Source organism: Cyprinodon tularosa, unplaced genomic scaffold, assembly GCF_016077235.1.
Source record: "Cyprinodon tularosa strain WSP-4 unplaced genomic scaffold, ASM1607723v1 ctg117, whole genome shotgun sequence".
Lineage (NCBI taxonomy): Eukaryota > Metazoa > Chordata > Actinopteri > Cyprinodontiformes > Cyprinodontidae > Cyprinodon > Cyprinodon tularosa.
Genome location: NW_024037970.1, coordinates 824,635 through 896,723, shown reverse-complemented (window position 1 = coordinate 896,723; position 72,089 = coordinate 824,635). Strand labels below are relative to the sequence as shown.

Genomic DNA, 72,089 nt, shown 5'->3' with positions numbered 1-72,089 from the left:
TGCCCATTACAACCAGATTCTCACACCCCTACAAAATTCCAATGCACCGGTGAGTTGAAGCATAACAGACAGATATGAAATACGCCTGGAATCTGCATTAATTCATGTTTAAAAGCAGAGGGAGGACTTGGTGTTCACTGTTGAGAGAAAGATCTTTCATGAATCAGCTGTATCTGCTTTTTACCTTTTCACTCTGCTCATCCTGCTTGTTCTCTCCTGCTTTTTGCTGTCTCCTTTACAGGCAGCAAAGCAAACATTGTCTTTTTTATGTACAAGCTTTTAGGGCTCTGCTGTGGGCCTGTCTGTCTCATAAAGTTGGATGACTCTTCAAGGAATAATTTATCGTGTCAGGAAAAAAACAACGTTGGATTGCTGTTCCAGGTGTAATCAATAGGAATAAACCAGATAACCAAACCCTTGTGTTAAATTTACCTGCCTTTTGATAATTAAAGGCATCCCTTGGGTTTTCTTTCCTCTAATTTCTACAATCTGTTATTCTCTGAACTATGTCAGCAAACAAACTGAGCCTTTCTGTGATGACGGGTAATGCCCTGAGATTTGTCCATAATCCCTCTGTCTGGTGTTAATTAACACACGGGGGCTGAGGGTGACCATGACGTGATACTGGATCTGATGTCATGGAGACCAGCGACCTCGCAGGTCAGACACCACATTGCACTATTTGAATTTGATGCTCTCAAATACCTAGTCATTTGTTATGGTCCTTGGGTGGCACTAGATATCGTCTTTCCAAAGTGTCCAGCTAATGTTTGTTCTCTGGAAGACCTGTGGACCTGCTGTGGGTGTAACGTCTACCCGACAACAGACAGTTTAGTTTCTTTTGTTTTTTTTACTACCTGGGGGAGCTGGATCCAATCCCTGCAATCAAATACAGTGCAAGAAGTGGAATATCCACAAACAACAGACAACCCAACAGACTCAGTTAAGTCAGTTTAGAATTAATCCCAACATGATGGATTTATTAAGACTGTAGAAGTGGTACAAGAGTGCTGAAGGAAAACCCTTTGCTGGGACATCCCAAATTATTTAAATACAAATATAAAGATATAGAACAATGAATATTTTAGCATGAATGCTGTTAAAAGTCAATAAATATAAATATAGTAGTTGTAGTTGGTTTGTACAGCATTAACATCAAACAAAGAGTTTGGGGTTTTCAGTCCAGATTTCTCCAGTCTCAAGTCAGTGTGCTTCTGGGAAAATCACTTTATCCTCAAATTCCGAGTGATTTACATACTCATGTTTCTGAGATGTGAAAGTATTTGGGTAAATATGGCTCTAATGTATTGAGTGGTAAGCAAGAAAGAAACATTATACAGGTTCACTAAAATTAGAATTTTCCAAAAGAGATCCCAAATGTATTTATTGAAAGTTTATTTACTTACTTTCATTTTATTAATTTTATGTATAAATCTCTTTTTAAATATATTCCTTACTAAACATAATTGTTTGCAACAATAATACTAACTGTAAAAAGTAAATCCAAAGTAAAAAAAACTAAACATAGAAACATCCACACCATATTCAAGTACATCCTTTCTCACACACTCTCACAACCAGGCATACTCAGTGCTTTTCCCAGACCCAGCGAACTAGTATACCAAAACATACAAGTAAATGTTCACTCATACTAACTGCATGGTAATTACACCTAACATCAATGCACAAAGTAAGACAATGCATACCGATACAATGAACATGTGCATATCCACATAAGGATTAAATCTGAAATGAGAAAAAGTATTCCAAGCTGATGGAGCTTTAAACAGAAAAGCCCAACATCTAATTTATTTGCTGATTTTGGGTTTGGAAAAAAAAAAAGTGAATTGGTATTGATTGACCATATGGTAAACTAAATTGGTCTAAATATGATGGTTAATTGAAATGGAAACATTTCAAAATAAATGACAACCAATAACATTTGATTCCGACCTTAAAAACTAATCATTTCAAGAACTTGTTGGTAAGGCAGTGAGGAATCCTACATGGACACTATTTTATAAAGTATTGGTGGGATGAATATGTATTGCCATAATTAGTATCTTCATAATCTACATTGGCAGCACCAGTTGTAGGAAAACTGAACTGGAAAAAAAAAAACATTCTAGAGAATGATGACGTGCTTTTAATGATTTTAAGCATATATTTTCCTCCAAATAGAATCGATATGGTCTTTAAAAATAAGGCAGGAATCAAACCAAAGACCTAAACATTTAAATTAATCAACTTTTCAAAATGCTATTACATCTAAAAAGTTAGTATACCACCTGTTTGATTTAGGTGCAGGGTGCAAAACAACATAGATTGGGATTTATTCTTGTTCAGAACATGCTTATTTACAGAGAGACACATGTAAACTAGGTTAAAAGCAGATTGTAATAAATATTATATTAGTAAGAATCCTTGACTGGAGTGGTAGTTTACAGTATTGTGTTTAATGGAAATAGATAATAGCAAAGGACCTAGGGATGTACCTTTTGGTACTCCTTTTTCACCTACCTTAATCTCAGATTGGCTGCCCTGCAAAAAAAACACTCTTCTAAAATGAAGAAAAGAATATGAAAATAACCAAAAGCAGGAGAATGGTCATCATTTAATAATTTGTCTGAAATCCAGATTGGTTTGGAGATCAAATGTTATGTTCATAAAGATATTTAGATGACTGATTCAATTTTTTAAATGTTCCTGCTTTGCTATCAATAATAGACGGTTTTATAATTATTAATGTCTGTAGGGATACCCCCTTTATACATCAAGGTTCATTTGGCACATTTCCATGATGAGGAGATTTAATCTGCTACCAAAGATAACTTAAACATATCAGAAAACAGAAATGATCATATAGAGACAAGTTTAAAAATCTTGATTTTCAATCCAGCACTGCATACAAAGTTTAGACCATCAATGATAAACTTTAATTGGAGTGATAGTAATCTTTTATCAGATTTATCAGTTACACTACTTTCCTTTTTCCAGAATTTTGCAAAGTTTATCAGTTTGCTTTTGAATAAGCTTTGTTGTATAGGTCACTTCAAGCCTTATTGAGGTGACCCACAATATGACATAAAACAGTTAGTAAGAGAAAATATAGCCAGTTCATTTTATAGGCTTTGGTTTCTAGAGACTGTGAGAAAGAAGTTTGTGGTACTTTAAAGATGTAAAATAATCATGACATATTGCAACAATTTAACACTCATTGGGCCGGATTTATCAAGATCCAATTTTGCGTGCAGTAATTTGCGCTCGCAAACTGGAATTTTGCGTGAGGGGCTGAACCATGGTTTGCGGGTGATTTAACAAGAGCGATTGCGTAACTGGTGGCAGGTGCAAAACTGTTGGAGACGCCCTATTTAAATGATGGTTTTGCGCGTTTTGTGGTTTGCGGCAAATTAAGAAATTTTAATCTTACAGTGACACCACCCCCTCCAAAAAAAGAAATATATATATATATATATATATATATATATATATATAAACTTTGGCAACCTTTATTCCCTAAGGTGGTATGTGGCTGAATTTCTACTTCACCGCAGTAAGAAAAAAACAAACAAACAAACAAAAAAAAAAAACAGGTGTTTTGTATCGGCCTGTAGAAAAATGCACATACCAAATGGCTCACAAGAAGTGACTGTGGATAAGATGACTGCATTGGCATGTTGCTCCACAGGCGCAGGGTGTCGGGGTTCTCCAGTAGGGCGTCAGGGCGACATGGCATTTAGATCGTCGGACAGCACTTCTGAAAAACGAGATTGGGAGATCCCAGATGCAAAAAAGTGCAATGTTGCAAGGAGTTTTGTGATATCTGGTATTGCGTGGGTCCTCCTTGTGGCTGGCTCCAAATCCATTCGGAGTTCCCCCAACAGCTCCAAAATGGCAATGCTGGATAAACGATTTGTTTTGATGATCGTTTCCTCGTTAATTCCAAAAATATTCGCACAGCGTGAAAAAATGCGTTCTCTGCGTCTCCTTGCTTCATTTCAATGTCTCCTTCTTGCGACAATAACCGCTGCCATGTGTGCGCAATTACGCATACAGACCATTTGCACCTTCTTTTGGAACGTGTTAAATATAGAGTCAGATACCGTTAGCAAAATTGCTTTCAGGTTTGATAGATCACTTTGCGAGTGCTAAATTAATATATTTACATGTTCTCCTCCCACAAGACGCACTTTTGCGTGTAAACGCCCTATATTGAATATTCATTGCAGAAAAAGTACTAAATGGATAAGAGGCGCTATTTAGCACGTTTTAAAGACCAAATCCTTTTAGCACGCTGTTGATAGATCAGTTTGTACATTTTTTAGCGTGCGCAGTGAAATAGCTCACGTTTTTATACACGCAAACCTTTGATAAATCCGGCCCATTATGTCCTAAAGAGACATGTCCAGGTAAAAAAAAAAATTTGTGTCGGCTTGTGCATGCTGCTTGCTGCACCCCCACCCCATCCCACAATCCTCACTATTTGGACTGAGTCGCCTCTTGTTGAACCACGAAAGCAACGCAACTCTCCCAACGAGCCAGCACATATTCTGCTTGCAAGCTATTTGCATCATTTTTTATTCAGGTGTCTGCAGTGACAGCACCACTGTCTCTGCTGGCAGCTCGGCTTCAACGCGTGTCAGGGAGCAAGCACAAGCATGTGCAAGACACCTGATCAGCCTATCAGTCAAATAATGTGTCTTCTGCACAGAAAAGAGTAAAAGCAATTCAAAAAAAGCTGAAAAGCTGTGTCAGCTTGTGACGTTTAACCAGCTTTACACACCAGAGAAGATGACTTACTGAAATGCAACTTACACAACTCACTGTGAAAGAAACATTTGGACATTTGAATTGTTCCTGTCAGAGAACAATTATGCTGTCAGACAGCATCACAGGAACAGAAAGAACTTGTTGAGAGTTGTTCAGTGTTTGCCAGCACAGGATTGGTTTCTGTAAAATACAATATATTTGGGTAATAAATTTCCATTAAACACAACATGTCTGATGAAATTTACAGACATAAAAGACTATGCAATATGCCTGAATTAAAGTGACTGACAATGATACTGGTACATCTCAATAAATGAATATAACACAAACTTTGTTTGTTTCAATTAGAATAATTAAGTAGATAAAAATATTTGACACGAAGTGATAGAATTCAACTGTTTTATTTGTAATGTTTTTAGTTAAAGCTTGGTTTTTGCTTACAACCAAAGAAAAAGAAATGTAAAATTATAGTGGAGGAAGATCTTTTTCCGGGTGGATCATCAAAATAAGTAGTCCTTCTAATTGTCAATTATTCTGGTGATATGTTTACGTAAGGTCGTCCTATGTGCTCGTCCCCATTTTCACTTACCGGTGGTGGGTCAGACATTGTGGAAAAATTACAAATGTTCTTTTGGAAAATAAGCTTGTATGAGTGATGCAAACACCAACTTTTAAACAGAGTGTGCACAAGGAGAAATGGGCTCATGCACACTCTCGGACGCGTTTAATAGGCATTTCCTCTCGGTAGCGAGAACAGAGTTGTGCATGTGCATTTCTTTTTAAAAGTGGAAAGGGCAGATTTGCTGGTTTTTGCAACTGTTTGCAAAAATCCTCCACTACACCTTTAAGTTTTTAGAAAAATTAAATTTTATATCAGACCAGCAAATCTATTCATAAATTTAAAATACTGGCCTACCAGGTATTTACCTGTACAGTTCAGTACATGAGCTCACTATACTGTCAGGACTCTCTTTCACGACTCATTAAGTGGAGATAGTGAGCATGAACATGATTAAACTGTGGTGCAGCTGATGTTTTGAGGTAACTGTGATGATGACCCTCAGCTTGTCATCATGGTTGGTTCTATTTCCGTTTATCTTACTCCTTTCAACAGGCTATTGTTTATCTATTGGTTTCAGGTCAGGCCAGTTTGCTGCCTAGCAAGGACAACCTTTAGGGTTGTATCAGAATGTCATTTGCTAGACATTCTGATACTTATTAAAATGGCGTAATCACTATATGGTGCCTATATAATGCCTATAAAGTGATTAGGGCGGACATTAGGACACAACTCATGACTTCTGCAACGCATTCCAGGATATATCTGTCTCTTCTGAAGTCTTTCTTTTCTTCTCATACACTTCGTAGACACTTTTCTCTTACGACCCTCAGCCATTTTCAAAGATCCGCGGTGAGAAAGGTGAGCTTCAATGACTGGCTGAAACCGTAGCTCCTGAAAAGTGCGCATGCGCAAAAAAAGATAGCTAATCAGACGAGCACGTCGGATGCCTTATACAAACTTATATCACCAGAATGATTGACAATTAGGAGGAGCACTTATTAAGAGGGAATAAAAGGTCATCCTCTATACCTTTAAGTAAATAACTAAGTTTTTTTGTGATGGGCAACTACGCATGCACATTAATTAGAGGAACTTTATAGTTGCTAGCTAGACTGCCCCAAGACAGAAAGAGGCCTTTGAAACTTTTCTGTTTCAAAAATCACCCTACTGACGCTCTATATATGGAGATGTGGAATTTGAGAGATAAAACTAAGTTTCTAAGACTAAGAAACTAAGTTTAATTGGCTAAGATTAGAGGAATTTATAAACAGTTGGTTCTTGTTTTCTGAGTTGTATTTGTGAAGAAACCAAGCTCATGCACAAAGCATTCAATTGTAATTGAACTTTATTTTATCACAAACATCAAACAATATAGATTAATCTTTGCACTTTAAGAAATAAACTTGGAAATTCTGATAAATCTTAAATTTTAACGTTTAATAATTTAAAAATCCTTTAATCCCATTGATCTGATACAAACTAAATTTAATATCATTCTCAATTAAAAAAGAACAAATATAGAAAAGTTTTTTTAATGGTCTAGGTCAGAATTTATGCCTTTATGACAGTCATAAAACCATGTGCCTGTCATCTATCAAGTTGTTTTAAACAGCTTCTCCTGCTTGTTTTGTCACTTTTGATCAGCTCTGATATGGCCTGCATTAGCTGTTTCTGACATCTAACAAAAGAGACTGACATGAAAGAATGCCGCTTGGACATTAGATTCACCATCATCTAAACAAATGATGAGAGTTTCTATTTCGCATTGATGAGCGTGGAAACCAGTTCTGGATCACTACAGAAATATGTTAATATTTTCCTTAACACATGTCAAATATTTATTCCATTCCCACCCATTTTTGATATGGCAGCCGAGGTATGTTGCCAATTTTGCACATTGAAGATAAATGGAAGCATACCATGTTTGACAGGTTCTTACTTATTTAGGTAAGGGGTCTTTCTTTTGGAGAATTGTCATTACATAATGATGAGGTGAGTTACAGGGCAGGGAAGACAATGGACAAAATGTCAGAGCAACTTTGAGTTTTAAACTTATACAGTTCTAAACTTTTAACAAAAATAATTTTAAAATGTACACTTACATAATGTATTCCTCTGTTTAACTTCAATGCACTCTTTCAAGCAAAAATCTAAAAAATAAAACTAAACCTGAAAAGGTCCATTTACCTGAAGATCTAGAGCATGCTGTCTCAAAGATTTACATATTCTGCCACATTGCAATCAATAAAATATAAGTAGAGCAGGGGTCAGGTTCATATTCTTAGTGTTTAGTTGGACCTAATCCTGATGCATGTTGGACTACATCAGGGCCACCCCTCTCGCCACTAGTCAAGGGCGAGAGGGGGTCTGAATTTGGGTACCAGTGAATTTCCTAACTACTATTTGTGGATGACATGATTCTGCTTTCCCTCTCTTGTCAAAATGAGTTGGGGCCAGCTGGATCTCAGTGCAAAGTGGATGTGATTGGGCTGAAGCTTGAGTTCTTGATTTACAGGTTGTTTTAAACTCCTACCTTTATCTATGGTCATGAAAAGAATGAGAACTAAGAAGCAACGTAAAATGAGCATCTTCTATAGGGCTGCCAGTCCTCAATTATATGTAGGGTGAGGGGTTTGGAGCTTCCGGGAGGGGCAAGGACAAGAGCTGCTGGTCCTCGAAATTAAGGAGCTAGATCAAGTTAGGCATCTTTTGTGGGTGCTCCCTGGAAGCCTCTGGAGTTGCTATGTTTACCAATTGGCCTTAAATGCCTTGGCAAGAAGAGCTGGAGGTGTCTGGTGAGAGGGAAGTCTGGGTGTGTAGACTACAGCCCCCACGACCCAGTCAACAAATAGGAAGACAATAATTACAATTAAACATCAGGAATAAAAAGAAAATGTAGCTGTCTGGTATAGAAAAAATCTTTACTTTCCTTTGCCCCTGAATAACAGCCTCAAATGTAGGTTGAAACTTTTCAGTAACTGAGAGGCCTAAACGAGAACAGCATTTGAGTATTTTAATTTTATGACAAAAAGCAAAGAACAGGTGATATACATGATGATTTAACACCCCCCACTGCTGCAGCCCCAATTAGTGCCGTGTACATTTACAAGTGTGTGTGGCTCTCTGATGCTCATAGATCATTCTGACTCAGTGGGAGCAGTTTGGCCTGGAGCGCTGTGAGTGAATTATAACTGTTTCCAGCTCTGACTTGGTGGGCCCCCATCTATGTTCCTATGGAGCCAAACTGTCCATCCTAACATACCACCTCACACTTGCCCTTTGAGCCATATATTTCTGTAATCAAGACATGAGTTAGAAGACACCTTTGATGCTTTACAGGTCTTTAAAAAAAAGTTTTACCATCAAACAGAGGATAATGGACAGTCAGGGACTTCATCTACTATACTAATTTTAAATTAGTAGACTCATTAAGTACATATTTACTTCCAGAGACAGAAATACTGTGACCATTTTTGCCTTATGCATGAGAGCCTCCAAATGTTAAGAGAAGTATGATCCCTTTGATGCTGGTTTTCTTACTCAAAAAACAAACATTGTCACAGTTTTGAATAGGATTGTCAGATGGATTGACATCAGAGTGACACTGGCCATAAGGAAGACATAAAAATGCAGAGTCACTTTCAGGTCTTTTCATAGATGCATGGATTACGGATTATCTTGGATCTCTAATTAACCAACTACGGCATGTTGCTTTGATCTAATACAACAGAGAGCTGGATATCCAGATTTGTTTTGCTTTCTTCAGAACCATGCCCCTAGCTACTCTTAGCAACCTTCCTTTTTTTTGTTAAACAACTGTGATTAAACAGGGATGGTGTGGGTCTGATGTGTACCTTCTACAGTTTTGGCAAGGAAATTTTATTTGTATAGCGCAATTCAGTACAAGGACAATTCAAAGTGCTTCACACGAATTAGATAATAAAATAGAAGAAAAATAAAAGCAAATAAGATAAAGAAAAACATGAGTCAAACAAATAAAACAGTTGGACCACAACCTTGAACTAATAATACCTCAGTTATATCAGTGTAAATTCAACAGTCAAAGGTAGGGGGTGCTGGGAGTCATTTTGAACAGGGGGTGCTGTGAAAATTTCTTTGGTTTTTTAGTTGTTTGTTTTTGGACAAAAGAACTATGAGCCTATAAAGCTATTTAATACAATTAAAATAAATAATTAAATATATTGAGATTTACTACTTTATTGTAAAATACACTTCAGTGCACACAACCAGGGTCTGTAACACAGACATCATCAGTTCTCAGGTGAATATAGGCGGCATTAATTAAACTTCACAAACACTATAACAACGTAGATTTGGTCAGCTGGCATGAACTTGAGTCACTGTGTTTATGTCACACGTGCCTTTAATAGCTCCAAAATCTTCTTATGCACACCAAGAGGAACTAATTATACAATTTATACGTGATTGAACAGTTCTCCATATCCATTACACAATGAACATATATATAAAATAACCCTCTAAAATACTACGGTTACGTTAAACTGCACGAATAGATAATAAACTGCATGGCGGCACCATGCTCTTACTTTTGGCCACAGGAAGGGTGCTTTGGTTACAGGTGTCCAAACATGGAGATAAATTCTCTCATGAGCGGACGAATCCGAAATGCTTTTCTGTGTCATGTTTCCTCCTCATATCTGTCATTAAATTTAATAGTCTGCTACTGCGTGCGGGATAGCTCTTCAGTGACCACTAACTTGCTCTATTTGTTAGAAAATAAAGCCAATTGGTGTATATTTACCAAAACATAACCACATGACTGGAAGTGTAATGTTGTATGTGAATGGAATTAGTTGACAAGTAGAATCCATAAACAAAAATATTGTCTGTGAGAGAAGCAGAGAGGTCAAGGTAGTCAGCAACCGCCAGCTGAGGTGTGAAAAGAAACCTCTAACGCAAGTGTAAAAAGTACAAAACAGTGTGCGATGCCAGGAGAGACTAAATCCAACACCTGCTGGGAAAACAGTTTGTTTTTTACTAATGTGGAAGCTCCAACAGCAGAAGCAATAAGATTTTGCAAACAAGATGATGGACATGTAAACAATCTTACTAATACTTATGTTAGCGATGGCAATACTACGGTATCCTTAGGCTCAAAGAAATAGAGATGGAAAATTTTATACAAGCTTCCATAAAGGTTTGTATTTTAATGATCGTCCCTGATGGAAAAAATATTTATAAGTAAACATGATCAGAATGAACACATAAGGTCTGATTTTCATAGTTTTTTTTTGTGTGTTTACTTTTATCCATACATATTCATTATTCTGATGACCAAACCACACAAATTCCATGGGTGGAGGTTTGGCAAAAGTGAAGATTTACTGATTGATTATCCAAAACAGAAACTCAGATGGCAGAAAATCTTTAGCAATTAAAAACAAAAAAAACAAAATAAAGAAATGACTGAACTTAAATACTGTGGCATTTTTATGGAAAAAACAACCTACAAAGAGACATGCATGAAGCTTTATTATATTTAATTTTATTGTGCTTTTATGCATAACACCTCAAGATAAGTTGTGCCTGGCACTTTAAATTTTTTTTTTGTTGTCATCCATAGCTCTGAACAAAAACAAGCCTTTGTTGAGCTGCTGTATAAAACCTCAAACTCAACAATATTCCTGACATTTTGAATTGAGGAACGTCTTCAAACTTGGAAACCAAGTCCAGTGGATTATTTTTATTTTTTCGGAATGACTATGACCTGGATGACTGAGAACCTTGACCAGAACTCTGAACCTCATCTTTCTTTTACGGCAACTCTCAACTGCTAGTTAAACATGCAATCTGCTGGTTTAATGATTGTCACCAAATCCGTTTGCATGTCTTAACATTTGCCCACTTATTGCTCATTCTAAAAAAAAAATAAAATAAATAAATAAATGCACCTCTTATTTCAAATCTTTGAAGATCAGGCCCTTTGTGTATTTTGGTTTTTTTGAAGATGAATTTGTTTTTTTGTATTATATTTTTTTAATAGTCATTCTACATGACTAACCACTTTTTGGACTTTTTAAAGTAAGAGGTCCCAATATATAGTTATGGCTTACAAGCACAAGCATATATCACACCGCAAATGCTTATGAAGGAATCATGATGCTGCGATGCTTCAGTTCCCCATTGCGTCATCTACATTGTCCTTTTTCCTTGTCTTCAAAACAACGATTAATCTTGTGTGAGGGTCCACAATTTATCATGTCAAGTTAGCTTTTTATAGATAACAACCTTTGTGTGGAACGTTTCAAACTTGGTTTTAGTTTAGAAATTATATTTCTGCTCCTTTTTCAGCTTAAAGCTACAGTGTGTAATTTTCAGCGACATCTAACGTCCAGACTGCAGACTGCAGCAAAATGAACGTCTCCCCCCCACCGCTTCTCCCCCCCAACAGTACGGCAAGCGTTAGGGGACAAAATGTCTTCCACGACGTCGGAATCACCTACCTTCTCAAGTGATGAGGTTTGTTTACATAGATAATTTTACAGATAGTATTTCATTAGTCTGTGTAGGGTATAGATTTCATGTAGACTTTAGATAATAAATATACCCGTTATTTTTTCTACATCGTTGTGACGTTTTGGTGAGCTGCTTTGCATGGTGATATAAACAGACGAAGGAATTGTAGTCATTAGTTTAACAGCAAGATTGTGTTCGCTGGAAGAATATATATTCCCCGTTTACAGAGTCCAAGTCTTGTTTGTGGCACGGGGGTTACAAGGCGAGGAAGAGGGCGAGGGCAGAGAGGCCGGGGTGGGCGTGCAGCTAGGGCCAGGCGAGGGAGGGGAGCCAGCGGGGTGAGAGCAGAGGAAGAAAGGCTTGAAGATCTCCAAAGGAGCCGGAGAGAAGTAACCGAGGTATATATCCAGAAAATTATTTTACAGAAAATTACTGAATCATTACCTGTGAAACGTCAGGGACGTTGCTGAATAAGTATACTGGAGAGTAACAGCATCATCACGCAGCATGTTATTGTTTTAGACAGGTCTGAGCATTCTGTACTCCAAAAACTGCAGTGATATTAGACAATTGTGTGTGTAGGATTAATTACCTGTCCAAGAGAAAACTGGCAACTTGAGCGTCACTTTGAAAACCTTTTTCCTCCATCAGTGACTTCCATCGTGTAAATGCCGTGCCAATGTTGATCCGTGTTTTTTGTCGTTTCTTGTCACGCTTGCGTTTATTCTCGTCGTGTTTCCGCTTCTTAGATGACGGGGGTTCGGTGCCCGCCGCTTTTCGTTGTGATACAGAGTAGGCATGATCCTCCATTCGTCTGATGTTTGGCCACACAGTGCCAAACAGTTTGCAAAGTCACTCACGCCTGCCGCCTTGTTCACCTTTCTTGTTACTGAGGCGCAGTATACCTGCTTCTTCTTCTTCTTTGGTTTCAGGCAGACTAAACGCTTCTCAGGCATAGTACTGCCATCTACTGTTCAGTACCGTCTCAGTTAATCTCTCTCAACTTGCCGTAGTTATTTTCGAGCGTAATGGGCGATCTCGCAATCGCTAGTTTGTTGCCTCTGCGCTTGCCGTAGCACAAAGATGTCAGCCTCCATGGCTGCGAGACCCGCTCCTATGTAATTATAAATAACGAATTCTAAGGCAACGCAAATATTATGGTTAAATGGCTGAGCTCATAGGTGATGATAAATAACATAGTTATGTATAATATATTAAATTTCTGACTTTATATCCCTGTAATTATTACACACTGTAGCTTTAAGTGAATATTAACCTGGTTATTTATCATGCGAGAAGGGTGATATTAGGAGAAATGTTGTTAGAATGGTTATTTTGCAACAGGCAAACTGGTGCTGGCATAAAAGGTTTTTCAGGTGCAGACTGCCAGTGGTTAGGATTGCTTGTGCATAAAGTTTGGTTTAAAATGCAAAGGTTTAGGGAGATTTAGGCTTTGAAATTTCTGTTCAGATTCCAATGTGCATTGTTACTATAATACTCTCAACAAGTCATTATTAAGGAACCATGTGCAAAATGATTCTCTTTGTGCTCACGAATAACACCTGAAGTAGCTTGAGTCTGTTCTGTTTCATTCTCTGAACTTTGGGGTGTTTCCTCCTTTAACAGAGATTTGGATCATTTGCATGGTGTTTTTGAGGAAAAATCCATCCTAAAAAATGTGTTAACTTACACAGAGTTCATTCCTGTTCTATATACTGTAGATGCTTGCACCTTCTTTTTCTGTCACCATAAGCGTCCACTCATTTGACACATCCCTGCTTTAAATAGTGGTGCTAAGAGACAGTGTATTGGTATGACCCAAAAGACTCTTGCTTAATATTTACTTTTAAGGACATAGAAACACAAACTGTTGTGTTTCTTGCTTTCTAGATTTTTAGGTTTTTGGCTCTAAAGTAGAATTAAATCAGCACATTAGATATTTTTAAAAAGATATAGTTTCAGGTTTAGCGGTGGCTTTCTAATTCTGGATTCATCCTAAGTGACTTCTTGGGAGAAGGTTCACATAATCTGATTTCTACATTAACCAACCTTCTCGTCATCACACTAGCTGTACTTAATGCTGAATTTCTCTAATCAAAATGAGATGTTGAGAGAAGCCTTAAGAGATGACAGGGAAACTGAGGAGGCATGTAAAAACAAAGCAACGGTCTTTAATAAAACATCCTGCTTTTCATAAACCAAGAGGTCTTTGTCCCTTTTTTTCCTCCTACACACTATTTACTAATGAGGACTTGGGGTCATTGTAATTGTTGCAGGAAAGGCTGCACTGATCAGAGGTGCAATTTTAGGGAAAATGAGGTTCTGTCGGATGACTTCATCTCTTTGGTCTGCCAGGCCGAGCCCTCGAGGCTTTTCTGATTCGTCTTCTTGGATCAGCAGCACCACATATGTGGGATGTGTATCTGTGTGTATGTAAAACATACTACACTACCCCCCCAACAACTGGTTAAGATGAGTTCTGGTGAGGAGCTGAGATGATTAGACCACCTACATAAGGTTCAGCACAGAGCTGACAAGATTTACCTTCTTATCAAAGTTACGAGCTGGGAAGCACTGATTGGGGGTATTTGATTAAACAAAAGTGCAGCTTGATTTAGGTTTAGTTGATTAGGGATGAGTTAATGTGGATTTTTCTATCATTATCTGTAAAGAACAGGAGGCTCATTTGGGAAAGACCTTGACCCTGAGGTTACCTCCTAAGCAGCAAGTGGTTAAAGGACATGGGAAAAAATACTGCCTACAGTAGGTCGTCATTTTAAAGGAAAAGTCTGGTCAGCAAGGAATAATCAATGGATCATTATCTATACCTAAAACGAATACGTTTGCGGTTTAGTGTTTAGGATTTAGTGTTAATCAGTAAAAAATAAAGGCAATCATTTTTTGTCTGAATGGACCGGACCGGGCATTTGAATGGAGCCATCAGCTCCGGGTCTGGTCCGGGTCCAAAGCCAGCTGGGGACGGAGCGACCAAACCCAACCCGGTGAAGGTATGCTTTCCCCAGCCTGCCTTACCATGCACGGGGCTGCGGCTACCGTCACCGGGTCAGGTTCGGTCACTCCGTCCCCCGCTGGCTCCCTCCCCCCGTCCGCCCGAGTTCCAGACCAGCCCCAGAGCTGGCAGCTTGGTTATTCTGCACTGTAGTCGACCAAAATCCCGGAAGATTTTTAAATTCCCCTCATGACATTTTTTAGGTAAGAAAAGTAGGACATGTCCGGGAAAAAGAGGACGTCTGATCACCCTACCATATCAACAGTTTGATGTTTCAGTGAGTGAGTGCTTGTTGCTATGATGCGTCTTTGCTCAGCAGCTACGCTCGTTGTAAACCAACCAATCAGCACACAGCTCTTCTAAATATTACCATAAAATACACATACCATAAAAGGAAGAAAACCAGTCATTTCCTTGCATTAGGGTTCATAGACCAGCAAATATACATTTTTCTGCCCAACCAATGTTACACACCCCATTCAGAGACCTTAAGGACCAGCACCAAATACCCTATAGAACCATTCTATGACCCCTTTAACAAGAGGAATTCAATATTGAAATTCGCGAGAGCTAGAGTTAAACTGACAATGCCCATGTGCATAGCAGTTGGATGTTGTAATGCATTGGGTAAAAGTGAAAAGAATTTTGTAATTTCACTTTTCCGATTCATGATCCTCCACGGACGGGTTTGTCGTTTGGATTGCCAACTTGAAGAGGGACGATTTGCCATTGAACTTCTGGTCAGAGAAAAAACGCGTAATATGTTGCCGACATTTCGAAGAAGAATGTTTTCAACATGACTTGGATAACAGTGCGTTGTAACAAAGACCAGGTACAGCATAGGGACTTGCTCAACAGCTGATACCGCACCGTGTTCTTTGACAAACAGGGATGTCTCCGGTAAAGCACATTGAAAGAAATTACTCTTAATTAAAACACTTATCATTTATTGAACAGTATGTAATAATTTAATATTTAAAGTACTTTCAGAAGTTTGAATTCTGAATATGACCAGACTTTTGTTTCAATAAGATGTTTCAATGTATAGGGAGTTATAGCTGTAAAACACAAATATTGCACTTTGCGTAACCTCGTTACCTATAAGACTTTTCTACATTTTGTCATAACCGGTATTTCAATAATAATGCATATTTCCAGACTAACAAACAGTCTAGCAAAGAAACTCAACCTTTTTATTTGGAGGTAACAGACTAAACCAAGGATTCAATTGGATCCACAAAGGGATTCTGTTTTTAATTTACATTTTATAGCTATTTAATTATCATTGTGATTGTTTAGCATAAGAATGTTGACTAGTATTTTTTGCCTTTGTATTAAATATCCAGTTATTTAAAAAAAAACATTTCAACAAACATTGATAAGAACAGAACAAATAAAATTTAAACCTATTAGATGTTTAATAATAATACATTTGATAATAATTTCAAATGGAAAAAATTAAACTTTTCAAAACGTATATTTTCATATTCGAATAATGTATTACCCATTTTAATTCATGGTAATTATTTAAAAAAATGTTTTGATAAGGGACATTTTTTTCCCGCTTCTTCGTTGAAAAATATTTTGCATAACCTCCCCCAATCTCTCTATCACCCCAGCCCACCCCCACCTCCACACCCCCCACCCCCCCCACACACACACACAAACACACACCCTTGAGGCCCGCAAGGTGCCAAATCCCCTACTTTCAAATCACTGGGCAAAATCATACTTTTCAGGTTTGTTTTTGTTAAAATTTTGAAAACACATTTTCTTCCTATTCACAACTGTGCATTTTGTGGTATTTCATCTCATTTGATCAACAAAAACAGTCTGAAGTTTGTAATGGTAGCATGACAAACCCTAAAAAAGTTCAAGATTTATGGGAACTGTATGTTTTTATCTGTTATAACTTACAGAAAAAAACTAAACTGTGTACTTTAAAATTATTAATTGCAGGGGAATCTGACCAAATAGTGCTCCTCAATTTGATTAATGACTCAAAGCAATGCCAACTTTCAGCTTCATCAGAGTTTCATAACTGTGCTTCTCCAGAGGCAAAGTAATGAAGTGTTGCATAAACACTCACGTGTAACTTTCTGTTACTGTTTTGGTCAGATTTATTGCTGAAAGGATTTCTTCATCTTGCTGATTTTTTTGTTTTAAGATGATAATTTTGCAACCGTGTTTATTTATGGCACTATAAAATGTAATATCTTATATTGCAGTTTTGAAGTCACATGTCATTGTTCATTTTTATTATCAAATCAGTGTTTTAGAAGCAAATGAATGCCTAAAGAACAACACTTGTGTTAGTTCTCCACTCATAAAGATTTTGTGGCCTAACACTGTCTTACTGAACCATCTACAGAAATCTACCTGTTGATATAAAGTCTTCAGTTTTATTTAAAAAAAAAAAAAAAATAGCAATCCATTTTCATGGAAGCCACGATGCCAGGAGCATGCAAAGTTAATAGGGCCTCTGAAAGAGAACTGGCCCTCAACATTACGAATCCTCCAACATGCTTAGTCACAGACAAAAAGTGATGCTTTTGATGATTTGTTTCCCCCTAAACCCCAAGCATTTAGTAACAAATGCAAAAGCTTAGTCTCATTTAAGTATAGCACACTTTCTAGATTGAATGCAGTACCTCTAGAACTTTTGTTTTTTATGTTTGTGTCGTTAGGACAGTGACCTCTATTCTCTTAAGCCCCTGTCACACCTTTAACATTTAATATTTAGTATTTAATATTGTTTAGTATTTATATTAGTAGTACATATGGCCAGTGCGTCAAGAAATTTTGAGCATGTTCAAGAAATTTTGAGCATGCTCATGTATGAGCGTATGTTGATACATCATTTGATCATTGAGTGTTAAGTTACTCATAAGTCATGTTGGCTAGCTTATCCAAAACCTGAGTAAGGTGTGCATAATAATGCATATCAACGTATTCCAGTGTTCCAGACAACTGCTGTACATGTTTCTTACTTACAGCTACTTACAGCTACTGTGTAATAGCATATTGGCGTTTTGGTATCCAAGGGGGTTCACAAGAGGAAACTGTCAGTTCTTCTCCAGACTCATAGGGTGAGCGAGAAGGTGACTGTGATGGATCCTCCCTGCCTTCACATTCACGGCCATGACCAACAAACTTCCTAGCAGACATGACACTGAATGCAAACCCTCTTTCTTTTTTTTCTTTTTTTCTTTTCAATTAGTTAATTATTTTTTGGTGGGCGGTTAACAGCAGCTAGGTTAATACTGCAAATGCGAAGTTTAGAGAAATCTTTGTGTGCTTTTTATGCAGGCTGGGCACCTCCGGGTGCACTGCTGCCCCCCTCAGGACACAGGCTTGTTACACTTCATTAGCATTACACTGCTGTGTGTTATGCATAAGTTAGGCTATCATTGGACATAAGTTCTGTACTCGTTATGAATACTCTATGAATACGCCCAAAATTGAAAAAATACATTGAATGTTCAGCATATACCAGCATTTTAGAAGATTCTGGGATGTCAGGCATACACTAGCTAAATCATCAAGGTGTGACAGGGGCTTTACAAGCCTGCAACTGACAAAATAAGTGTTTATGTCCATGCTGGTTTTTACATAGTTTTCACATTTACTGCAGATATCCCGCAGATATATATATATTTTTTTGAAGTTTTTTGTTAATATTGTGTTGCTTTTTGCTTTAATGCGCATGCAAGTTTTTTATTACTGATATGGCTTTACAAGGTTCTCTAAATATTAAATTTTTTATTGTGTTGTATCCTTTTGTGTTGTTTTTTGCAAAGAAAAATCCAAATCAACTGTGAAATTGCTGTTCTTATTATGACTCAGTGTTTAGCGAGGCTTTACATAGTAAAACCTCTAATAGGAACATCTAAAAGAATCCTTTGTCAAATTATTTTTAACATGACACAATGTGCTTTGGATGTCTTTAAGTCATGTATCTTTGATCCGCCTACCTTTAAGACTTCAGCACTGATTCCTCATTTGCTGGAAAACTGTGTGCACTGGCCTGGCTCCCTTTGCCAAAATGTCACATTTACCAGCTGTGACCATGTTTCACAGTGGAGGAACACAAGGAGACAATAGGAGCGCCATGTCTGACTCCAGTCCAGAGACTGACTTCAAACTCTGACATCTTTGATGTGTTTCTGCTACAGACTGTTTTATATCACAGAAAGTAACAGGTTTTGATATAATTTAAAGAAACACAGATGACAGGCTACATGGATCAGAGAACAGATCTAAAACCAGGATGTTGTGATTTTTGTTTGGATTACTCTTCACTTAGCAGAGCCAAAGGTAGATTTTTAGGTTGCGTCACTTTTATGTTTCTGTCTTACAGACCAGTGAGAAAGGAACATAAGAACATTCTAGATATTTCACAACATAGTTGACAGATATAATTATGAACAGGATCAGAAAAAGAAGGCAGATAATACCCTAATTTATTACAACACAGGCTAAAAAGTTTACATTGATAATGAAAAAAATAGGCCTGCAGATATACTGATTTTAGTTTATTTGCTTTGAAACCTTTTGTTTTACGAGAATAACAGCAATGACAGAAAATTCTTGATAAACTCATTGGAATGAATACATTTTATTGTAATCTTAAATATTTTCTTTAATTCTAGTGTGAAGGTTAGAGCTCTGCAGTGTTCTTGGACCCTAGAAACTATATACAGGGCTCGAAAAAGAGAACAACAGATTTACTGAAACACCAGTGAAAAATTTGCACAATTATGTTCTTTCCAATCCCACAGAGCCTAAAAATTCTGAAACTTTGTTGAAATAATCCCCAAAAATTGCTACAAATGAAAGTCATGAAGCCAGTCAATATGTCACTAGTGCTTTTTGATGATAGGTAACGTCAGCTTCCACGTATCCACACTAAATAAACAACCAAACCCTGTGAACGGCTAAAACTCTATTCCTGTTAATCTCTTAGCCTACATCCGATACCCTAAAGCAGCCAGACAGCCCCCAACCCAAAGCCAAGGGTAAGCAAGTCAACACACCTTGGACTGTGGTGAGTAAATAGAGGAGAGGGGATATCTATATCTCTCTAAGCAAGCCCCGGCTCTCAGGGATTGGCAAAAGTAAACAATAGCACTAGCAGGCCCATAATTGATGGCACCATTTCTTTTCTTACAGTAAATAAACGTCAAGCGATGGTGAAACACAGCCACCAGATTACGAAGATTAACAACAGTCCAGGATTACAGGGAAATGTGTGCCTTTGATCTTGCACCTCTTAGGCCTCAATTTCTAATCACTCAGTTTTGACGGCAAAACCTGAGAAATGACCCAAAGCACCAGATAATGCCTTATTGTCAGAAAAAGTTTCTTCATTGAGAAGAGTAAATGGCCCTACCCTCTTTGTTGAAACTGGATGCTGCGAGCAAAGGGTGAAAGATATGGAGATATTAAAGCATGTTACAGATATCTTATTAAGGCCTGTAAAAATGGTTCTTTGTAAAAAAAAAAAAAAAAAAAAACTCTTAAAGGTAGTATTGCTCAGTTTGATCCATTTCACAATGACATAACTGTTTTTCTTTACTTACTCTTGAGTTTCAGCTAATTGTTTAATGCATCTTATCAAAGTTTTGTCTTAACCCCAGACTAATCTCCTTATCCTGTCTTTGTCAGTGAGAGTGAACACAGGGCGTCATCAAGAATGATCTTGCAGATAAAGTGCTTCCTCCAGCAGTAAAAGGTGGTGGCCTGCCGGCTTGGTGATCTCAACACTCGCATGCTACGGAAGAAGATAGCAGAGATAGATGAAAGACCGCCTGCATGACTGGAAGAGAAGATGATGAGACGCGGAGGAAGTCTGCAAAACAATTTCTATATTGACACACTAAGTGCAGGCAATAAGGGTCTTCTCTTCTGGATCCTCATCAAAGTCCTTTACGGGAGGCCAACAGGGGAATAATGCATCAGCAAGCTGGAACCAAATCACTCTTGGGAATCAAAGGAGTTCCATTATCTCATATAAATACACATGCACGCACATACAAAAAAATAAAAAATCACGGTTCAGTGTAACACTTTGATGTGTATCATTCTCAATGTTGCAAGTTGCTCCTACTGGAACACCACATCCGTTATATTTTCTTATTCATTATTGCTCCTATATCAGGTGTTGTAGTGAGTCCTACATTATAATGCTATGGACCATGTGGATTAGAAACCATCTAGGATCCCTGTCCACAGGTTATACACCTTTTATGACTTTTTATGCTTCAAACCCCTGGGTGGTGCTTTAAATGAAATTACCAATACCAAATACTAAAATACTGTTTTGGTTGTCAATTAAAATTAACAACAGCCTATTGGAGGTGGTAGGGTTTTAAAAAAACTAAAAGTTTTTAACTCTATCTTGAGAAAGTGCGAATTGAGAATTGAGAAAAACAATGAATGGATGTTTTTTTAGATAAACTGTAGCTTTTTATAAAGCCTAAATACCAAAGTATGACTAAATGTTGACATATAAGAAATGTAAAAACTTAATCTCTGATTTTATCCTTTTTAGCCCCCCATGTTATAGCATGATAATTAAATTATCTGACGATTCGACTCTACATTCCTTTAAGAATTTATATTAAAGCAAATCTATGCATATGTTCCTATACCGAGTCTTAAAAACAGCTGATATTTATGTGAGGAAATTTGATAACTTACCTGATGAAAGCTTTAAATTCACTTTTGTGGATATTTCTGCTCAATAGAACTTCTACAATCAAAAAGTAGGTGATTAAAACTTTTCAACTCAACAAAGACTAAATGACCCCTGAGAATAACTGCAAAAGTCCATTATTGTGTTTACAGGTCCTTTGGTTTAGGTCGGAGGTCTTCAACAGGGGGTCCGCGACCCCTAGGGGGTCCGCAGAGGTACTGCATGGTGTCACGAAAGTTTGGGTTGATTAAACTTTTTTTAATATTCCCTCCTGCAATTTTTTTCCACTAATTGAAAGGTCTTTAAATCATCATTAACATGAATTCAATACACTGTAGTAAACAGATGAATGGAGGCAGATGTCTTTCAGTCATCAATGCACACATTCAGCGACACACAGGAGCTCTTTCAAGCTGGGCACCATTTCATTCACAACACGTCCCATCAACCAGGAATCAGAATCAGAAATACTTTAATAATCCCAGGGAGAAATTACTTTTGTTACATCACTCCATCTGTAATAGAGTGACTATTACCAGTTTGATATAACACAATTTCATACCATATATAATTAGGGGGTCCCCGCTCCATCTCGCAATCAATTTGGGGGTTCTTGGTCTGGAAAACGTTGAAGACCCCTGGTTTAGGTGATTATAGGCTGATGACAAAAACCAAGATATCTCTACAACCAGTACACTTTTAGAGATATCATAAGATTTATATGTGAGTAGGGGTATACACTTATCAAGAATAAAAATGTGCCAAATTTCCCAGTAGTTCCCTTTTTTGAACCTAACTACTTCTGGCTCATGAAGGCACTGATCCTTTAAGGTGTGACATAGTTGCCACCACCAAGAATTTGATAGCAGATCCTTTAAGACAAGGCATACCTGGAGAACAGAAAGAATCATGCTCTTTAATTTCTCCAGTGCATTTAACACAATTCAGCCTGATTTACCAGAAACAACAGAGGATTCAGATGAGGCCTCCAAAAATCAACTGGACCTATCACTACCTGACAAACAGACCACAGTTTCTGAAACGGATGGGTCAAGTGTATATTTCTTTTGATCTCTGACTTCCAGTAGTATTGCCATCTTTAGAAATCTCTGACTCGGCAGTTATTGGATACATCAGAGATAAACAAGAAGCTGTGTACAGGAAGCTGGTTGATCACTTTGTCGCATGGTGGAAAACAATGATCTGATCCTGATTGTGAACAAACAGTGAAGAATTATAGATTTTAGAAGACACAGATTTTAGAAGACGGTCGTGATGATACGGTCGATGAGATGGTCGTGAAAATACGGTAATTATAGATTTTAGAAGACACAGATTTTAGAAGACACAGAAACAACTTGAATCCTACTAGTATCAAGTGCAGGTGGTGGAGCAATATAAATACATTGGTGATCACCTGGACAACAAACTTGGCTGGAAACTCAACTGTGGGGCAACAGAGGGTAAACAAGAAATAGATAAGAACTCAAATACGACCAAAACAGCTAGAATAACACAAAATGGAAACTAAACCAATGAAAACTCAAAAAGAAAACTTAAACAGAACCAAAACCATGTCATCTCCAGATCTAGTCTGACGGACCACTACAGACGATTCTTCCTGCCTACAGCGATCGACATCTACATCAACTTAAAAAAACATACACCTGAGCTATGAAAAAAAAATTCCCCTTTGGGATCCATAACATACTAGTAATTTAAATGGAATTGAATTGAATTAAATTAATCTAACTGAATTTAATTTATTTGAAACTTGTCATTTCGAGTCAAGTCCAGGAAATTGAGACCTTTGGACTCAATATCTATGAGTTGATGTCCAGTACATGATTCACATCTTTCTTGTATTGAGATCTCTGTACTTTTTAAATCATCACCTCAAAATGTGCTCCATGAACATTTCCTTGACAATACTTACTTTTAAGCAGTTATAATGTTGAAAGTAAAGTGCTGCTGGATATTTTAGCAGGAATTTGAGCAAAAGCAGCAGGTGAGTTTTCCAGTAAACCGATAATCAGGCTTCACTTTTCACATGTATCACTGAGTTTTAGGCTACTATAATCTTGTGGGAAGATCACTATTGTTCCTTACATTAACAGTTTTGGATAGATACTTATATTCCAAAGCAGGGCTTTGTCAAACCAGCTCAAACTCCTATCAGTTTTCATAATGTACCTAATTCATGTACAGAGTTTTTTTCTGGTGGGAACATATGGGCAACATAAATAATTAAAGAGCATAAAAGTGGCACATTAAACTAAGAGGAGTACATTTAAATGTTTTGATATATAAACGTTTAATACATTGGAATGATGGAGTAAAAAGTTAACTAATAATGCTTAGATAGCACAGGCAAAGGACACTCCCAACTGAGGGTTTCATCGCTTTTAATGTTTATGCATTTAGCAGATGCTTGTATCCAAAGCGACTTACAAAGTAGACAATGATGTAGGCATTAACGGGAAGGACTCACACAGGTGGCTCATTCCCCCCAGCGGAGATTCGAATCAGGATCCCCTATGTGCAACACAGGTGACTCACAACTTGACTAGCCAGCCGCTTTTACAGCTTTCTGGGAATTTATTAAAAATTTATGCAGCATAAGAACTAAAGGTTGCTTCTCCATGTTTAATACACTTTAAGGTTAATAAACTTGACATTCTGTAAGTCTTTAATTTGGAGCTAAGCCATTCAGTGATTTGTAGAAGTATTTTAAATTATATTCTCTAAGAGACAGGGAGCTAGTATAATGATTTTAGGACTTGGGTCATGTGCTCCACTTTCTTTGTTTTGTTGAGGATGTGGGCAACAGCATTCAGGATCAGCTGCAGCTTTCTGATCAACTTGTTAGGCAGATCTGTTAAGGACTGTAGTAGTAATCAACTCTATTAAAGATGAGGATATGAATGAGTTTTCAATGTCCTTTGATATTAGTCATTTAAATAAGTAGATGTTCTTTAGCTGATAGAAGCCAGACCTTGTTACTGTCTATATGTGCTTCTAAAGGTTTAGGTCTGAGTCCATCACTACACCCAGATTTCAAGCCTAAGGGTGGTTTCTAGTTGTATCAGTCGAAGCAATGTGCTAAGTTTTGAATGCTTTTCTTTTGGTCAAAAGTCTATTACTTCGGTTTTGTCTTCATTTAGCTGAAAAAAATTGTGGAAGATCCATGTGTTGGTTTCTTCTATGCATTTGATAATGTACCCAGTGCTAATGGGTTCTCAGTCACCTGGTGACAATGTAACATACAACTGTTTCTCGTCTGCATAGTCATGGTAAGTTATGTTGTTTTTTTATAATGTGAGTTAAGGAGAGTTTGTAGATACTGAATAAAAGGAGCCCTAAGATGGTTTTGTGAGATCTCTAATGTAAAGTTCCCCACTTAAAAAAAAAGTTCATGTTCTTTAGGATTCGAAGCAGTCCAGTGCTGTACCAGAAGGGCAAACCCAATTTCCAAGAGCTCTAATAAAATGGGGTGATCAAGAGTGTTGAATGCTACACTGAAGTACATCAATACTAGCACTTTAATTCTTCCATAGTCTGCATATATACTGATGTTATTGAGCACCTTGGGCAGTCTCTGTACAGGGTTGAACATGGAAGCCTGACTAGAAGACTTTGAAGAGACTAGACATTGTAAGCAATTGGTTTAGCTGTTGCACACAGCTTTTTTAAAAATCAATCTTACTGATGATCCTGAAATTTTGCAGTAGCAATTTGTCCAAGTTTCTCTTTTTCAGCAATGGTTCAAAAATTGCCATTTTTTTAGGGCCTGGGGGAAAAACACCTGACAAAAGGGAAATGTTTATTACTTGAGTTAAATCAGAAGTTATGACAAGTAGAGCTTTCTTGGTGGGTAAAAATTGAGACAGCAGAATGAAAAACTTTCTTGGTGTATGGTTTCTTCTAAACTTTGAGTTTATTTATTAAATTTATCAAGATCTATTCTAGCAGGGGACAACTTTGGTACTGAAATTAATATGGGTTTACAGACTGTCCTTCTAACCTTTTCTCAATTAGGAAATTAGCTAAATTGTTGCAGGCCTGGCTAGAGAGGAGTTCAGATGCATCATATGAGCATTTATTGCAAATAAGATACAAGCATTGTTACGTTTTTTTCGCCAATTTCCTCAGCATCTCTGATATTGGAAGAAAACCGTAAAAGCCAGGGAGGCATCTTTATCAACAGTTTAACAACCAACACTTGATTCCCTTCATACAAGCAGCAGCTTTAGTCAGATCTCCACAAGGATGTCTAATTTTTTCTCTAAGGCTTAATCTTGCTACCCTAGAGAGGAATCTCATAGTTATTGTCATGATTCTGTATCTCATAGTTATAGGTGAGGGTTGCAATTTTTACAGACCTGAAAATTAAGGCTTTTGTTTTGAGGGTTTGTCTCTGTGCTTTCTTTACCGCCACAGATTAGAGCAATGGCCATGTTACTCCATTGAAGGTTCCACCTTATCTGTCAGTTTCCCCCTCTCTCCTGTCATCATTCATGAACATGACAGCAATATACTTAAATGCTTAAATACTTTAATGTTGGCTCACCTAGAAAAAACTCCATTGGGACCCTTGACATGGGTCTCTCTGCTGCAAGTGTGGGTGTTGATGTTGGGCACCATATGACCCAGCTGGTGGACAATATCTGGCCTGGGCACTTGTGTTCCCATTATTACTAACTGACTTAAAGGACAGTGCTAAGTTTTAGTTCTGTACATCTTGTTTTATGCTTTTTGTTTCTGGTCATTATGGTGTCATAAATTCATCAGTGGGCAATTCCAGTTCCTGGGGGCCAGTAGCCTACAACTTTTAGACTTGTCCTTGGTTCAACCCATCTTAATTAACTTAGTAGATGATTGGGTGGACTCTGGAGAAACTGGCTACATGTTGAAGAGGTCATTCAGCTATTTGATGTAGATTCAATTCAATTCAGTTTATTTATATATTTATAAATTACAACACATGTCATCTCAAGACACTTTACAATTCAACCAGATCATACAATCAAATGATTCAAAGTTTTGATCTAAGGAAAACCAGTTGATTGCAGCAACTCATTGAATCGAATGCAATGCCTCACACCAAGAATGCTTGTAGCAAAAGTGGAGATGAAAAACTATTTTTTAACAGGAAGAAACCTCCAGCAGAACCAGAACCATGCTCGGTGTCAGCGGCCATCTGCTGAGACCGACTGGGGTACAAGGAGACAGAAGCAGACAGATAATGTGTGGACCAAGAACAAATACAAAAGTTGCAGAGTACCAGCCATCAAGTACTGTAGTCGCAGACTCCAGAAGCTCCCACTGAATTTAGAGGAGCACTAAAAAGCAAAGAAAATGTAAAAATAAATTATTCCTGTCTTTTAAGCATTCTTAAATTGTTTATCTGCCAAATACAAATATGACAATACAGTATGCCAGGCCTAAACCCAACGTGAAGGGTTTTAAATGGCAAAATACTCCCAGCCTGCATCCTTCTTGGGGATTTAGATCCCACTTCCTCTTTGCTCCGTTTGTTATTCCTGCACCCTTATTCTCTTAAATGCCCGTGAAGATAAGATGGGTCTGTGATAACAGGGGACCGGGCAAATATAGTAGTAGACATGAGGAACAAGTGTGCCCAAAAGCTTTAAATTTTCAAAGAGAGATCAAGAGGGTCCTGCATGAATGGGCTTGGATATCACTGTAATATTTGAATCGCATCACATGAGAGATGAACAATCAAGAAAGTCCAAAGTCTTCACAAAAGCCACTGAAATTCTCCCGCATGCTGCATGCCCTTATCCGTAAATTACACAATTTACTTGTTATTATGAGTGTACGCTTTATGAATACAAGCGAGAAATCATCTTATCTCAGTGTGGGGGTGTTTTGATGTGAGTGTCTGGGAGAGACAGACACAATGAATTCCATATTTTACTTCAACTTTGCTTTTTTACCAGTTTTATAAGTGGAAGGAAAACCTAATTAAGTACAGGTAAGAGTACAATCAGTCTTAAAATATCATCAGAAAGTTTTCACAGTCACTGAAACCTCTAGTTACTATGGGAACATTAATTATATAAAAAGTTTAAAAAAAATCTGAAAACTTAAAAATAAAATCCACACTTGGAAGTAATAAAGAAGAAGCTATTGTTTGCGGTATTTAGAAATTATTTTTCATTTCACACCTAATTTCTAAAACTTAGTAAAAACATCTTATATACAACTAATATAACAAATAGGTCCAATAAATGTATTTATTAAAAAAAGATTTTTAATCAATTTAGTATCTATATACAAGTGCTTTTTTGTCAATAAAAGTAGATGTACTTCTTTTGTTTTACATTTGTGTCTCTTGGACCAGATGGCCCACTTGGTGCATGCACAGCTTGGCAGTATTTCTTTACTGAGGCAAATCTCTGTGAATTTTTGTTGCATTAGATGTAATTCAGATTGTGATAGTGAAAATTTTGTATCAGGGAGAGGCCTAGGAACTTGCACTACATCATCCATTATGCCTGCCTATCAAACAGCACAAGCTGTACTCCTCTGGAGCTGTTCCAGAGGGGCTCTCGTCATTTGCTTGCCACTTGGTGGCCAATTGGTGGAGCAAAGGAGACAAAAGCTGCAGCCCACCCCTCCATGAGAGCAAGAAGAGGGAGGAAGAACGGGGGCCTCCTTTTGGCATGGCAAAATGTAGATTCCTATTGCAGGGTAGTTTTTGCACAGGGTTTCCAGGACAGAGGGGTAAATGGGGTCTCTATCTACTCTGCAGCCTATCTGAATTAGTACATGTTGACATATTTTTCTTAAACTTGGTGTAATTAGGCAGACTAATAACTTACATCCAACTTAGACGTAGCAAACAAGTTTACATTGGGCTTTTTCTGCCTCATTATTCACTGACTGAAAAGCATCTGATTCCTTGTTCTGCTGTCTTGGCAGCTGTTTGGTCTATCAAATAAATTGAAGGATGAGGGGAAAGAACTGTCGCTCTACAAAATTGTAAATGTGTGATCTATCATTTTGATGTGATGTAAAGAACCAAATTTAAAGGATAGGGGTTATCTGTGTCCCCCCCTCTTTTTTTGTCTTATTAGCTCCCCCTCTCACTGCTTGTTCCCACTCTCCTGGCTGCTGTGATCCTCCAGGCCCTCCGGTTATTTGGATATTGTGTGAAGTCAAAGTTCTGTCAATCAGATAAGCAGTGACCTCACAGACCCAGCAGATAAGATGTTACATAGCAAGAGGAAATGGCAGACAGCAGCAGGACACAAGGCCTGACTGTCAAGGCTCAGTGAAGCGAGACTGATCACAACAGTTCCTCGTACACCAAAAGGCCGCTATGAACCAAAATTTATTGCTTCTGTCTCCTCTGTCGATCAGTTTACATTGACTGACTCTGATTTGGAGCCTGTACAGAAATTTCTTCCTGAGAATAAAACCCCTTTGTGCAGAGTGATACAACTCGTTCCTGAAAACAAAATAGTCAATAAGGGGTGTAAAACTTTCAGTTTTCTCTATTTCTAATTATGTGTCTCTGGAAAGGTTCAGATTTCGACTGGAATTCTTTGCCGGCTGCTGCAGAGTCACTGGGATGGTTGGGAATAAGACAGACTTGTCAGTCATTCCGTAACTCAGGGAAATTACAAAAGGATGAATGAGAGGCGAGTCGTTGTTCTGGGACTGCAGCTTTTGGGTGGTCCACAGGTTGGAAGCCCTCTGGGAGGGATCAGGGGGGACCTCCACATATAATACCAATAAGAAGACCTGTTGAAACAGGGCAGGCACTAATTCAACTGCAGCTCAGCCAAAACCCAAGCATAGACTTAATTCACCATTCAAATATATTGTTTTCCACAAAGCTTCTTCTGACTGTCCTTGTCAGAAAATAATGACATGTAATTATTGGAAAAACTAAACTGAATCTTGCCAATGTTTTAGTACAATCCTATATCACATGTCCAACAACTATTTAAGACCACAGTGTAAGAAGGCATTGGTTACTCATTTTAGCCTTCTGCTTCATTTTGACGCAATTTCAAACACATTTATGTCTGAAAGCCGCCCAGAACAACCACAGTCTCTGCTGTTGTTGATGGTCACTGAGACGATGGTTCAGTTCTTTTCTCAAGAGACTCTTGGTGGTCATTCTTTAGGGAAGGTAGGAAAGTACTCAGTCATTCCATCCACACCCCCCAAAACTTTCTGTGGGTTCAAACACTTCAGCTAGAAGTGCTCCTCTGAATAAAAGGGTTACCGCTACAGAGATCAGACAAGCAAAGCCAATTCAACTCTCTTTAGCTCTTTCTTTTTTTCATTCATGACGTTGAATTTTTCCAAACTAATTTAGCTGATATTAGTTTTCAAAAGCACAATGAGAACATCAGTTTTTTTTATTTAGTTTGTTGTACTTTAAGCATATTGATGTGCTTTCATGCATCAATATAATTTGATTTATTAATCAAACATTATTTTCTGTTCAGAATGTATTAAGATATACTTTAAAGTTACTGATATAATTTAGCAAGCTGTTGTGGGAATGTGATATCCCCTGATTACCTTGATGATGCTGTAACATAGTCCTAAGTATTTTTTACCCAGGTAATTCTTTGAGGGGTACATATAATTTTCACTCCACTACATTTCTTGGAAGCTGCTATTTACTTCTTGCTTTTGGCTCAGCTTAGCTTTGTAATCTGCTGTTGCAGTTTTTCTCTCCTGAAATGTGATTTCAACATGCAAGACAGAAGTCCTTAGGACTGAATTTGGACACCACTACCTTAAAGATTTGCATGATATTCCATAAAAGTGAGAAAGTCAGGGAAAATCTTATTTATGGTTTATAAATTTTTTTAAGGCGTGAGTTGATGCCATATGACAAAGTTGTTCAGTAGGATGAGATCTCAAATCATGAGGATGAGATCTTAAACCTCCAGTCCATAGCGAGAGTCTTGTTTTCTTTTCATTTTTTTTTTTTTTTTATAATAAATAATAATGTAAATAGCTCTCCTTATTTTTTGGGCATGTTTAGGCTGCATCTTTTTGCAGGTGGTGTAGAATTTGTAACAGAGCGGTTCCACGCATCAATACTTCAGTTAATTCCTGAAAGATACAAGGTTCTGTAAAATTACTCTGAAAATCATACAGAAAGATCCTGATATTAGAAAATGTAAAAACGTAAGTACTTTTAAATGCACATACCTTTGAAAACTTAAGTATTTTCAAAAGTCAGTACTTCAGGGCTTTTGAATAGATTTTTCACCGAGTAACTTTTATTAATAATTGAGTAAGATTTGGCTATGAGTAAAAATACTGCGACTAAAGTACTAGAATTGAGTGCTTTGCCCACCACTGGTCTAATCTACCATGTTCTGTAAGTTTTCTGTTTTCGGGATTCAATCAGGCTTGGCACAACCTTCACCCCTATTTTACGCGTAAAAGTCTTTTCTGGTTACACAAACAGTTGTGCTTGAAAGTTTACATATCCTCCCATTACATAATATTATAAATTCACACTAGTAATTCAAATAACTAGTCATTCAAATAATACAAACCTGAAAAAGTTATTAAAAAAATGACTGATAATTCAGTAAAACAAAATATTGTTTGAAAATTTTTATTTAAAATGCAATTCTAAAAAACTTTTATTTTCACATTAGTCACACCTGTTTAATTGCATCTAAATTTAAAAGGCTTTCATAAATTATGATAATACAAGATGCCTTTTGTAAATTTTTTGTGGCAAGAATAAGCCTCGAGAACAAAAGGACAAAGTAGTGTGTGACTTTAGCGCCCTCAGTTGTCCAGAAAGGAGAACCACTTCAGGTTTAAGACGCTTGAGTTTAAAAACATGCAAAACTTAGAAGAATATATTGTACTTTGATTTTATTTTTTTGCATGTTTTATGCTTGTGTTTTGGTTTTCTGTATTTGCTATATGTATTTTGTGACTGGAAATAGTATCTAGTTTCTATAGAGAGGTGAGACAAATATGAAATTCAGATTATTTAGATTTATCTGATATTCATATAAAAAGAAGCCCGAAATCTATACAAAGCTTACAATATATACAAATATTGTTCATTTATGTAGTTCATAAATATTTATATCTTTGGTTACCTAACCTACTTTAGCCATTCGCTTTATAAAATTTGAAAGTCTATTTTGTCTTAAAAGCACAGGAATAAGAAAATTATTAGCCATTTATACAAGTTATTCATAGATATGGATCCTAACAAAACTCTACAGACCAAAGAAAAATGGGAAAGTGAAATTAATATAAATTTACAGCAAGACAAATGGGAGGAAACATGTAATGCAGCGCATCAAGTCACTAACTCTAATACATGGCGAGAATTTAGGCTTGTATGTATATGTCTGTGTAAGTTGCAAAAATGTAAATAAAATTAAGTGAAAAAAATACAGGTTTTCTGCCTGACAGAAAAAAAAATAAAAACTTGGTACTGGTTTCATAAAAGGTTTATGATAACTATAAGACGTTCATCCTATTCTGCTTATAAATCCTGCAGGTATTGACAAAAACCCTGCAGTCTGAGAGCCAAATAAACAAATGTGAAACAATCAGATCTCAGATACAAGATTCAGCTCTTTTACTGTCAGAAGCGGTGGATATTTGTGTTTTTTGGTGCTCATGATTTAAATCTTCACATGTTAGCGGTTCAGATTTCTTTAATTAAATGTAATCAATATTTAATTAAAGAAATCTAAATTGCTAACATGTGAAGATTTATCAATAGAAGATTGAATAAATCAATCTTCTATTGATTAACTGATTTATGAGTGCTGAATTTAGATTTACTTACTTATAAAAGTGTTCATTCATAATCCTTTTCAGCCTTTTTTTCAGGGTTTGTTCATAACATTTTATTGTCTTCTCCTACTTTCTGTGATTATTGTGTCTAATTGTTTCAATTAACTGTGCTCTGACAACCTTAACAGCCTTTCTGCAGGGTTTCAGTTAGTGATAAGAACATGTGTCAAACCAGAACAGAGGAGAACATCGATCTGGAAGGGCTGCTACTGTATATTTGAAGGATAATAAAATGGCAACTGAGTGAATTATCATGTGTCTCCTTTATCTCCGATGTTGATGAGTCCGCCTACAGGTGGGAGGTTGACCATCTGGTGACCTGGTGCAAGGAGAACAACCTGGATCTCAACGCTCTAAAAACAGTGGAGATGGTTGTGGACTTCAGGAAGAACTCAGCACCAGCTGTCCCCATCACCCTCTGTGACTCCAAAATTGTCATTGTGGAGCCTTCCTGGGTACTATCATCTCACAGGACCTAAAGTGGGAGCTGAACATCAACTCCCTTACCAAGAAAGCCTAGCAGAGGATGTACTTCCTGCGGCAGCTGAAAAAATTTACTCTGCTAAGAACAATGATGGTACACATCTACTCCTCCATCAATGAGTCCAATCTCACCTCCCCCATCATCATCTGCTACGCTGGTGCCACCACCAAGGACAAGGGCAGACTGCAGAGTGTCATCCAGTCTGCATGGAAAGGGATTGGCTGCAATCTTCCATCTCTCATGGATTTGCAGGCCTGCAGGACTATGAGGCATGCAGGAAAGTGTGTTACTGATCCCTCACTGATACCCCAGCCACAAACTATTTCAGTCACTTCCCTCTGGCAGGAGGCTGCGGCCCATCAGGACCAAAACCTCACACCACAAGAACAGTTTCTTTCCATCCGCTAACAGCCTTATCAAGAAGGCCTAGAGGCCTCCGTGACACTGCCTCTCTCCCTCCTCACCCAGGACCTACAAGCTACACCGACGTAGCAGCTCCAGACCTTCTGCGCTACATTACTACAGTACTATAAATTGCATATAGAATATTGTAGGTTTTTTACTGTATATAGGTATAGATTATGTATTCTGTATACACATCTATTTTGCCTACACCATCAATACAAGTCAAATTTCTTCTAAGTGCAAACCTTCTTGGCAATAAAATTGATTATGATAGTATTGGTATTGCATAGTTGAATACTCTTTTTCCAAACAAGACAAAAAAACAAAAACAAATGAACAAATACAGCAAAAATCAATAAAAAGTTGATTTCCTGTGCAGTTAGCCATTACCAAAGGCCAACAATAGTTTTTGGTTTAATGCAAAATGAGTAGTTTGGATAGATGCAAATTTCATTGCTTTGTACTTGTGACAGTGTAATGACAATAAAGTTGAATTCTTTTCTATTTTATTCTAAAAGTTATTCCTGCAAAAGCAACAGAGACATGATGAAACATACATTTTCCTATGTTCAGTGTTCAAAAAGAGGAGAGGGAGAAATATTAGATGCAAATGGTGGATAACATAATGCATTTAAGTTTCCTCATTTTTGTCCCTCTTAAAATCTGTTGTCCTAGTTAACTTGTAAGTTATTTAATTTCTTCTTTACTTATTAAATAAAGAGAAACAAACTGTCAAATATTCTAGAATTGTTAATTTTTAGGTGGGGAAATCATGAGGTTTTTGTGCTCAGGGCCTTGCAGTAGTTAGAACTGCCCCTGATTATACCATTTATCTAAAATTGTGTCACAGGAGTTTTTGCTGAGTCAAGTTGGACTGTAATTGCCTATTATAATAAGTAAATTAAATCAATGAATTGTAAATGGTAAATGGCCTGTACTTATATAGCGCTTTTTCAAGTCAGGAGACTTGAACAAAGCGCTCTACTCTACATTCAGTCATTCACGCACACACTGATTGTGGCAAACTACATTGTAGCCACAGCTGCCCTGGGGCTCATTGACAGAAGCGAGGAGAGGCTGCTGTACACTGGCGCCACTGGACCCTCTGACCACCATCAGCAGACAATAGGGGTGAAGCGTCTTACCCAAGGACACAACGACACTGAAAGCCCGCTTAAACCGTGAACCCTTTTGTAGTGCAAGCAAAAAGAAATTTTGTTTAAAACAGCTCTAGACAATTAATTTTTTTAAAGTGCAGCCTTGAAAAACATTAATAAATACAAAAAAATAGTAATATAAACATATAAATATATTTACTGTTCTAACATATTTTTTTTTGTCTACATCTTTATATGTCTTTATCTATCTATCTATCTCTCTAGACTTAGACTTAGACAGACTTTATGGTACACTCTGGTACACAGAGTGTATACAAAATGAAATTTTGTTCAGTACATCTCTTAAGACATTTCCATTGTCTTTTTTTTTTTTTACATTATCCTGTCTGGTAATGTAACAATAAGAATAATTGTCTTGATGCCAAATAGAGCCCAACAGATTATACTTTCACAAGTGGAGTAGTAGGTCCGCTTGTTTCATGCATATAAATTGCTTTATTATAATTTTGCAGGGAGTTTTACAGAATATATGGACACTGCAAAGTAAGTAGAACAAAAGGGGAAAAACAGAAAAACAAGGAGAAAAGATGACAAAAGAGGAGATGAAAGGGAGATAATGATAAAACATTTTCAGTCTGCTTCATCACCTGCAAAGAGATGTAAAAAGAAAAGCACAACCAACAGACACCGTACGAGACATACAATAAAGTAACACCTAGATACTATCGCTGAAGTAGTATTATTTAATCTGACATGTACATGATATTTCCATTTTTAATGTAAACGTAAGACTGGCATATGATTTACTGTTCCAACATTCAGCACTTTTTTATCTATCTATCTATCTATCTATCTATCTATCTATCTATCTATCTATCTATCTATCTATCTGTCTGTCTGTCTGTCTGTCTGTCTGTCTGTCTGTCTGTCTGTCTGTCTGTCTGTCTGTCTGTCTGTCTGTCTGTCTGTCTGTCTGTCTTTCATTAGAGGAGCTTTCACTAATATATCTATCTACATAAATGTATGTATCCCTTGCTGTAAAGTTTCAGCAGATATAAAGTAAGCTTTTGTACCAACAAACAGTACTTTAAGATAAACAATAGCTGTTTTTTTTTTTTTGTCTGTTTTTGGAAAGACAAGCTTGTTCTTTATTTAGTTAATTAACTCGCAATGGAAAGAGGGACCACACAGCTTGGGAAAGGGGAGTCGGTCGGATGTGGATGGTCGTTTGGTGCATGGCGCGTGTTTTGAAGCTGCTTATGGAGAAATGTCTTGGGCCGTGAGTAGTGAGGAAACAGGAAGCGATTCTTGTGGGATGGAAGAGGGAAATAGTGACAATGAAGGGTGGAAGATAGCAACATCAAAAAATGAGAAAAAGCGGAAAAAACAGAGATCAGTTCAAGGGGAATCTAGTTCAGAACAATCCAGTGATGATCATTCCATACATTCCACAGCACAACAAAATGAATTCAAAGTCATATTCAAAGTCGTTAATCAGGCAGACTCTTTTACAAATTGGAATCCGGTTCACTTAACAAAAACCATCAATAAACTTGTCGGAGAAGTCAGAGGTGCCAGAATTCTGTACAGTGGAGACCTGCTAATTAACTGCAGAGACAGCGCCCAGCAAGGCAAAGCAATACGGATCAACAAAATTGACGGGATAAGAGTTCAGTGCAGCCTAATGGAGAACAAAAAGATCAGCAGGGGAGTCATTGGAGGAGTTCCTCTAAAAATTTCTGAAAAAGAGATTCTGGAAAACATAAGCGGTGCAAAAGTAAAAGAAGTAAAACGGTTAAAAACAACAAGAAACGGAGAAAGATCTGACAGTTTATCAGTGCTAATTAAATTTGAGGAAGAGCAATTACCAAGCAAAGTATTCATCGGTTACATAAGCTATAATGTCAAAATCTACAATCCTCCACCATTGAGATGTTTCAAATGCCAAAAATTCGGTCACATTGCAGCAGTTTGTAAAGGGAAACAGAGGTGTGGAAGGTGTGCAGGAGAACACGAATATGGTAAATGTGGAAAAGAAGCTATAATAAAATGCTGTAATTGTGGTGGAGAACATACTGCTGCTTATCGCGGCTGTGAAGCAAGCAAAAGGTCTGAGGAAATTAAAAAAATGAAATTTGAGCTCGGAATAACCTACGCTGAAGCTGCAAAAAGGATCCCATCTCAGTCAGAAAAACCCAAACCTACAGTTCAACACACGGCAAATTCCAAACCTCTAGAGAATCAAAAAATTGATGAAGACTCACTTATTGTTAAAAAGACAAATTTTGTTCTTTTCATGGTAGAAGTAATTAATTGTACTGCACAGACAACAAAAAAAACGGAAAAAATCAAAATAATAGTGAAGGCTGCAGAAAAATATCTGGACATTAAAGATTTGAACTGGGAGATGGTTGGAAGTATGATGGGAGGACCGATGGGACCATCAGAAACTGGCAGAGTTAAGATGACCTAGAGTAAATTAAAAATTATATGGGCAAATGTGATTTAGTATTATGTTGGTTTAAGTTACACAGGTTTTTTTTTTTTTTTTTTTTTTTTTTTTTTTTTTTGGGGGGGGGGGGGGGTGAATCGTTTTCTGTTTTCTTGCTTTACTCCATATCAGTTGGTGGCGGTAATGCACAATTCACAAGTCTGCCAACCGCCATAAAACCCCATAAGAAGAAGAAGAAGAAGAGGGACCACACATTCAATCCGAGTAGAGAGCAGCAGTAAACATGGGGCTGTGTGTGCGTTTGTAGCAAGCTTTTATTTTCTTGATTACCCGCCTCGATTTATAAAAGATTCCACATCCGGTTTACCCGGAAATCAGCATATTTCCCAAAGATGGCGGAGCAAGGTCCAATGGCCATAGCGATGCGGCTCCGAAATCAGCTCCAGTCCGTCTATAAACTGGACCCACTGCGAAACGAGGTGAGCCGCTGTGAGGTTTATGTTCTTTCCCAACCAAGGAAAACGTCCTGAGCTCCAGAGAGCCAGAAGGGGCCGTTAATGAGGCGTTCTAACGGGGGATGGTTGTCTGCGCTGCGCTGATGGAGAGAGACTGAGAGTGATGCTCGAGCATGCGTATACGACGGGGGGTCTAACTGTGTTGTTCCGCGGAGCAACGTGCATCAAAGCTCCCAACCAAGTGTTTAAATCCAACATTTCATTCAAAGCTTTCTTTGCTGTAGTAGGAATTAAACTTTTTGGTTTGCGGGTGAGAGTAAACTGGCGGCAACCGTCGCTGCGCTCCGATGGCTCTCATTCGATTTGAAGTAACGGCGGTCCGCGTCCAGTTGCTACTGCTTCGCTCTTTGCTCTGTAGTTTGAGAATAGCCTTTATTCAGTCCTCGCAAACGGCTCTCGACTTTTCATGTTAAACTCAGTTTCTGGTTTGAACCCATTTTCCCTTTTCAGCTGGATCTCAGAGGTCATGGTGAGCTCGGTTGCTCCTCCTCCGTGTTGCTTGATGTCCAGCGCTGAAAGCCTAAAAGAAAGGACAATGTTTTGCCCTTTCAGTTAGTCTGTTTGCTGTGACTCCTCTGCAGCAGCTCTACTGTTTAAAAACACAAACAAACAAAAAACTTTGTTTGAGGCTTAACAGTTTGGGAATAAATCACATCCAGCCAACAGCAGCCTATATTTTAGATGTTTCCCTGGTCCAACACACATGGATTAAACTACTGGATCATCAGAAGGCTCATACAGGACCTGATGAAGCTTTTAGGATATCATTTAGCTCTTTGAAACAGTAAGTAGGTGCAGGGTTTGAATCACTTTCTGTGTGGAGTTTGCCAGTTCTTCCTGTGGAAATGTGGCTTCCCTCCTCGTCCCATCATCCAAAAACAGAGGCGTAGCCAGAACATTTTTATAAGGGTGGCCAGGCAATTACCAATGTATGTTGAGAGGTGGCCGAAAGTGGATAGGCGACAGAACCTCAGGGTCAATCTACACTGTTCCAACAGAAAATTAATGAGCAAAACATCAATATTTTCTAAATAAAGGGCGTTTCTCAATATGCGTTCTTGAGCGTTCTCGTGTGCTCGTGTACTCGTGACACATCATCAGCCTCAGCCCGAGTACCGTTCCAATTCTCGAGAACGCATCAAATCCCCGGATGTTGTTCTCACCCAGCCCGCTTTATCGAGCATGCATCAGAGCAGACTTGTGCGTTCTTCAGACTAACCGCTTCCCCAGAATGCCCCGCGGCCGCAGCTTGATTCGAGACAGCGCTCACAGTGTTAAGTTAAACATTCCCTTTTCTGCTGCCGTTGTTCTTCAAAAGTACGTTTTGAAATCGTTTGAGGCGATAACATTATACATTTAAGCCTCCCTGTGTGGTCTGTTTACAGAGTTAGTGCGAAAAAAAAAAAAAAAAAGTCAGACGTTGAGCGGACCAGAGTGACCAGCAGACCTCCGAGGGTAACCGCAGCCAGGGCTAATGTTACCCCGTCTGTAGTGCACTTCTCTCGGTCTAGTTATGTGTGAACTACCGCTCGTTCTGATGGCGGTTTTTTGCGGTTCAGTAATTTTAAAAAAAATGTTTTTTAAGCTTTAGAAATTAAAAATATTGTTTTCAAAATGTTTTGTGTAGGGAATAAATAGTTTTGACTGTTAAAGAAATGCTAAACAACGTTGGCTGTGGTGACGTCACGAGTACGCTTCTGCTCCAATACACATACGTGCTTGCGTGCTCGCGTTCTTGTCAAGTCCGATCTTCCTGCGCAAGAACGGACTTGACGAGTACGTACTCGCGTTCTCGTGAATTGAGAAACGCCCAAAGACGAACTATTCTTTCCTACAGCCTTTGCTACGGAGCCCCCTGGTTGTCAGGGTAAAAAAAAAAAAAAAAAAGCCGGTGGAAATCTGTGGACATGGATTGATAAACTGAGCGCACGGTTTTCCAATCTGTGCATGCACATTAAGAAACTGTGCTCTCGGTTTATTAACCTATGCGCTGGGATCATTAAACTGTGTGCCCTGCTTTGCATTCTGTGCGCACACAGCTGCTCCGGAGCCTTCAGAGTTTGATGAGAGTTGAAGCTCTAAAGCATGCTCATTAAATCATTGCACTGTGCTAAGTTTATATATATATATATATATATATATATATATATATATTAATGTAATAAGCTTACCTTGTAGGTGCGACCCATGCATCGAACTCTGAAGGTTCCGGAGCAATTGTGTGCGCACGGAATGCAAAGCAGGGCACACAGTTTGTTGATCCCAGCGCACGGATCAATAAACCGAGAGCACAGTTTCTTAATCTGCGCACACGGATTGGAAAACTGTGCGCTCAGAGTATCAATCCATGCCCACGGATTTCCACCACCTTTTTTTTTTACCCTGACATCCAGGGGGCTCCATACTTTGCTAACAAATAGACGCATTTAAAGTGGATACACATCTTTTCCATTGTTATTACTTATTTACTAGGGATGGGACGGTTTATGAAAACCGTCCGAACCGTTTGGTTTGACTGTCTTGGTTCGGTTCGCGTGTGTTGCGTTCGGTTCATGCGCTGCTCCTTTTTCTCATAGGCGACGCGTTTACACTCCAGAGTAGAAGGTGGCGGTACTGCGACCAAAGCCAACCACCAGTAGTATACAAGAAGAAGAAGAGTGTAGCAGAAAAAAAATCTGTTGTTATGGAGAATTGTGTGGGTATGGCGAGTGGGAAAGAACGGGAGTTGGAAGACGCGCCAGCAGCACTTTATAGGTCTGCTGTATGGGACCACTTTGCATTTAGAGTGACCTACGATGACGGCGGAAAGAAAGTTGTGGATAAAAGTGCAACAGTGTGCAAGCATTGTGCAACACGTTTTGTTTATGCTAACAGCAACATGACCAACATGTCAGGCTAACTCTGAAATCCCACATACTCCATCAGCGCTCTGCCCCGCCTCGCTGCGCTCCAGACCGCCTGCATAAAGCAAAGCCTACAGCCCCCGCTGTGGCTCCCGTCCGCTCCGCTCTGAGTTCCTTGTAGATCGTAGAGGGCATGCGTGAGATGATTAAATTCAAAGCAGCAAAACATGCGGAAAGGATCCATGGTTTCCGCGGATAATTAAAAATAATTACAATCCATTTATTTATTTATTTTTTTTTTTTCATTAATTTTTATGGGATTTTGGGTGAAACAATCAACATATACCGAACCGAAAACCGTGACCACGAAACCGTGAATCGAATCGAACCGTGGATTTTGTGAACCGTTCCACCCCTATTATTTACATAAATTGATTATTTAATATGTTTTTATTAAAATAGTTATCTATGATTTCACTGAAGACTCCTAGATGACTTGCAGAGACACATCATTTTCTCGCTACAGACTGATTCATACTTCGAAACTAGGCCGTCTGCGTAGGTGAACGCAGTGAACAAAAAGATGCCCCGCCCCCTCCGCAGACACTCCACTGCACCTCTCCCAAATTGTAGGTCACCGAAGACAGTGCCACAGACAGGAGACCGGCTTGTTTGTTTTTATGAAAACAACTCGTCAAGTTTGACCAGCTAGAAGAGCGAGGTGTGCGAGAACACTGGGAGGATTTTTCCACCTGGATCTCCGCTCTTTTTGGCTCTTGTGTCCCTCTGTTGTCGGACAAACTTGCCCCCACTTCCTCTCCACCTCCGTATCTAGACCCGCAGCTTATAGCGCAGACCAAGCTTCAATACTGGGCATAAATCAAAAATGTCTGCATCAAGCTCACTGGGACACACTGCTGCAGGAGTATAACCAGCCCATACCCCATATAACACAATCTAGTTCTGAAAAGAGCATGAATTATGTTCTTACCTTTAATTTCCGTATATTTTTTGCAGAATTAACCACAGTGTCTTTGATGTCAAGTAAATGCCAATATGAAAAATGAAAATGGTTTGAATATTCCACTTGAGAGTGGTACTGTTGCCACTGTCTGTATTAGAGGAAAAAAGTGGCAGGGGTGGCCACAGGGATGGCCAATGATTGGCTTAGGATGGCTATGGCCCCTATCTAGCTCCGCCCCTGTCCAAAAACATGTCTGTGAAGGACTGGCAAACTGACCCATGACCAGGGCACTAATGATGGATATATTGATGGGACCAGATCTTCAAAAGGAGGCGAAAATGAACCTTGAAAGACACTATTTAGACCTAAACCCCAAAGTTGAGTAAAGTAGGACTACAGAAAATACGTTTGTCATCTAGCTCAAAAATCCCATCAGTCCAAATTAAATTCCCACCTTTAGAGCACAGCTTTTTTTCTTTAAAAAGTCTTAACTTTCAGTTTCTTCACAGCTTATCTGGATGAAAAGGTTATACGTTTTCCGATGAACTGAGGATATTCTGAGAAAATATAGTCCTTTTCTATGAGGTGTTCAGGATTAGGCACACCTGTAAAACACAGAGAACAGGGGAGAACTGATTCAGATGCTCTAATCCTTATCAGCCCAGCATGATATATTAAATGTCGATATTTTTTGAGTGGATCAGAATGACAGGAAATGATGACATCAAGTAGAATAACAAATTCTTAGTGATTCTTAATGCTGCTTCTTTTAAGAGGAATAATCTTAAAGGTTTTCATGATTTAATTGAGCTGGATTTAATTGAGTTCTGTCTGGATAAAATCTGAACTTGTTTGTGAATTTTAACTCCTTGGACTTTTAACTGTGTTTAAACCTTGCTGTGAACTATTTTCAACCAATTTAGAAACAAACCTATGAACTCTAGTAGAAATTCTCTTTTCACTGACTTACACTTTTACATGGAGATTTCTTATTTTAAAACAACTCAAAAACAATTTGAGTTTAAAATGACTCATAAGTCTGGAATATCCGTATTGAGGCGATTTTCGTTCTATCAATAACACATAGGCAACAAGCTGAATATCTGTTAAAGTGTAATGTAAAAGGAAAAAAAGGGCCTCTGGTCTCTCGCCTTAATGTGAGCTATGGTTACAAGGGAAATCTAATCAATCAGGGAACCTAACTTTGCACAACACCGGTGCAGTTGCTCAAAGAAGAGGCTTTCGTTCTAAGTTTGTCGATCACATCATTGAATGCTGCCAGACACGGATGGTTTCACGCACACTTCTGCTCATTCTTCTTCGCTGCTACTCCCTGACTTTTTATTGCAGTCGGCAGCCTGGGCATCAAAATAAAGGAGGGACATTTAGATTGAATTGAAAGGTTTGAAGTGGTTCCAATCAATTCTATGTGACCAATGCCAGGACTGCACTTGTGACCAAGGCAGAAAATTTGGAAAGAGACTTAAAAAGGAGAGAGAGAAGCTGTGAAGGTTCAGGCAACCATTTATTAAGATAACTTTTATTAAATGTAAAAAAGAAAAGGCACATTTGGGGAAACGTTTTTCTTCCCATACGTCAAACTTTCGGACAGTTCTGGTTACAGTTTGAAGGCACCAAGAACTTCCTGGCCTTTTGCATTATAGGTTGAGGCAATTGTGTTCTCTGGCATGCTCCTAGTCTTTATTTTTTTTGTCTCTTTCAATGGTAAACAAAAATGACTGTATTTATGTTGGAAATGTTTTTCCAGAACTAACCCTTAGCATTCTTTGTAAAGTTGAAACTTCTGCTTCTGCTGTGGTTTGAATAATGGCAGAACAGGAAAAAAGGAAATAATAAAACAGTAATTAGTTTCTTTGCTGCTGCTTTTTATAGTGAAACATTGAGTGAATATTTTTAAACCAAATATTTGTAATTTGCTCATCCTTGTGTTTCTAGGAGGAAGTGAAGTTAAAGATCAAAGACCTGAATGAACACATTGTCTGCTACCTCTGCGCTGGCTATTTCATAGACGCCACAACGATTACAGAGTGCTTGCATACTTGTAAGTTTATGAAGCTTAATTTTTATCCCTGTCTATAATTTCATTATAACATGTCTACTTGCATGCTTTCAGTATCATTTATTTATGTTTTATTTTGTTTTTACAGTCTGTAAAAGTTGCATTGTAAAATACTTGCAAACCAGCAAGTATTGTCCCATGTGCAACATTAAGATTCATGAAACCCAACCCTTACTTAACCTTAAGTTGGATCGAGTGATGCAAGACATTGTCTACAAGCTGGTGCCTGGTCTTCAAGAGAGTAAGTTCTGTGGTTTTTTTAGATGTGTTGGATTTTTTTTTATATGCATAAGCAGTGCCGTAAAAAGTATTCATTAGAAAAAGAAATTATTTAGATTGTGTTGTTTAAAAACAACAAACTGCATTTGTATTTTATTTTGGGTTTTGTCTGGTGGAGCAGCACAGACAGGGAGTAGTGCGGAATTGCTAAGCAGATAGGACATTGGCCCTAGTTTTCAATTAGTTGTGTTAGAAATAAAATCGAAAAAGTTTGGTGCGTTGTCAGTACTTTGCTAAAACACCCAGCTGGAAGTCCTTTAGGGTAAGTTGCTACCCGTTTTGCACATCTTAATCAAATGCTGACCAGTTTCCCTGCTAAAATAAACAACAAAAAATCTCCACAGCCTAACGTAACACTGCCATGTTTTATCCTGGAGCTTTTATGTTCCGGTTTGGCATGGGCGGGTATGCAATTCTGATGGTATGATAAATATGAGCAGAAATATCATGCTATTAAAACTAATGCTAAATTGTCTAAAGTAAAAATCAAAAAAACAAAACACAAAATACCTGATATGCATTTTGAAATGTAGACTCATCTTCAGTCAAGTCTCATAGTGAACTTTAATTGTCAGTGCAAGCAGTTTTTACATCTCAGGTGTCATACCAAAATGAGACTCTGTTGCAGCGTGTTGCCCCCCCTCTTAAGTGCACATTCACGCTTATATTTGCCATTTATTACAATTAATCCATACTGATCAGCAGAGTTTATATAGTAACGGTCATGTAAATTCTGAGCAAACCTTTTAAATGAAGGAAAATCAAATTAAACGAGTTTCCATCCTTTAGAGCAGGCATTCCCAAACTCGGTCCTCAAGGCCCGCTGTCCTGCAGGTTTTAGAGGTTTCTCTGCTTCAGCACAGCTGATTATAATGATTGCAGTAGACCAAAAGCCTGTTAATCAACTTTAAATTAAAATCGGCTGTGCTGGAGCAAGTAAACCTCTAAAACCTGCAGGACAGCGGGCCTTGAGGACTGAGTTTGGGGATGCCTGCTTTAGAGCAAGTTAACCAGATGTTGCAAAATATAATGTTGTCCTTTTTTTAGCTTACATTTTGATATCTGACTGATCTTATATTGGGGCTGAAACGGTTATGATAAATCGATTATTGAAATAATCGTCAACTAATTTAGTAATTGATTAATCGTTAACTAGAATATAGAGACTATAATGCATTTAGTTTGCAGAGCAACCCACTTAGAGCAGCAATTCTTTCAGAATTGTAAAAGAAAATATTAAGATTTTGCATTTAAGAAAAAAAAAATGCTCTATTTAGAACTCTTCAAGTGGAAAAGTTTGAGTTTCATCTTGTTCAATTTAGTAAAAAATATTCTTTAGAAACCTTTGGCTATCCAATTAATAATTAATTAATCGGAAAAATAATTGTCAGATTAATTGATTTGCAAAATAATATTAATAACATTTTGTTATGGTTTTGGCATGACTATTAAGATCTGTGAAAGTTCACTTTTTGTCTCTTGTGTTCAGCATACCTTCTCCCACCGCCTGCCCCCGATCCATGCAACTCCTCCTGAGTTACCTTAAAACTACAATGAATGATTTTCATTTTTTTGGTTGTAATATGAATAAAATAGGTTCAAAAAACCTTGAACACTTAATCAAGGCGCCGTCTTTCTATTGCATACTTATTTTCATGTAAAATGTGAATTTTAAAAAAGAAAACTATGAGCATGTTTTTAAGTGTTGTTTTTTTTTTTGCTTAGGTGAAGACAAACGAATAAAAGATTTTTACCAGTCGCGGGGCTTAGAAAGAGTCATTCAACCTGCCGGCGATGGTAGGTCCTTATTTTACAACTAAATTGATCTAATATTCTGAAAAGCTCCTGTTTCTGAAAGGACTCAGTGGTTATCAATTGTTATCAGGTGGATTTTCTTGCCTGAATTTCTCTATATTAACCTCCTCCTTTTTTTCTCTCCCAACTCCTCAGATGTTGCAGACAGTGCAGCACTACCTTTTACAAGCTTTGACCACTCTAAAGCTCACTTCTACAGATATGATGAGCAGGTTTCACTGTGTTTAGAAAGACTAAGGTAAATAGATTCTGTTATGATCTTTTACATGATTTATGCACATTTACGAAAAAAGGAGGAACTGCTCTATGAACATTTGTGTGGATGTGTTAGCACTAAACAGTTTTGAAAATACACGCTTTTTAACTATTTATTGTTTTGTCTTTTTAGTTCATCACTTTCTGGGAAAGATAAGACAAAACTTACTCTCCAGGTAGGTGTAACCAGTAAACTACGTAGCTTTTAGCAAAGATGTGTGATTATTGAAGTTGTTAAACCAGTTTTGAGTTGTTTAAAAGCAAAAAGGCTTTTAAGACCGAAGGGAAAAACAAATATATCCAGGACATAAAAAAACCCCATAACTGTTTAGCAAGTACATGGCACATTGACAGCTGCTGTTACAGCAGAATCCAGCCTTCAGAGCTGCTAAATCTTTGTGCTGCTGAAGCCTCTTATTTACAGAGAGACAGGGATAAGTAGGAGAAGCACGTCACGAGGTAGCGAACCATTCTTTATCTTACAGCCTAGGAACTACCGTATTTTCACGACCATAAGGCGCACCGTACTAAAAGGCGCAGTCTCAGTTATGTGTCCCATTTCTGTATTTAACACACACATAAGGCGCACCTGACTATAGGGCGCATTTTCTATATACAGGTACATGTCCTCTACTACCTTTAAATACCTCTACTGCGTATTTAAAAATACAGCGGGCCCAAAACTGAGTATGACTGTGCTTTATTCATGTATTTATTAAAAAGTATTAATCAAACCTGGCAGCTGGCCGTGAGACAGACACATCGCAGATGACACAACGCTGTGATCGCTCCTAAATTAACTTAAAATCCTGAAACCTGCCGACGGAATATGTTCGCTTTTATGGGTGCCTGCAGTTTAAATTATTTAGATGAAAAACACCTGCCATCCACCGCGTGAAGGAGGCTGCCCAGCCTAGAGGCTGCTGATGAAAGGATTTCTACTGTCGGCGCACCTCTGGTATGTGGGGGTCTGAGCGCCTCCGACAGAAATAGATAATCTGGATGAACCGACTGCAATTATTAAGTTTTCAGGTGGACTTTCTCACTTAAAAACATATTAAAACTACTTTATTCCCACTGATCACAGCAAATATAGCTGCAAGATTTAGATTATTTAGATGAAAAAACACCTGCCAGCCACCGCGGTGAAGAGGAGGAGACCCGGCCCAGAGGCTGCTGTTGAATTAAGTTTTCAGGTAGAAAAATAGAGCGGGAGCAAAACTGAGTATGATTGTGCTTTATTCATGTATTTATTACAAAGTATTAATCAAACCCATCAAAGTCATCATCCTCTGTTTCTGAATAAAACAGCTGCGCTAAATCAGACATGCCAATTTCCCCTTCTTCGCTGTCAGAGTCACTTTCCTTGCAGCGCAGCTCCTCAGAAATAATGCCGGCTTTTGCAAAAGCTTGAACAACAGAGCCAGCAGACACTTTAGTCCAAGCATCTACAATCCATCCGCAAACGGTGGCGTAACTTGCCCGGCGCTGCCTTCCACTTATCCTGAAACTGTGGTCTCCGTCTGTCATCCATCGCTCCCACGCCGCTCGCAGCCTTACTTTGAACGGCCGTTTCACACCGATGTCGAGCGGTTGAAGTTCCTTTGTCAGACCCCCGGGATAACGGCGAGCACAGCGTTCATTTGATTCACCTTTTTTTTCACATCGGCTGTGAGATGGGCACGCAGCGATGGTGACGCGTGGAAAAAACCACCTGGTCTCCTCACATGGGCTACACCTCCCTCAGCTACGCTTTCATCATTCCTCATCCATCCAGCCTTTTCCATTTGCGTTAATATCATATGTCATCAGAGCGCTGTGTCTGTCTCGCTGTCAGCTCCCAGATCAGCTTCTCTGATTGGTTTATGCGGCGCGTCCAGGAGCAAAACTTCAATTTTTCCATCTCGAGCAGCAGCAGCGCGTTGGCAGATGCTTAAACGCTCCTGCTGCTCAAAACGCGCTGCAGGACCTTTTGCTGCACCTATACGCGCGTCAACCATTTACTTTGCATGTAAACTCGCTGCTTCTGCTGCACCTGCTGGGTCCGGTTCACACCGATGTCGAGCGGTTGAACAGCGAGCACAGGGTTAATTTGTTTCCTCATGTTTTTCACATCAGCTGTGAGATGGGCACGCATGGAGTTAAATATTAACAGCGATGGTGATGAGTGGAAAAAAAAAACACCTGGTCTCCTTACATTCAGCCACTCTTTCATCATCTCCTCAAGGAGGTGGTCTCAAAAGTCGCAGTTACAACACACATAGGGCGCACCGCACCATAGGGCGCACCGCACCATAGGGCGCACTGCACATTTTGAGGGGAAAAAAGACGTTTAAGTGCGCCTTATAGTCGTGAAAATACGGTACCCACCTCATAACTTCATTGGGAAATTAGGAAAATGGAGTGGCTCTTTTAAATGAGCATAGATATCCACTGGTGTTTAAAACTTGATGTTTTGCGATAGGGGCTGCTTTCATATTTCTGCAGTGCAGTTGAAATGCTCTCTGTTGCAGGACTCGGTTGTCCTATTTTAGAAGTTGCAAAGAACTGAGCTAAATCTCAGGGTTTACAGTGAAGAACAACTCCATTATGCTAGCATTGCAGTAACTTTCTTCCTCCAGCAGAGGGTGGCATTGATTACTTTATGAAGATGTGGAGAAAAGTGAAACTTTCTTTCACTGTTCTAATTCAAAAACAAAACATATTAATCTGGTCTTTTTGAGCAAAAGTGATGAAATGATTGCATCCTGACCATCCACTGTTTTTGAGACTAAAACAATGTTTTATATTTTTAATCACCTTTGCCTTCACTCTCTTCTCTGGTTAACCCCCATTCCAAACTTAACTCTAGTTCATGTTGGCCAAGCCAGATCTGCTACTTGAGATTTTCTTTGGGCTCTATGCTGTCTGGAATATTTATGTATTTTCCAATTCTGGATACTTGTGGAAAGAAAACAGAGAGTGTTGAAAATATTTCGTTTTTTCTAGGATTTATTCCTTGTGCATTGGTCTAACGCAGTAGCTGTGCAGCGATCCATCTTTTCACAGTCATCTTTCACGTAAAACCTACATTAAAGCCTGACAGATGGAAGCTCTCCGATAAAATCATACACTTACAGGTGCTGGTCATAAAATTAGAATATCATGAAAAAGTAGATTGATTTCAGTAATTCCATTTAAAAAGTGAAACTTGTATATTATATTCATACATTACATACAAACTCATATATTTCAGATGTTTATTTTGTTTAATTTTGATGATTACAAATGACAACAAATGAAAATCTCAAATTCATCATATCAGAAAATTAGAATATTACTGAAGACCAATAAAAACAAAGGATTTATAGAAATGTTGGCCAACTGAAAAGTATGAACATGAAAAGTATGAGCATGTACAGCACTCAGTATTTAGTTGGGCCTCCTTTGGCCTGTATTACTGCAGCAATGCGGCGTGGCATGGAGTCGATCAGTCTGTGGCACTGCTCAGGTGTTATGATAGCCCAGGTTGCTCTAATAGTGGCTTTTAGCTCTTCTGAATTGTTGGGTCTGGTGTATTGCATCTTCTTCTTCACAATACCCCATAGATTTTCTATGGGGTTAAGGTCAGGAGAGTTTGCTGGCCAATTAAGAACAGGGATACCATGGTCCTTCAACCAGGTACTGGTAGCTTTGGCACTGTGTGCAGGTGCCAAGTCCTGTTGGAAAATGAAATCTGCATCTCCAAAAAGTTGGTCAGCTGCAGGAAGCATGAAGTGCTCTAAAACTTCCTGGTATGTGGCTGCGTTGATCCTGGACCTCAGAAAACACAATGGACCAACACCAGCAGATGACATGGCACCCCAAACCATCACTGACTGTGGAAACTTTACACTGGACTTCAAGCAACGTGGATGAAGTGCCTCTCTTCTTTTCCTCCAGACTCTGGGACCTTGATTTCCAAAGGAAATGCAAAATTTACTTTCATCAGAGAACATGACTTTGGACCACTCACCAGCAGTCCAGTCCTGTTTCTCTTTAGACGCTTCTGACGCTGTCTGTGGTTCAAGAGTGGCTTGACACAAGGAATGCGACAGCAGAAACCCATGTCTTTCATACGTCTGTGTGTGGTGGTTCTTGAAGCACTCACTCCAGCTGCAGTCCACTCTTTGTGAATCTCCCCCACATTTTTGAATGGGTTTTGTTTCACAATCCTCTCCAGGGTGCGGTTATCTCTCTTGCTTGTACACTTTTTTCGACCACATCTTTTCCTTCCCTTCGCCTCTCTATTAATGTGCTTGGACACTGAGCTCTGTGAACAGCCAGCCTCTTTAGCGATGACCTTTTGTGTCTTGCCCTCCTTGTGCAAGGTGTCGATGGTCGTCTTTTGGACAACTGTCAAGTCAGCAGTCTTCCCCATGATTGTGTAGCCTATAGAACTAGACTGAAAGACCATTTAAAGGCTTTTGCAGGTGGTTTGAGTTAATTAGCTGATTAGAGTGTGGCACCAGGGGCCATCAATTTTGAACCTTTTCACAATATTCTAATTTTCTGATATGATGAATTTGAGATTTTCATTTGTTGTCATTTGTAATCATCAAAATTAAACAAAATAAACATCTGAAATATATGAGTTTGTATGTAATGTATGAATATAATATACAAGTTTCACTTTTTAAATGGAATTACTGAAATCAATCTACTTTTTCATGATATTCTAATTTTATGACCAGCACCTGTATATTTTAGTTCTTCGTTAAATGTTTTGCAAAAATGATTTGAGATCTTTGTGTGTTGTTTTCTTTTGCCTAAGGAGGTGTAAGTTTTGGGTATAAATTTTTATAGGAACTTTGACCCCCTTTTTTTTTTCAGTAGATTAGCTCCTATTTGGTGCTTAGGGACGGTTTTTTGTCATAATTGAACCGATATGGTACCGAACCCCAATACTTGAAAATTGACAAAGTAGTCAATGTTTTTTTCTTTTCTCAGTACCATTCTAACATTATCTTAAACACCAAACTGTATTTCACATTATACAATTTATAGCTGTGAGAGACTTGGTGCACTTAGTTGCGTTATTTAAATGTCTGTTTGCTCTGATGAGAATATTTAGACTCGGCTCCATAAAGTGCATTAACTCAAAAGTCCTTTCCATCCACAATGCTAATTGCCCTCATCTTTTTTTAAAACGGTACAAATGCTTGCCCTACACTTTTCTATATCATCACCTCCATCAGAAAGGTCCATGCTGCATTGCTTTGCAACCCAGCTACAACTTTAGGAGTTTTTGGTGTTTATATTTAAAAACAGAACCATGCAGAGTACATCCTTTCACTTTCCATTTGAAGTTGTAAGCGAACACAGGCCGGACTCTGGATCCATTCATTTTTTTGTTCTAGCATCCTTTCCCTCAAGCATTCTTCATGCTGTGCTTAAGAATGATATTACAAATGTTCATTTGTAATATCACAAATAAATACATTTATTTAAAGGGGTTCTTTTTAAGCTGCATATCAGTTAATCGGATAAAACAAAGTTTAATCCTATAAACTATGAATCTACATATGATTATGAGTCATTTATGTATATGTCCCTGGCCATAATGCATTCAGGTACTGAAGCATTGTTACCGTTTGATTTGGCCAGTAACTTGAAAACTATGGAATTTGGCAATAGGAAAGAAGTTTCTTTAAATTTCAGTTTGTTATAGCGTTGATGGTCACGTTTTCTCAGTGAAGCCTCAAATTTTCTGACATTTTTTCTGAAGGGGAGGGTCCAGAATTTATTTCTGTTCTATCTAACGGAAAATCCTTTGGTTTGTTTGGGTCCGGCTTCACAGAGCTAGGCAGTTGTTTCCTCATACCAGTTGGACCTCGGCATAAATTTGCTGGGGCGTCCACTCCTGATTTCTCACCATGTCATGGTGAATTCCACATAGTGTGGATCTGGCTTGGAGCAGCAACAGTTGCTCCTCTTAGGTCATTGCTGATGTTTTTCCCTCTTGGCATTGGGACACATGGTAACTCTCAAACAATACTGCCGAACTTCTGCTTTTAGGATAATTAAAACAGATTGATTAGAATACTACCTTATATGTGGAGCTAAACTCTTAACTGCCAGTAATACCCTCAAAAACCCAAATTGAAGGACGCATTGCTTCCTTATGAAAAGTTTATCATTGTTTAACCTTGTTGAAGCAAATCAGCAGCATAGTTCCATGTTTAAATGAGGTTGTAGTATCTAGGGGGAAAAAATCAAGTCCTTGGTCACAGCTGAGGAGTTGAATTAACCGCGGTGATCTGCTTACTGATATTTTGGAAGTGTTGCTACATTCACTCATGTCCTCTCTGATCACTTTGCAAAGTCAAAATGTTGTTTATTGTTTGTCTAATCTTACTTTATGTAACAGGAGCATGCAGCCACATTAGTTCCATTCCTGCTTTTTTATATGCAGTTGTTTTTCACTCTAACCCCCTCCATGACCTTATAAAGTGGATTAGCTTCTGACAAGAACCCTCATAAATGTATAAAAACAAATCACACTCCCGGGTGTAATGTCGGATCAGTTTGCTAATGCAAGCCGTGTCCTTGCAGCGTTCTGGATTTAAATTTGACCCTTAATAATTTGTTACAGGCTCCCCTCCCCACCCTCCTTGTCCAGTGATATTTACTGTTTTTTAACTGAGATGTAAATTTAATAAAACAGATTTCTGCCTATGCATGAAGAGAAATGCTTGGCCCCTGCGGTGCATGAGCTAAAGCACTTTAGCTCTTTGGCTTTAGAGTGTTTAATAAGTCAGCAGGGAGCAGAAACCTTCCAGCAGTGAGCGGGATCATTCTTCACTGTAAATCTAATCGTAACAGGAGTACGCCGCTCGCTATTTGCACAGTTAGTCGGTTTGAGTTTCTTCTGCTCCGAATGTGATTTAGAAGAAAAGTAACATTTTCTGCTTATGAATAAGGGTTGACAATAACTATTTATGGAGCAGTTTAAACCATCTTTCAAAAGAGAACAGCATGCACATCTAGTTACATCGGTAAGGCCATTGCTTTTCTTAATTTCAGCTCTCTGTTGGTGGTAGTCTGCACTTCCACAAGTTAAATGAGTTTTCTGTGGTGCAAATGATGGAAACAAAAGTAAATGGTGGTCTCATAACATACTAGTCAGAATCCACTGAAGTGATCAAACGTTGGTCTATTATAATGCTGATCTTATAATTCTGTAATTATGTGTTGAATCTGACTGCTGCCCATCAGATCGCTCCTGTTTTAAAGCCAACCGTTTTATTTTCCCTCCGCAGCAGAAGTTTGTGCGCTGCTCCGTGCGAGCGGAAGTGCGACACTTAAGGAAAGTTCTTTGTCAGAGATTAAATGTGGAAAAACACCAGGTGAGTCAATAAGCGCTATTATTACATTTAAATTACATTTGTTTTTCAGTCTTAGAGCAACTTTAGCCAAGTGGAACAGAGTTGAGAAATACAAACACATTCTTATACTCTTAAGTAGATTTTTGTGCTATTTTCTGTTGCTTTTTTGTTTATTTTGTATTAATAAGTCAACCCTTTACAGGGTAAGTAACCATATAAAGGATTGTTTTAGACTATCCTTTTTTCTTTCTTTCAAATAAATAGATGTTAGCTGTTATTAATGAAAATGAACTCCAGATGGTCTGCGTTTCCGAAACTATCCCCGGTTAACTGGTTGCAACAAAGCCTTTGCCTCAGTCTGCCTCCATCTGTTCGTTTTAGTAGCTGACAGTAATGTAGCCAAAGTTATGATTTCCTCTTCAGCAGCAGTTTTTAGAGTGGTTGTATCTGCGCCACACACAAAGCAGGCTAAAAGTGTGTTTGAAATAAAGGCACCAGATCCAGGAACTGGGAGAATTTACCAAACCAATTTTATTATATATTATTTATTCTACCCAGCATAGAAATCCTCCCTACAACGTGTTCCTGATGCAGGAAGCTGTTGATTTTTGGTGAACAGAGGTTTATAGGAGGAGTTTTTAAGTGAACAGGTGCAAAAAAAGTCTTACTGGTTTAATATTTACAAAATGTTTATTCTCCATGCATTTTGTGGTTTAAAATCTTTAACTGTTAATCAGCAAAACAATGTTTTGTGTGTTTTGGCATTTGCAGAACAAAGAATATTTGTAAAAAATCTGCTAATTTTAATTAATATTAGTAAATACATTAAATTAAGCACTCATTACTAACTTTGTCTACATTTAATCTGCAAATGATGATCTATTAACACAGTTTTTTGAAGGTTCATATTAAATTAAAACCTACTCAACATTCGGCTTTATTAAAAAGTAAAATTCTGGATTTTCTTTTAGGCTCCTCCATTGAGATTTATTTCTATAGAGTCAAACTGCCCTGTCACATGGCACACCTGAAACACCATTAAAGGACAGAAACAAAAAAAGGTCCCTCTGTTACCAGATCATCTGTAGCTTAAACTTTGATCATCACTGCTTTTATATTTGTGGCTGAACAATCTCTCAAGTTTGTCATAACTTCAGCAGAGGGAGCTAGCGCTCTCTATTGGTAGATTTATCTTGCAGGAGCACAAACTGCCGTCATATTTTCAGCTTGCAGCAATAATAACATGCTCTAAACCTCATGTGATTTTTGTTCTCTGAAGCTCTGTAAAATACTACCTAGGTTTCATGATGTCTATGTAGGCACATTTTCAAAGACACTGGCTTCTTTTTGATCACTTTTAAGCCTTTTTATATCAGTTGTCTTTAGACCTTTATTTTTGAAAGGTGTTTTTTTTTTGTTTTATTTATTTTTTTACAGTAGGTGATCCAGGTAAAGAGAGCCTTTACTAGCTGGTAGCAACAAAAGCTTTGCCTTAATCTCTGCTTTGTACAAGTAAATGTGTAACTGGTAAGAACGGCTGATCAACACCTCTGCATGAGTTTTTAGTGATTGACTTTTGCAGAGAAAAGATCACTTCCGGAAAGGTTTGTTACCATGAACCAATGCGAGGATACATGAACATTGCCTTAATGCTGCACTGTTGCAGCATTTTTCTGTTCACACACAAGAATCCGTCTTGTTCCGCTCCTGTCTTAACCGCTCGGGAAGCGACCCAAAACAAGCTGGCCGATTGCAGTATTATGGTTTAGGCATAGAGCTGTGAAGAAAGCCAGAGGTGCCAGACCCGCAGCCGGACCAAAATAAACATGGCAGCACAGGAGGACACACGCATAGCTGCTGCTATCACAGATGGTCTGTCAGAACTCATCATTTCATCTTTGAAAGAGGAACATCAAGAACAGCTTTGTGCTTTATTTGTTCCATCTGCCGAAAAGTACTTGATAACACTTTGGATACAGAGACGGTCTTTTTTTTTTTTTTGCTGGTTTCCTTCTATTGAAGATAAAAACTGATTAATTTCAAAATAACAAATTGAAAGTACTTTTATGTTTAGGTTTCCTGCTAAAGAGAGCCGTGTGTGTGTTGGTGCTCGACTGCACTCTTCTGCTCAGAGATCTCAGCCCGTTTCTGTTGGAGCCCCTCTCCCAGTCTGGGGGTCCCTGCTTTGTGGGTTCCATTTACCACAGGAACCACTTTGTTCCTTCATCTTCCACATCCTCTCCGCTTCTTCTGTTTTTTTGCTCAAGCTTCTCATGTTCCTTCTTCCTCATATTACTCTCATTAGGTATTGCTGCGTCCATCACTAACCCTATCTTCCTCAGCTTGTCCATCACTACCATGTCTGGTTGGCTTTCCCTCACCAGTTTATCTGTCTGTGTCTGAAAGTCCCGTCCCATTTCGACGTTGGAGCTTCCAGGCCTCACTCTGCACAGACATTCCTGTATACTTAGCCAGCCGCTTGGTCACCGTGCTCCATGTATGCCCTATCTGCTTGCATTTTGCATCCTGCTGTTATGCATTAGATTCTCTCGTAGGAATCTTGTGCATTTTCCTGTGCTGTCACGATGGATGCCTCTGCTGTTCTTTCAATCCATCCACTGATACCCTGTTCCTTTTTTAATGTATTTATAACCCTATTTTGATCTTCCTGCATACTTTCCCCATGTTAGCAGAGGTTAAAATGTTTGATTGATTGAAAATGTCATCAACTCATTTAGTAATCAAAGCCTCATTAACTGTAGAATGCAGTCTCTAAAACCAGTAATTTGCATTAAAAAACACAGAGAACAGTAGTCAACTATACAAAAAGTAGATGCAGACTGGTTAACAGCAGGCGCTCTAACCCCAGGCTCACACCGACTCCGGTCTTACCGTTGTGGTGCGGTGGGTGCGGCGCCGCAGTGATTCCAAGTCAATAAAAAGACGTAAACCTCTCTCACCAGCTGCTGAGCTGTCCGGCTGCGGTTACCGAGACACTCCGGCGCTGCAGAAAATTCCGCAAGAAAGCTATCCTTGCGGCGTGCCGGAGCCCTCCGCAACAAGCTCTCGCAAATATCCTTATTTGGGCCGTGTTATCGCGTGAAGTTACGTGAACTCAAGTTAACTTCTGTTAAATCTCCGGACCTGTTGCCGGAGCCGCAGAGCCGCACCGCACCGTAGTCAAAAGGGCGGTGTGAGAGGGGGTGTGCGGGAGTTGCGGTCTCCGTCGGCTCGGTAACCGCACCGTAGCCAGTGTGAGCAAGGGGTAAAAGAGCTTCAGTAACTGACCGTCTATGTTTTTAGATACCCGGGGATCAAATCTGTGTAAAGTATCAGGATGAAAATCAATTCATAGCTGAAAAACTTATCTTTATATTACGATGTAATGAATGTGAGTCTGGTTCAGCTTGAGGTTTCTTCCTTTTTAAAGGGAGTTTTCCTCTCCACTGTCACTTCATGCATGCTTGGTTTGAGGGATAGCTGTAGAGTTAAGGACGAAATGAAGCAAAAATCATCTCTTTAGGCTAATCCAGGAGGAGCATGTCTAGCAAATCATTGACTGATGGATTCAACTGGTTTTCTTAACCAATCTGACAGGATTGTCTCTGTAAAGTGTGTTGAGATGACGCTTGTTGTTAATTGGCGCTATATGAATAAACTACATTTCATGTCAATGAATGTAATGAAGGGGAACCTTTTCAATCTCAATGGAACATTCTTTTTCAACAGAATAACAGGTGTTAGCTAAACAACTAAAGATAGATAAAAATGAATACACCTAATATAACAATATTTAAGGTCGTATGAGGTATTATTTTTTTATTGTGCAAATAATCCAGAAATCTAAAATGAGCAATAAAAAAAAACGCAAACAACAGTTTCATTGTTGATATTTTTAGTGACCTTTATGAGAACTCTTCTTGGCGATGGCTAGAGCAAAATTCTATATTTGCTTTTTACTGATTTATTGGATAAATGATGTTCAGTTTCTTTATAACTTACCCAAAGGTTTAATTTTATACTGCGTTGCTGTCATCAATGAAAACAATCAAGTTGAATTAGACATCTGTTGTTTGATTTTTTTTTTTTTTTTTTATTTATTTTTTTTTTATTGTTTTGTCTCATTTTACTTTTATTTCAGATTTTATTTCTGTTTCTTTTTAATCATACCCTAATTAAACACCTGCTTATGTTTCAAAATCTTATTTACTAAAATAAACAAACACTAAATTAAAGATTAAATCATAAAATCTCTTCATCTTTAGGTAATTTGAATACAAGTCAGTCAGACCAAAACCTCAACAGCAACCAGCAGCTGTAAGGTGAACAGAAATAAAGAAACTGATGATGATAACTTGAGGTTTTTTCTTTTGTTACGCAAAGTGTTTTAAACCACAGGAGTTATTTCTAAGTGGATTAAGCAGAAAGCAGCTAAATTATGGTTAGTCCATTTCAGCACACAGATGCTGATGGGAATGGGTATTAGTATGTTGTCATGGAAACCTCTTAGGGAACCTTGAAAGCACTTCTTTAGTGTCTGAGTTTTTTGGGAGGGGGTCTAGGAATTAGGAAGTCTGTGAACGTTTGAACTGTAAAGGTAGCTTCCAGAGTTCAAAGAACAAAATGTTTTATTGCAGTCCTGTTTTAAGACTTTGTGCAGGTTTTTCTGGATTCATATTATGGGCTCACATAGGGTCCAAGAAATATGTAGTGGGTGCTGCGCTCCGGTGGAAGGGGCCTATGAAGAAGTCTTGGTAGATCTGCACTTTAGTTTTGGAAGAATAAAATGTTCTGACCGGCTTGAAATTTATTCCTCTTGTTCTGCAGCCTCTTACAAACTATAAATCTTAAATGCATCAATTTTTGACCTTGGAACGCAGCTCATCCTTACTTGGGTCAGCTGATGCAGGGTTGACTTAATGGACCTGTTAAAAAAAACAAAACAATTTGAAATCAACACTTCAATTGTACCCTCAAGTTTTAAAACTGTATATTTAGACACCTTAATGAAGATATGAGTTTGGGGTAACATAAGGACTAAAAAATGCCAGCATTATGTTGAGGCCACGCCTGAACAAGACAAGTCATTGCATTTGGACAAGAAAGGATTCTGTATATTAAAGTGAGCGAAATCGTTACCTTATTTCTTTCTGAAATTAAGATTTTCTGACTGACTTCCACTTGATGAAAAGCAGAAACCAACAGTCAAAATATTCCGGCTAATTATGTGAAATCAGACACACAAAGTGAAACTTGTGATCAGATCCCTCCTTGAAAATATTTTCCTTTCTAATTGCTCTTCGTCTGTCTGTGTGGTCCCTCTCTGCAGGTCCAGATGTTCTTTAATAACGAGTCTTTGCCTGATCACATGACCATGAAACGGTTATGGCTTTCACACTGGTTTGGCAAGGTAGAGTACAGCTAACACCAGCTGCAGCACCAACAACTGTCAGAGGCCTTCACACTGGGGCTTTTTTATTCTGTCAGCATGAAGATATCAGCTTAAGTTTTAGCAAAACCTCAGAATGTACATTCATAAAAACTAATTTGAGTAAAAATATAAATTTAATCCATATTGGAATGACTTTTCAAGTCATTTGTATGATGACTACATGCAGGTCATGGGTAGATGAATAGAATGAAGCTATTTTTAATTCTGTCTTGTTTCTCCCTCCAGGCTCAGCCGTTAGTTCTTCACTACACCATCAAGGACAAAAGGACCAGATAGGATTTGATTTCATTTGGCTGTAAATATTTTGTACCATACATATTCTATTTTAATAGTGTTTGTGTATATAAACTTATTTTCCTTGTTTTGTATTTTTGAAAATAAATTTGAAATTGAAAGAAAAAAAGCAAGATTTTTGTGGTTTATCACTCAGGTTAAGTGTTTCAATATCGACCTAAACAGGAAATCTAATGATCCAGTTGATCAGTTTTGTAGTTGCAGATCGTACCGTGATATTTTTTAGTCTTTGTCACCTTTTTTTTCTTCCAGTGGGTTTACTCAAAATTATAACTAGACATGCATCACAACACGAGTCCATAATGATCAGATTATGGCGTAAATCTGGTCTTCGTGGTCTTATGGTTTCCGCAATTACAGGAAATACTGCTTTCTCTAAACTTGTCCAGCAGTTAGTCACTGACATCTAGGGCTTGGTTATTTTACTAATTGATTCATTCAATTAATATTTCTTTATAAACGATTTAATGGTTACTGCACATATTTAATAAATGTTAAAATATGTGTACACGCAGTTTATATTTTAGAGCAGGCATCCCCAAAGTCGGTCCTCGAGGCCTGCTGTCCTGCAGGTTTTAGAAGTTTCCTTGCTCCAGCACAGCTGATTTTCATTGATAGCTGATTAACAGGCTTTTGCTGAACTACAATCATCAGAATCAGCTGTGCTAAAGCAGAGAAACCTCTAAAACCTGCAGGACAGCGGCCCTCGAGGACCGACTTTGGGGATGCCTGTTTTAGATTCTGTACCATATTCTAGGTAACGATTCGAGTGCCAAATTAGTTGAGGATTATTGATAACTTACGATTAATCGTTCCAGCCATACTGACAGCCTCTATAGGGAAGCTAAGCCAAAAGTTTATAGCTGAAGCTAGCTGAGAAGCGGGTAACATCCGAGTAGAACTATAGTTGAAGGAAAAGGTGCAAGAAGGATGGCTGGGGGGGGGGAAACCCATTCAAAACTTTGAGGTAGATTCACACGGTGTAAACCTAGCAGGAGATGGCGCAGTGAGCCACCGAACAGACGTATTGAGGACATCAATTGTGTTCAGCCCCTTCTAAACCACAGAAAAAAAAGAAAGTGAACTCTAGCTCATTGATTTAAAAGCCTCTTAACAGATGAAAGTAGATTCTGGTTCTTTATATGTCAACCTCCCCGAATCTGAAGGAAGAGTGAAACTTAGCAGTAAGCCATGATCATTCAAATGAATGGAAACACCTGGAATAAGTGTCTAATAAATATAGAACTAATGTAGCTATCATGGGTTTAACCAAGATACAGTTTCAATTAAACCTTAGAAACCTTAAGTTAAACACTTTAATTGCAAGAAAAAACATGCTGTACGTTACTTGCTACAAAAATGTAAAAATAAATCAACCGTTTTTGTAAAAAATTATATGCTGATTTTTTTTTTTTTTTTTTTTTATTCAGGTTTAGGTCAGTTCTGGACCAGCTGTCATGCTGCTTGTTTTTGCAAATAACCATTATTATTTAAATGCTTTTAGTGACTAAAGTGGTGAGAAAATATTTTGGTATTTTGTTTTTGAGAAAAGCTCACAGAGTTCAGACATCTTTTTTTTAACCACCGACATTTCAATCGTACATTTTTTTTTTTACAGCCTATTATTAGAGAAATATTTGTATGAATAGATCGTTATATTTAAATGTTAAATACAGAATTTCATGAATTTATGTTTCTGCAGAAAGTTTTTTTATTGGAAAATGATCCTCTGAATGTGTCCCATCTTGATAGTTGCCCATTTTTCACTCTACGGCTCTGGTTATATAAGAACAAAAGAAATAGTCTATTAAGATGAAAAAAAGAATTATGTTTTGATCTTTTTTAGGTGCTTTTCCTTTTGCTACAGTCGATTGTTTCATCAGTATGTGTTTTGGTTATTTTAAGGTGTCTCAGAAAACCTGCAGTGCTTTTTCCATTAGTATTTCCCAAGTCCTCTTAACTATTTGCTTTTCCTACTTTCTCAAAAATGTGCTACATTAATCTTGTCAATTGCAAATTTGTGAATTGTGCACTTCCTGTGTTCTTTCACTGAAAAACAGACACCAATCCTGTCAAACCACATTTACAGTTGCCTTCCATGCTTTAAATTTTTTCATTCAAAATTACCTCAGTTGAAGAAATATTTGTTTAAAATCAGCAATAGAATCCACCCTATCAAAACGGCAAATATGCTCACAGAGCCTCCAGTGATTTATGTTTTATCCTTCCCTATATGTAAAGAATATGTGCAGCTAATTTAAACTAACATCAAATCAAGAGGTTTGCAGTACATTTCCATGCACTGACACCGATCAACATGGTTACTTTTCAGATTCCTTTCTTTTGGGTTGTTAACATGATGGACATTTCCTAAAGAGGGTCTACATTAAACAGTAGAATCAGGGTCGTTCAGATGTTTTGTCTCAGAAAAAGAAAAAAAAACTTGAATATTCAGCAGCTTTGTTGCATATATGTGAAATGATTTAAAAGCTGTTCCAGGGCAGGTATAGATTTTTTTACCTTGACATTGTTGGTTATCAGAAACCTTCAGAGTACAGCGAAGAGCAGCAGTTTATCATAAAAAGCACTAAGCACAACTTCCAAATAACAAAAAAAAAAATAAAAAAAATAAAATAAAATAGTTTAAATGATGTCCTCTGGGTCTCTTGCTAAAAAGAGAAGTACCCCAAAATGAGCACTAGGTGGCAGACTTTGAGCTCTTCAGATAACCTCTGGTGCATGCGATCTTCTCCAGAGCTTTATATGGCCTGATGATAAATGTGAAATGGTTTCAGGTCTTTACTCTTAATTTGAAAGCACTCTGCGTGATTTTCTGAGATTTTTTTCCTGAGCAACTTGAAATTAATCACGCTGTTTGTAGACATTTGACAATTGATTTTTAAAAAAAGAAAAGATCAGCCACTTCGGTGAGTAAATTGGCCTTGGTAAACAAAATAGGTCTAGATATATTATTTTTAATCTATGCTTAAACTTGATTATTGCAACACAATAATGCGATGTGTTCACTTTCAATAGAAAAGCAAAGAGTTGAAAATGTTATATTATTAAATAGCCGCTGCGCTGAGCATATTCAGGGCCTTTATATAGAGATGAATGCTGACAATTCTCCACAAACTCTTTTCTAATAGGAAACCATAAATAAATAAATAAATAAATACATAATGAACATAAACCTTAAAAATATATATTTTTTTTTGTTTTTTTTTTTTTAGAAAGCACTTGAAGCGAAAACGAATTCACTCAGATTTATAGTGCAACCCTGTTATATGGAATAAACGAAAAAAGTGCATAAAAAGGAAATAAATCCAGCATATATAGCCTATATAGTACTTTGAATATTTACACTCTTTTAAAAAATATAAATGTATTTTCATACATTTTAATTTTTAAAGATTTGTTTTTTTCAATATGTTGCTTAAACAACTCTGTCCTCATTGTTTTTTTTTTTTTTTTGTCACTTTTACTTCCCTTGCCAATCCACAATTAAACCCCAGGCCTACTTGACTTTTCAACCTCTTAGATTACAGCCGATTGCTCCTATTGTGATCAGCAGTCTGTTCCAGACTACACTGACATAAAAGAAAAGAAAAATAAAGGGAAAACTTTGCCTCACAATCTATTACTAATATTATTCTTATTATTTTAGGATATTTATTTTTCCTTTTTTTTGCAGGTCACTTCTTATATTTCGTTTGATTTAATTCATTAGAAATATATGGTGCAGCAACACAATAAAACATGTGGTTCTGAAGAATAGCCTATAGAAATATATAAAAATGCATGAACAAAAAAAAAGAAAAGGTTTGGGCATTTTTGTCTTAAATCATCAGGAAAAAAATAATATTTATTTATGTATCTGAAACATTTTGTCAGTAAAAACTAATATAATCCATCTCCCCCTACACACACGCTCACACACACACACACTAAACCTTTGATCAGCTCCAAAACTGTTGCAAATGGTCATCCAGCAGCAGCAGTGACTCTGATTTGGCTTTTATTCATTAGGCTCCTCACACGAACCCATTTGCTATTCATGGCCAACTTTGTCTCTTTTTTCCCCCTGCCTCTTTCCAAACAAAACTAGTTTAAGAGTGGCAGATGCGTGGCCATTATTGCCCACGGCTCAGTGGAAGCTGTTTTATTTGAGGCAAAGGCGGGTTAACCTAATCAATCATGTCGACCAGTTGTGTTAAAGACGATTCATAAAGAAGGAGGAAGCAAACATATGGCGCAGGAGCTGGAGGAAAGCTTTTCTTAACACCACGGGCAGACTGGGACCTTATTGTGACAAGATGCATTCAAAGCCCACCCAAATAATGGGAATAAAGGCGGCGGACGGCTGCTAATTGAACACACGGCACTTTAAAGCTGAAAGACAGGGGTCAGAGAAAGCAAAAGTCACATTTTTTAGCGAGAGACGCAGATTTAAATTTCTCCCATCTGTCTGAGGTGAATCCTTACAAGTTTTCATTATCTAAAAGAATTTATCAATTATAAATTAATATAAAAAATATCTACATATTTTACTATCAATTTCCTGTGGTGCAATAAGACATCCAGTAGCACTGAAAGCTGATTGAAATACAATATAACCTTTATTTACATAGATGCTGATTAAATAGAACGTTACAATAAAATTATCGCATTGGAGGATTGATCTATATACAGAGCAGAGAGCGCGTAAAAGGTTGGTGCAGTTTGCGCCTCCAGGAGGCCTGCATGCTTGCAGAGACATTTTTCTCTCATGGTTAAAAAATATGGACAGATCTATGTGCGACTTTAAATCTGATCGAATAAAGGAGTGGGGCTTATCCAAAAAATGTTGCCAGATCTTAGATTTTTGACTGGACAATGGAAATGAATGCTGTATAAAACAGTAATTGCACAACGTTTTTTATTTTTCCTCTAAAACCGCCAGAAAATGTGTTAAAATATTGTCCTAGTCTACTTGAAATAAAACAAAATATTCCCCCAAAATGTGCTGAAACTTAAACGGATGTAGGGATTGGTTATAATAAATTAAAACGAAGAAATAAAAATAGGAAAAATGATCCTGATTGTTCATATATGTGTATACTCTCCTTTTTTTTTATCAATATCCGTGCAAAAGTTTGGGAAGAAAAATGTCCCTCTTCTATTTATTTTGTGTGTGTATGAAAATCCCAGTCCTTCTCGGCTGTTAATCGTCCACCTCAATCTCCTCATCATCCTCTGAGAACTCATCAGTGGTTTGGTCTCTGGATGAGGAGGGGGACTGTGGGAAGGCTCGGTGTCCTTGGGAGGTCGGGGAGACGCTGGGGGACCGGGCCCCGGGGCCTCCACCCTGCGCGTCCTCGATGCTTTCCATGCTTACGAGCTTCTGCAGCGTCTGAGGCGTGATTTTCTTCAGCGACTCCACGTCCGCCTTCATCTCCTCCAGGTCCCTCTTGAGCTTGGCCCTGCGGTTCTGGAACCAGGTGATGACCTGCGCATTGGACAGTCCCAGCTGCTGCGCGATTTGGTCACGGTCGGCCGGAGAGAGGTACTTCTGGTAGAGGAACCGCTTCTCCAGCTCGTAGATCTGATGGTTGGTGAAGGCTGTCCGCGACTTTCTCCTCTTCTTCGAAGTCTGCCGCTGACCGAAGTTCAGGTGTTCCCGACCTTAATGAGGGGAGGACATAGGAGAAGGATGAAAAATCTGACCTCTGAAATAAAATCAACTTTAATTCCTCTTAAGTGTTTTTTTTTTATTTTGCAAACTTTAATATGAACCTTACATATATATGACTTTAAAGCATTTTAGAATACACTAACATGCTGTCAAATGCAAAAGAAAACTAATTGCATAATAAAGAATTTAATTTTAGGCCAGAAAACAAGCCTAACAATGAAAAATTCTGTTTACTTTTACTTAATTTGAATATTTCAACCATGTTTATCTTTCACCCAATCAACGCAGCGCTGCAGGCCAGACCGATTTCCTTAATATTTGACTAAATGTTTTCATTTGTCTCAGTCTGGTTTTACCCAAATATGTCTGTTTATCATGAAGCCACATTTCTTTATCCTTTTTTTTTTATCCCCACACATTCCCATGCAGATGTCCTGGCATTTCCTTGTTACGCATCAAAACAACCCTCCTGTCATTTTAAACCAAACTTTTAGGGAAAATATTTGAATCCATAAAGTGTACCTTCTGCTGCCTGGATGACGCTGACTTCCAGACCCTTGAATGTTTTGCTGGCCAGCTCCTCCAGCGCGCACAGCGGTGAGGACGGAGTGCTGATCCCGTTCCTCGCCGCGCTGGAGCCCGTGACTTTTTCCAGCGCCCGCGGCGGACAGATGCTGGCCACGGACTTCTTCACGGATGGTTTGTTGAGGATATCCTCGATGCTGAACGGCGTCAGCGGCTTGTTGGAGTTAGCCGGAGGCGGCAGCTGGTCCAGCGGAGCGCGCCTCCGCTCCTCGCCGCCGGACTGCAGCACAGACCCTGCCTTCATGTCTTTACTGGAGGTCATCGCAGTCCCGCAGATATAGCTGCTCTCAGGATTTAAAATAAAAGTTGATTATTTCATTCAAATAGATTTAAAACGTCCACAGGCGTTTCCTGTGGAGCTCGGGGCTCCTCTAGACCTCCGCTGTACTTTAGCGCTTCGAGTCCAAGGCTGTAAACTCAGCTCGCCTGAGAGCCTTCCTCCAAAATAACCATGCTTCGGGCGTAGTTGCAGAGGCAGCCGCACAGTATCCCCCTCAGAGCGTCCCGGTTCATCTGCCAAACTCCATGCGGGTCTTTAGAAAGCGGCTGACTGGAGGTTGTGAAGCCCTGAAAGGGGAGAAGGGAGTAAAAAAGCTTCCAGGCACCAAGAAAAGGAAAGTGACTGCTAACGACTTATTGTTGATTGGGCGAAGTTCAATTAGAGAAACACTACACCAGTTGGTGACCCGCTGCTGCGTCTTAAAGGGCCGGAGCAGAATAACTAATTGGACGTGGGGAATAGGAGGAGTCTGGTGTACTGCCTTGAAATGTTTATGCATCTGTTTCCCTCTGCTGCTGTAGAAAGTCAGAGCCGATGGTGGAATCAAAGCAGGTTTGCATCATGGAAAAAGGATTTCAACCAAAACAAGCTTCACATGTTTGTCATATTCATGCGTAACGGAGCGTTGTGCGTAAAGTGCGAATATGGCACCCTGTTGCGCATGATAAAAGCAATTTAGTGTAACTAAATATTTACTGATAATGATTCATTATGGCAAGAAAAAAAACTTTTAATCTGAGAATAAAGATAAAAATGTATGGTTGTAGGTTTAAACTGTTTTGTCTTTAAGGTGCAAGGTGTAATCGCATAAAAAAATAATAGGGCGGTAAATATCCAAACTAAATTAAACGAATATGAATAATAATAATAATAAAAAAACATTTTATTTTCGTTCTTTGCCCTTTTATTTTCGTTTTTTTTTCTTTTGTGATCTGTTCTTTTTTTCCTGGTATTTCGGCCATGCCCGTCTGTCTCCGCAGGTGGAATCCAGTGGAACGCAATATGCGCTGCCGTGAAATAAGCGAGTAATAAAGGTGACGCCGGGCTGCGGGTTTCAGTCTGATAAGGGAGACAACATTTTCTGCACCGATGTCTAACACGTTCAGAAAGGAAGAGAATGAGAAGAAGAGAAGATTTTGGACGCATTGGAAAAAATCGGCAGGTAGGCTATGTCTATTCGGAGGGAGCGCACCTTGTTTTATTCTAAACGTATTTGATTTTTAACCTACTGTTGGTTTTAGGTTCGTTTTAATAAAGATTTTCTGCAAAAGATGCGAGGAAGGGCTTTATGCAGACAAGAAATTAAAGGTACCATAAATAAACATTTTCTTTTTAGGTCAACACCTTATAAATACATTTGTGGAACGAAATACATTAAATTTCTTTTTTTTAATGTTTGAACAGTTGAATTATATTCTTTCAAACGTTAATTTGAAAGGATATAATATAAGAACATAATCTTGTTTTTATTTTAAAGGCTGCAGCGTGGAGCCTGCTGCTCATGGAGCCACTGCGGAGAGTCTTGTGCCAACAGCAGCATATGGTGACATTGGTTTAGGGACGGAGTTGTAAAACAGCAGGAAATTCTATTATCAGCCGTGGAGGTCCACCCTCTGAGGCTGCTTTGAATCCATATTTCTCCATAACGAGCAGGAGCTCGCAGGGATAAATCCAGTTAGAGGGAATTTGGAGAGAAACGCGCATCGTTTTGGAGAAAGTTCCGGGAGAATCAAATGATGTTAATATCAGAGTGAAGGTAATTTTATTGGACATTTTTTTGACTTGAATTTGAAATCAGGATAAACTCGAAGGTATATGCCAGGATATATCTTTCATGCTTGAATAAATAAAATCCCCGATTGAGATGAACAGATTTATTTTTGTCTCGACATTTCTCCAAAATGTTGGTTTATTTTAGTTTATTTTTTATTAAACATCCAGATATAATTTATGGAAACCTGCATTTTGCAGTAAAGATATTATACGTTTATTGAGTGGGAAAAAAGATATATTCCAAAAAAGAAACCTGCTCTGTGTTCACCGATTTTAAATATTCTTTTTTTTTTAACCTTTCACCTTTTACATTTGATAGGAAACTGCGCGCTTTTCCTCACCTTTTGGTTTAATTTGAACGTTAATTAGGTGCAGAAAAATTGACATCATCAGTCACAAGCTGTTGGCGGATTTAATTGGGTGCTTTTACCTCCCATCAGAGCGGCCTCCTTGCGTTAAAATGTGACGTCCGCTCACCTCACAACAGTCTGTTTGGGTTTTATTCTCTCTGTTGCGGTGATTCATTAGAGAAGCCTATAATGTTTGAACTTCCATTTTTTTTCTGAATTATAAATTTGCACCACTTCATTAGTAAATGCGCCAAAACGGCCATATTTATTATTAGATATTTTGTGTCCCACAGCTCGGGAAAAATCTAACCACCCATAAAAAAGCCTTAATCGCTTTAGCAAACAAATCTATATAGCCTAATGCAAAGCAATATTAGGATATGAGGTATTCTGATAATCTTATTTAGTCAATTTCAATATATGGTGTCAGATACAGCAAGTGCGATTATAATCTTAAGCAGATAAACTGCTTTACGCAGCCCCAGCTCATCATTCCACATGACATGTCCCCCTTATCGTTAAAGGTGGGACTCCTATCTTGATGTTCATAAAAACAAAACGATTAGACCGCAGCAGAGGAGTGCTGCCATTCATAACCCAAATAAAATGATAATTTTTAAAGAATTGCCTTCTATTCGAAAATCTAAAAAGAGAAACTACAGCACATCCGATCTATCTATCTATCTATCTATCTATCTATCTATCTATCTATCTATCTATCTATCTATCTATCTATCTATCTATCTATCTATCTATCTATCTATCTATCTATCTATCTATCTATCTATCTATCTATCTATCTATCTATCTATCTATCTATCTATCTATCTATCTATCTATCTATCTATCTATCTATCTATCTATCTATCTATCTATCATCTATCTATCTATCTATCTATCTATCATTAGAGGAGCTTTCACTAATGTACAGGAGTGCAGCCCTCTCAGTGCTGCATGCTGCCCTGGTTGATTTAAGCGGCCTGTTTCCACTGTGAAACCTACAGAGCTGCAGGCGGGGAGCCTGATGGAGGAGGAGGCTCTACAGTGGCCTCATATTATCTAATAAACTACAATTCACACCTTGGTTAACAAAAAAGAGTGGACTGCAGCTTTCATTTTTAATCTGCATAAAAAAAATAAAGTAAAACCATGATTATCTTTAATTTGGCCTTTTCTGTGCCCATAGATGGCTGAATGTGTCTCAAAACAGATTTAGTGACACATCTTTTTAAATTGATGTTAAGTACATGGTTTTAAATTCAATCTTTTATTCATGAAAAAAATTGAAAAATTAAAAAGTATGAAGATATTTACAGAAAAAAAAGTCCTATTTAAAAAGCGTTTTTTCAAAGTGGAACCAAAGTCTAATTCCTTGTTTGTGTTAGCAGACGTGGTGACTGACTCTGACACTGAAAGGTTTTCAATGTCCCACTCTATGTCCTGCACTCTCTTTTAACACAATGCCTTCTGGACAGTGGTGGGAAGAGTACACAAAAATTGTACCCAAGTAAGAGTAACATCACTTTATCATATTTTTACTATGGTAAGAGTAAAGGAAGCCTTTTAATTATTAAAGTAAAACGTATTTGGTAAAAAGGTTACTCAAGTAGGCCCTGATGATTAATTAATCATAACAACTAATAATTTAAATTATAAAGTAAAGACAACCAAAAAGTGATGAGCAAACTGTTTTCATTACTGTATTTTAAAGACTATTAACACTGTACTTTTTGTTTTTGTTTTAAAGTAATACTTTAAGAGTTAGATTTAACACTAATCTGAGTGCATTTGGTCCCACTCTGATCTACTGTTAAAATTAACTCTCTACATAGTGTGTATCTTACTCCAGTTGTTGTAATAACTCTAAAAGAGGCAATGTACTTTGACACTACATATTTAACGCTGTGGTATTTACCGTGAAAGAACATTTTTAACAAACAGAACAGAGAATGTAATTGAAAAAAAAGAAAAAATTCTCTGCAACAGCTTTCTTTTTTAACATCACGTTTATGAAACCAAAACCTTCATTCACATTATTTACTACTAATAGTATTTTATTAAGATATTATGGTGCACTTAAGCTACTCCTTTTGTCAAACATCTTACTTAGGTAAATATAATAGGAATTACTACAGATTGTTTCAATCATTTTCTGCTCCTGGATCATCTTCAATGAACCTTAAAAGTCTGTCCATTATTGATGCTTTGCTGTTGGTCCAAAATCATTTTAGTTTGGAAAGTCAAACTGAGAGATTGCAGTTAAGCTAAAGCTGTCGATGCATATTTCAGATACATATCTTTTTTGTTTGGCCCACTGGTTTTCGGTCAACCTAAATGGTCGAATTAGGACTCTATATGGACATTGTTAGATCCATTATTTATTTACCACTAGTCATTTATCTGGCTACTAATCTCTTATTTTACCTAAAAGCCAGTTTTGGGAATTTTTTCTTAGCATATATTATTTCTTTTTGATATTATGGTTATAAAAACAAGTCAGATTACAAAAAAAACACCCTTAAGTAATGATTAAATATTGTTTTTAATTCTCAGCTAAGATAACCCAGATAACCCACAGCCAAATTATTGCACAATCACCTTAAGGTTAATCAATCATAAATTACACCATTCAGTTGGTGAGGTTTGGGTTTGAGTACATAAATAGTTCTAGCATAGAAGTGGGTGTGTGTTTGTTTATTTCTTTTTTCTTAAATAATTTTGTTTAAAAAAAAAAAAAAAGGCTGACGGAAATAAAAATCAGTCTGTGTAGAAGACGAAAAAAATAATATCATTGTATCAATAATATATTCTGTCACTTTAAAGGAAGGAATACATTCTGATAATTAGTTGTATTTCAGCACAAAGTTTCCTCAGCGTGTGGATAACTGGGTCACACACAATGAATTGGTGCTGCTGCTGTTATGATTGATGAAGAGATCAGAGGCAGAGCACCATGAATGTAACACACCTGTTTCCATCAGAAATGCATGAAAGGAATGAATGATTCCTGGTGGTCCATCACCTCCCTGGACTGATACCACTTATCCTTTCTTATGGGACAAACCGACTCCCAACCAGTTTCAAAAACCTCAACACCTCTGAATACAAAAGGACTTTGCTTTATTCCAAGGCCCCATGCAGCTTCAGAGTCCCTCTCCTGGGAGTGGACTGCGGTCGTCCATGTCGCTCTGTAATGGCCCCCTGGGGCACATTTAAGATAATAAATAAGGAAGCATGTGGGGGAGTTTGCAGGATTACAGCATCATGGGTAAATGTTTCTCCTGTTTAACTCCTGACTTGCTTGATTATTATGTAATTAGCCCTGCTGACCGGCGATACATGTAATGTGATATTCAGCATTAGATTTATACTGTTTAACTAAATGTTTGTGGCCTACAGCCAACTCGTTAAAGAAGAGCAATTAATACGACAAGTGACACCGCAGCCTGGCTATAGTCATTTATTTATCTAAAGTTTGGAGAACTGTAAGCTGCTTTAACCTTCTAAGATGCTGGTCATGCCTAATGTATCTGTGCGCTTACATTCAGCTAAAATTATTACATTTACAAGAAAAGTTCACCGTTAATAATGAAATCATTTGCTTTATTTAATGACATTTAAACATAAACACAGATTCATACATGTTTAGAAACATGCAGTCTCTGGATCATTTTACAGGCAGTGATGAGAGTCTGTTTCTATATAATTAAAGAGGAGCAAGCACAAAATGTGAGGGAAAACTTTCTTTTTAGATATATGCCGTCTTTATTTTTAGCTTAGTAAACCAATAAAAAAGATAATTAAAAAAGATAAACAAAACACGTCTTTAAGGTTTTGTTAAAAACCTTTGAGTTATTTTGTTTTGTTCCAAGCAATACTTTTTCAGACATATATGCATATATATATATATGTATATATTTTTTATAACATGCTAGTAGTTTAGTTTTGGTCTGTCCTTCAGTTTAATAATGAAAGTTTTTGTTGTCAGATTAGTTTTTGAAGATGCTGTGTGTCACGGATAAGAAAACCTTATTGTCCTTTGTTAATATGGGGGCATTTCTCTAGTGTCACCATATTATAAATAGATAAACAAAACAACAATTAAAGCATTTTAGCTACTAGTCTTTAAGATAATGTGTTGGAGCAAGGCTGAGCTGTAGAAAAGTTAAGAAAATAAATTAATAAAAAAGAGCTGCAGTATCTTGAGTCTAGATCTTGACGCAAGTAAAATGATTTCTCCTACGCTTACACTGTATTAAAAAAATAGATGTTATTCAATTGTAGTCTTAAGAAGTATTTTAATTGAAATCAGGCAATTAATTTGTGGATAAGCTGTCAGTAAAATTTAACATGAATTGCCTATTTTTTGCAAAAATATTCTGCTGAAAGATTTTGATTAGAATTTTTCCTAAAGATGATTCTTTAAGCCAATGTTTGAATCCATCTTCAGCACTGATGCCATTAACCCTGAGGCAGCTGTTACCTCTGCATGACATCTAAGTGCCGTATGTCAGAGAAAAGGTTTACATTCCCCCTTATCTGAATACACGTAAAACATTTATTTCCCTAATGTTTTATGGCTTTGTCAAATTTGCTAATTTTTGGTTTGTTAATGACGTAGAGGACAAAAGCAGATAACTTCATTAAAAGGAACATGGAAAGTGCTTCTTCTGCAACACAGGAATGACCCTGCAGAGCTGGATCCTTGTTTGTTTATACTAATGATGGCAGCTGGGAAACTGCTTAATCTAT

At 37.9% G+C, this 72,089-nt stretch overlaps 2 protein-coding genes and 1 long non-coding RNA gene across 4 annotated transcripts; 2 read left to right on the top strand and 1 right to left on the bottom strand.

Annotated features, from left to right (window-relative positions):
• Positions 1 to 37,203: 37,203 nt before the first annotated feature.
• Positions 37,204 to 58,784, top strand: pcgf1 (polycomb group ring finger 1). 2 transcript variants are annotated; one of them, XM_038308162.1, is made up of 9 exons: positions 37,204 to 37,311; positions 43,111 to 43,216; positions 43,323 to 43,475; positions 45,239 to 45,310; positions 45,464 to 45,566; positions 45,717 to 45,759; positions 52,867 to 52,950; positions 58,259 to 58,339; positions 58,607 to 58,784. In XM_038308162.1, the coding sequence occupies exons 1-9, from the start codon at positions 37,225 to 37,227 to the stop codon at positions 58,655 to 58,657; spliced, it is 780 nt and encodes a 259-aa protein (XP_038164090.1). In that variant the 5' UTR covers positions 37,204 to 37,224; the 3' UTR covers positions 58,658 to 58,784. The 2 variants fall into 2 exon arrangements, with proteins under 2 accessions (XP_038164090.1, XP_038164084.1); XM_038308156.1 differs by having other exon boundaries at positions 37,207 to 37,311; positions 52,864 to 52,950.
• Positions 58,785 to 63,272: 4,488 nt separating this feature from the next.
• On the bottom strand, positions 63,273 to 65,657 carry lbx2 (ladybird homeobox 2). The gene is made up of 2 exons (XM_038308145.1): positions 64,872 to 65,657; positions 63,273 to 64,339 (listed from the first exon to the last, which is right to left on the bottom strand). Exons 1-2 carry the CDS (start codon positions 65,194 to 65,196, stop codon positions 63,879 to 63,881), a joined length of 786 nt encoding a protein of 261 aa, XP_038164073.1. The 5' UTR covers positions 65,197 to 65,657; the 3' UTR covers positions 63,273 to 63,878.
• Positions 65,333 to 67,091, top strand: LOC119798632. The gene is made up of 4 exons (XR_005282745.1): positions 65,333 to 65,766; positions 66,195 to 66,376; positions 66,456 to 66,522; positions 66,692 to 67,091. It is a non-coding gene; the product is annotated as an uncharacterized LOC119798632 (long non-coding RNA).
• The last annotated feature ends 4,998 nt before the right edge of the window (positions 67,092 to 72,089 follow it).

Bases quoted from the DNA above. Each gene is read 5' to 3' on its own strand.
- pcgf1 (XM_038308156.1), top strand. From the start codon at position 37,225: ATGGCGGAGCAAGGTCCAATGGCCATAGCGATGCGGCTCCGAAATCAG. The intron at 45,567-45,716 runs GTAAATAGATTC...TTGTCTTTTTAG, and splicing joins CTGTGTTTAGAAAGACTAAG to TTCATCACTTTCTGGGAAAG. The intron at 58,340-58,606 runs GTAGAGTACAGC...TTCTCCCTCCAG, and splicing joins TTTCACACTGGTTTGGCAAG to GCTCAGCCGTTAGTTCTTCA.
- lbx2 (XM_038308145.1), bottom strand. From the start codon at position 65,196: ATGACCTCCAGTAAAGACATGAAGGCAGGGTCTGTGCTGCAGTCCGGC. The intron at 64,340-64,871 runs GTACACTTTATG...CCCCTCATTAAG, and splicing joins CGTCATCCAGGCAGCAGAAG to GTCGGGAACACCTGAACTTC.